Here is a 72089-nt window from a genome sequence, read left to right as displayed (position 1 = left end):
TTATGTCAGTCCAGGTAGCTGCAACGGGGCTAAGGGATAGCAGTAGGGAATCTCGCCCTGCACTACTCCCACTAGCTATCCCGGTCCCTGCCTCACGGGTGTGGGTCGGCTGTACTCAGGCTAAGCCTGACCCCGACAGCTCCTCTCTCACTGATACCGTAGGCCTAGAGGGACGTGGGAGAAGGAATGCCCTATAAGATCTCTAGGGACTGGAGAATAAAGGGGGTCACCCCTAATGAACAAGTGAAGCTGCTACTGACAGGGACTGACAAGGGTGTGCGCTGACTAACAACACAAGCAGCACACAGGAAAAATGTGGGAAAGGATTCCCCCAAACCAATATGGGAAGGAACCTTACACTAGGAAACAAACACAGGGAAACTGAGTAGAAATCAAAGGATAAGGCAATTCACTCACACAGTCAATTATACACAGAGGGAGGATTGGTGAACACAGAAGGGAAAACACACAAACCAACTCGTTCACCCAAACCTCCCAAAAACCAACCATGGAACTTCCTCTATCCCAGATAACCACCTACTCCTCCTGCTAAGGCCTAGCTCTGTAAAAGCAACACTCAGCACAGAACCATGGGAGGCATGGGTTTAAATACAGAGTAGAGACCACTCCTCCCAGGTGCAAATGGGAGGACAGACTAATCAACCAGGAGATAAAGCTGCCTACCAGCAGTGCGCACGTGCAAGTCAGAAGGTGTGCACCAATACTCACGACAGGACAACCCCGCAGCGCCAGGATGCCACCCCAGACACTGCGCAGCCAAAAACTCCCCAGGTAAGAAAAATAGAAAGTAAAGAACCTAAATACTCCTAACACTATTGACTTTCATGTCATCCCTCCAAACCTGTCCACTTTTTGTAAACTTGAGCCAACACTTCTTATGATGATATTGCAGTCGTGGCTTCTTCACCTTATTTTAGGCGTCTATTTCAGACTTGTGTAACACATGTTGCACGCTGCTTGCATAGACATCTGTGATCTCACTATTACAAAGAATACAAGGTACATCCATTGCCATGTTTGTTACTCCACTACTCCTAGACCTTGTGATGAGAACTTGTTGACTCCGATATTTTGCCTGGATGTCCATCTCTTGGCTTTTGAATGAATGGACGGCCTTCATTTCATATTTTTTCAACTGTCACGGCAATTACATGATGCAGTTTAGAAATTTTCTTGTCTGACACCGCTATTAAGGAGCTGGATGACGTTGTTTCTCTTTTCTTGGGAAATCTTCATGGCTGATCCTCAATTTGCTTGGGAAACAACCTAATAACACACTGAGCTATTACGGAATGTGAGAACAGGTTGTAATTTGTAGTATACAAAAAGAAAAAGATTTTTGCACCATCAGGAGCAAAACAGTAACAATACAGTTACATGACAAGTATCTAATCATATGCTAAATAGTTTGAAGTAAAATTTACATATGAGATAGCCAAGATGATTGTCTATATAATGATGGTAGTCTCACATTTGAAGCTGTAGTGAGATATGGAGGCTGAAAGTCACAAGTTTAAAACATTGATACCCTTTTGCTCCCCAGTGTACATTGATGACTGATGGTCTGACACCCGAAACCCCCGCAGATCACCTCTATTGAGACAGCATAGCTCTCTGTAATGATTACATATCATAAACTTCAATGGGACAGCGCTGCAGCACCTACACTAGAAACTGGATAACGTCTCTTATGTGGGAGTATCAGATGAGCACAAAAAAGTAAAGTTGCAATCAGTGTGAAGTGCCCTACAGTATCATGTGTATAACTGGGTTTAGTCACATATGGTGTACAAGCTATAGTGACGAGTATATGTACTACAACACTGTCTCATAGGTCATCAACACTAGAAACTGGATAACCCTTTAATGATAGCCCTTGGCTTACTGGCTATTTGATTTTCTATATTGAAAATTGTCCACTGGATCTTGCGGTTCAGTTCACCATAGTATGTGAGCGGATCCTAAATCGCTGGTGGTGAGCTGACTAGTTCCTTATTGTATAGTCCATAAAGATATGGTTGGGAGTTTTGTGTAAAGGAACTCTAAGGACCTGCACAGAGACCCAACCTACAACTCAACGAAAAGCTTTGGGACATATTAGGATACTGACTGCAAACCATGCCTGCTGAAAGAGACACTTCAAATCCACGCCAGAAGAGGGGCTGCTATTGCAGCCACTAAAGGAGACCCAACTCCCTCATAATAGCTAGGAATTTGGAATGGGATCTAGTAAAGTTGTGATGGCCAGGTATCCACAAACAGTTTTTTCTTTTTTTAATGTAGATTGTGAGCCCCATATAATGCATGTATGTACAACTAGGATAGGCCATCAATATTAGATCGACAGGCATCCGAGACATATTGAAATCTATGGGACAGTGCTGCAGGACCTACGCTCACTGCTACAGTTCGGCAAGCTACAATACCGCAAGCTATGTTGTCTCAGTACTGGTCCCAGATGTTGGACTTCACAGATTTTAATATAATCTAATAAGCCATCAGTGTTACATAGTAGATGAGGTTGGATAAAGACATTAGTCCATAAAGTCCAACCTATAACGCTACAATGCCTACAGTGTTGATCCAGGAGAAGGCAAAAAAAAAATCCATGAGGCTCATGCCAATTGCCCCATTTCAGGGGAAGAAAATTCCTTCCCGACTCCAAATCTTGCAGTCAGTATAAAAACCCTGGATCAACGTGTCCTTAAAATCTAGAGTCCATAACCTGTTATAGTTTTCTCTTCAAGAAAGGCATCCAGGCCCACTTTGAACTTGTATAATGAATCCGCCATCACCACTTCCTGGGGCAGAGAGTTCCAGAGCCTCGTTGTTCTTACTGTGAAGAATCCCCTTCTATGTTTCTGGTGAAACCTTCTCTCCTCCAGACGTAGAGGGTGTCCCCTTGTCACTGTCACTGGCCTAGGGGTAAAAAAAATATCCTTAGAAAGTTCTTTGTATTGTCCCTTCATGTATTTGTACATTGTTATTAGATCTCTCCGTAGACGTCTTTTCTCTAAACTGAATAACCCCAAGTTTGTTAATCTATCGTTGTACTCCAGTCCACCCATTCCCCTAATCATTTTGGTTGCCCGTCTTTGCACTTTTTCAAGTTCACTTATGTCTTTCTTGAATATCGGGGCACAAAATTGCACAAAATATTCTAAGTGTGGCCATACCAGTGATTTGTATAGAGGCATAACTATGTCCTGTCATGAGAATCTAGACCTCTTTTGATGCATCCCATAATTTTATTTGCCTTGGCAGCAGCTGCCTGGAACTGGTCATTAAAGGTAAGCTTGCTGTCCACCAAAATCCCTAAGTCTTTTTCATTGGCAGTCTTACCCAGTAATTTACTATTAAGTACATAGTCATACATTTTATTACGTCAACCAAAGTGCATTACCTTACATTTGTCAACATTAAACTTCATTTGCCAAGTCACCACCCATGCTTCCAGTTTCCTTAGATCCCCTTGTAATATTCTACTATCCTCCTCATTATTAATTACCCTACAAAGTTTATCATCATCTGCAAATATAGACACCCTGCTTTGTAAACCCTCTATCAGGTCATTAATAAAGATATTAAACAAGAGAGGACCTAATACTGACCCTTGTGGCACCCCACTGGTGACTCTGGCCCAGTCTGAATATCATTACTGAATCCTTAAAGGGGTTGGCCACTTTATAGCTAAAAGTCTGCAATGTGTAGCCTGAAGATAAATAATAAATGTACTCATAGACATTCATGTTCATTTTTGCTTCTGTCGCTTTATTTTTAAAGCCACGCCCCCCAGTAACATGGCTCTGCCGGCTCCCTGACATGCCTCCCTTGACCACCGTGCGCGTGACATGGAGGGACATGTGACATTGTCTGACCATGTCATGTGACTTTGTGCGCGCCTGCGCTGCTCTCCTGATTTGTGTTAACCCCTGAGATGCCGGCATCTCAGGGGTTAACACAAATCAGGAGAGCAGCGCAGGCGTGCACAAAGTAGTTTTCTTATACTCTGGGCTCTGGATCGGCACCCCCCGTGACGGTTTCGGGGGGTGCCGGTATTCCTAATAGGCAGCCCGGGGTCTAATCACTGACCCTGGGTCTGCCCCATCTCTTCCCCTCCACTTACCCGGTTGATCCTGCCAGGAATGGAGGCCTGCACGGGCTGACAGCCTCCTATACATTTGCAGGTGCCAGCCGTATGATAGACTGACACGGCTGACACTGTGCTCAACACCCGCAGTCGGAACTGCGTCCGATCGTGGGTGTTAACCCCTGAGATGCCAACGGTCAAACATGACCGTGGCATCTCAGGAAGTTTCTGGGGTCCCGATCGGCACCCCCCGCGACGGTTTCGGGGGGTGCCAGTGTCCCTAATGGACAGCCTGGGGTCTGTGCAGTGACCCCGGGTCTGCCCTCCATGTGCTCCCTGCCAGCAATGGAGGCTGCCAGCCCATGTGTCTGCACGGGCTGACAGCCTCCTATACACTGCAATACATGTGTATTGCAGCGTATATGTATTGAAGCAGTGATCAGAAGATTACTGGTTCAATCCCCCATGGGGACAGAAATAAATAAATAAAGCTCCAAAAATCCAATTTTCCCATATGAAAAATAAAGAATTTTTTTTTTAAAGGGATTCTACCACTAAACTAACATTTTTTCTAATTACCACGTCGGAATAGCCTTAAGAAAGGCTATTCGTCTCTTACCTTTAGACGTGGTCTCCGCCGCGCCGTTCCTCAGAAATACTGGTTTTAACCGGTATGCAAATGAGTTCTCCGCAGCAATGAGGGCGGGCCCCAGCGCTCAAACACCGATGAGCGCATCCCCATTGCTGCCTGAGAGCTCTTTCCAGTGCTGCCTCCATCTTCAGCAGCAACTCCGCCTCTTCTGTCTTCCGTCTCGGTCCAACTTCCGACGCCTGCGCAGTACGCTCCTGTATTGAACTACAAGAGCGGCCTCCCAAAAATGGCTGCCGGCCGATGGCCATTTTTGGGTGGCTGCTCTTGCTCTTGTAGTTCAATACAGGAGCGGCCGGTGGCCATTTTTGGTAGGCCGCTGTATGCTCCTATATTGAACTACAAGAGCAAGAGGTCTTGCAGTACAATACAGGAGCCTACTGCGCAGGCGTTGGTAGTTGAACCGCGTCGGAGACAGAAGAGGCGGAGTTGCTGCTGAAGATGGAGGCAGCGCTGGAAAGAGCTCTCAGACAGCAAATGGGGACGCGCTCATCGGCGTTTGAGCGCTGGGGCCCGCCCTCATTGTTGCGGAGAACTCATTTGCATACCGTTAAAACCGGTATTTCTATGGAACGGCGCGGCGGAGACGAGGTCAATAGAAAAGAATGTTAGTTTAGTGGTAGAATCCCTTTAAATACATATTTGGTTTCACCACGTCCGTAAAAACCCGAACAATAAAAATAAAACATTATTTAACCTGCACGCTAAACAACATAAACGTAGAGGGGCGCGGGTTGCGGAAGCGAACGCAAGGGGACTTAGTGGAGGGGGGGCGGGGAATGCCACACAGGGTGGATGGGGCGGTGGGCCCCCGGGGGGAAGAGGGGCTGGTGGGTGCCTTGAGAGGGGGGGGGCGGAAAGGGGGGGCCAGGGGCCCGCGGGAGCGGAGGTTGGGATGCGGGTAGGGGGGGGGCCGCAAGATTGAGGTGGGGAACCGCTGAGGAAAATGGCGCCTGTGAAGGGGGTGCCCCGGGATGAGAGGTTGGGGGCCAGAGGCACGCAACACAGAAGGGGGGTCAGGGGCGCCAACGGAAGCGGGGCCATAGGCGCAGGGATGGGAGGGGGAGGATGCGCGGGGGACGGGGGGGAAAGCAGGAGCAGGCGGTAGATAGAGAGGCCGCGAGGGCCAAGGGAGGTGAGGGCGCACAGCAGATTGTAACTAACATGACTTGGCTAAATAGAAGTGGCTCAGCGCCAACGCCAACCCGCAGACGGAGTCGCGAGCAGAGCAGATGCTAGTACAGCTATATATATATATATATATATATATATATATATATATATATATATATATATATATTATTATTCTGTATACATTACACAGTATATGTTTGAATGTATACATATAGCTTCAGATGGGTAATAAATAGAGATGAGCGAACGCCGTTCGATCGAATACATATTCGATCGAATATCAGGCCGTTCGAGGTGTTCGATTGGAATCGAACACCACAAGGCAAATGCAGTAAAATTTGTATCCCCTGGACAGGAACTACGACAACGGAGGCAGTTAAAAAAATTTTAAAAACCCATTGGCTGCCGAAATCAGGTGACCTCCAATTTAGACGAATGGTGGATTTACCATTCGCTTAATTTGGGACTGTGACTATGTGACTGTGAGACAGGGACAGATGTACAGGCAGGGTTAGCTAGGGATTACCTTTATTTAGGGGGGAATGTCACTCACCCAGCTCTTTGGGGCTCTATCTTGCCGGGATCCCTGTCAGCTTGCAATATGCGCTAGCTGACTTTTTCCCATAGAAATGCATTGACCAGCGTTGATTGGCCGAATGCCGTACAGTGGCCAATCAACGCTGGTCAATGCATTCCTATGGCGAGATATAGCAGAGCTTGCTGTGCGGTTATCTCGGCTACTCCTGAAAGAGCTCTGCTACACCCAACCATCCCTCCAGCTACTCCTCCTGTCACACACATCTCTGGTGTATCATAGCTCAGCATACACTCAGCTCTGCTACATCTCTACACTCTGTTTTAGAGATGTAGTAGAGCTGAGTGTGTGCTGAGCTCTGCTAGTGTGCTGAGCTCTGCTACACACGAGATGTGTGTGACAGGAGGAATAGATGGAGGGATGGTTGGGAGTAGTGCAGAGTTGCTACACCAGAGATGTACAGAGCTGGCCGATGTTAGCAGTCCTGCTCTCCTACATCCGGAATAGTTGAGCTGAGTGTGCAGTTCGGACACTACTAAGTGGGCGATGCTGGGATTTTAAAGACGATCCTATTCACTACACAACATGTAGTCCAAAAATTGTTGGACCCCACGCTGTGTAGTGATTAACCCCTCCCCCCCACCGGAGTCCACTTACCTGAAGCTCCCTGTTCTTCTTTGGTCCGGTTCGGTCCTCTGTCCAGTCTTCAGAGTGCCCGGCCCCCTCTCCCCCGACTAGTACTATAGAGAAGGCGGGGCTTAGGAGAGTGTGGGCAGGTACTGGGCAGGGAGATGTCTCCCCGCCCAGTGCCCGCCCACACTCTAAACCCCGTCTTCTCTATAATACTAGTCGGGGAGAGGGGCGGGGCTTAGGAGACCATAATGGAAACTGCTGTGGACCGATTTTAGACTCTGCCTCCTCAGGCAGAACCAGCGTTGATTGGCCGAATGCTGTACACTGGCCAATCAACGCTGGTCAATGCATTCCTATGGGAAAAGTCAGCTCCGGCATATCGCAAGCTGACAGGGGATCCCGACATAATAAAGGTACTTGATGCCCTCAGACATGCTTCCCCTGCTGTCCCAGTTACATTGCAGAGGTGTTGGCATCATTTCCTGGGGTGTCATAGTGGACTTGGTGACTCTCCTGAGTCAAATGGTAGGATCCCCTGTAGCGAAGCATTTTCTCCCATAGACTATAATGGGGTTCAATACTCGATCAAATAGTCAAATATTGAGCAGCTATTCGAAACGAATATTGAACATTTTACTGTTCGTTCATCTCTAATAATAAACATTATCTAGTGTTTATATTGGAGGAATCTCACCATTTTCAGTGTTTCTGCCACTGTGGAGGTGCTGAAGTCAATAAAGCTGTGTGATCACATCCTATGTGTGGAAAGATGCAGAGCTGTCATGTGACCTCAGCTCCACCAATGGAATGCAGGCAGGAGCTTTACTTTCAGTTTGTTAATTGTCCCGCCCACACAGGCCGGCTGAGCTTACACTGTAAAATCTCATTTTAATGAGGAACAGGTAAGATAAAAATCATTTTTATAGCACATTTGTCCTATAACCATCTTTCTGAGTTGTCTGGGGCACTTTGATTTTTTCAGCTTAAGGGTGGCCAACCCCTTTAAATATTAGATACAAGGGTCTATCGATGACCATGCTTTATTCCCTCAGAACTCGGGGGTGTATTCCATCTGGACCGGGCAATTTCTCTATTTTAGTGTTTTGCAGGCGGCGCCGCACTTCCTCCTGGGTTAAGCAGGTGACATTTAATTGAGAGTTAACATTACCCCTAATCCTGTTGCTGGCCAATGGATTTTCTTGTGTAAACACTGTAGAGAAGAAGGCATTTAATACTTGTGCTTTTTCCTCATCCTCCTCCACCATTACACCCAGATTATTTTTGAGAGTGCCCATATTGTCAGTTTTTATTCTCTTATTATTTATGTAATTGAAGAATAATTTTGGATTATTTTTACTTTCCTTAATTTTTCTCTCAGCCTCCATCTTCGCCTCCTTTATTTGTCTTTTGCACAATTTATTATTCTCCTTATAGTTTTTTTTTAATGCTGTGTCGCTACTCTCTTGTTTTAGTACTTTAAATGCTTCCTTTTTATCCCTCATTGCATTCTGTACCGTTTTAGTTAGCCATATTGGTTTTCTATGATTTCTGGCCCGTTTATTCCCGTAGGGTATGTGTTTTCTAGTGCTCTTATTTAGTATATTTTTGAAGATGTCCCATTTTGTTTGTGTTCCCGTCACGTTGAGGACATTGTCCCAGTTTATGCTGCTCAGCTCCTCTCTCAGCTGGTTAAAATTGGCCTTCCTGAAGTTTAGTGTTTTTGTACCCCCCTCTAATGAACATCTTCTTAATGTGTACAAGAAAACTTATTATGTTATGGTCACTATTACCCAGATGTCCCCCAACTTCCACTTTTGACAGTGTGTCAGGTTAATTTGTTAAAATTAGGTCTAGAAGTGCCTCGCCTCTTGTTGGGTCCTGCACTAGTTGCGATAGGTAATTGTCTTTTATTACTGACAAGAACCTGTTCCCTTTGTTGGATCTGCAGGTTTCTGCCTCCCAGTTGATATCTGGGTAGTTGAAATCCCCCATAATAATGACTTTATTCTGCTTTGCGGCCTCATCTATTTGTTTTATTAGTATATTTTCAGCTTCTTCCGTTATATTTGGAGATTTATAACAAACCCCTATCAGTATTTTATTATTTTTTGTTTCTCCCATAATTTCCACCCATAAGGACTCCACATATTTATTTTCCTCCCAGATGTCCTCACGCAGGACTGGCTTAAGGCAGGATTTTACGTATAAGCAAACCCCTCCCCCTTTCTTATTTGTATGCTACTTTCTAAACATACTGTACCCCGGTATATTTACAGCCCAGTCATAGCTAGAGTCCAGCCATGTCTCACTTACCCCCACCATGTCATAATTTTCTTCCAACATCATCACTTCTAGTTCCTCCATCTTGTTAGTAAGACTTCGGGCATTTGTATACATACATTTCATAGATTTATCTTCCCTACTCTTCCACTGCCTACTGACTGCTCTAACCCCACCCCCACTCCACCCCTAGTTACAGTATTTAGCCCTTTTTCCATTTTTACACTATCTTGCCCTTTACATCTGTTACCTTCCCCCCAGTACCTAGTTTAAACACTCCTCCAACCATCTAGCCATCTTCTCCCCCAGCACAGATGCACCCTCCCCATTGAGATGCAGCCCGTCCCTAGCATAGAACCTGTAGCCCACAGCAAAGTTGGTCCAGTTCTCCAGGAACCCAAACCCCTCCTTCCTACACCAACTCTTGAGCCACTTGTTTACCTCCCTAATCTCCCGCTGCCTTTCCTGTGTGGCTCGTGGAACAGGCAGTATTTCTGAGAAGGTCCTTGCCTTCAACTTGCTCCCTAAATCCCTGAAATCATTTTTAAGGACCTTCCACCTACCGCTAATTTTGTCATTTGTGCCAACGTGCACCATGACCGCTGGACCAAACCAGCCCCACCCAGTAATCTGTCAACCTGATCCGCGATGTGTCGAACTCGAGCGCCAGGAAGGCAACACACCGTACCACGATCCCGGTCTTTGTGATAGATTGTCCTATCTGTTCCCCTAATAATTGAGTCTCCCACTATCAGTACCTGTCTAGTCTTTTCTGCGCTCCTATCCCCCTTCTTACTGGAGCAGACATTCCCCTGGCTTTCAGAGAAAAAGTGTCATGCTGCAGCAGTGTTACCCCTGTACTAACATCCCCCTCATCTGCCAATTTAGCAAACTTGTTGGGGTGTGCCAGTTCAGGACTAACCTCCCTGGCACTCTTCCCTCTACCCCGCTGCTTTCTAACTGTCACCCAGCTAGCTGCCTCAAGTTCCTGCACCTCCATGCTACCATCCCCCTCTGCACTTGCCCCAACGAGTTGCTGCATCAGTATGTGCATCAGTCCATTTTAAAGTCTCAAACTGAATTCAAAGGGACGGATGGCATACTGATGTGTGAACCAAGCCTTAGAAACTGGATAATCCGTTCAATATTAAAGGGGTTGTTCAGGAACTGGACAAATCACAGAGGAGACCAGGGAAGGCAAAGATGAAAAAAAATAGTCACCTGTCCCTGGTGCTCCGATGTCTGCTAAAAAATTGTTCCAGTTGAACTTCCATACCTGCTTGAGTTACCTTAAATGGTCCACCAAACCTATTAGGGTAAGTTCACACAGAGTATTCGCCTCAAAATCCTGACCAAAAAGACGTCTCCCATTGAAATCAATGGGAACTGGTCAGGTGTTCTCTCCAGGAGCCGGCTTGTTCCAGCTCCCAGAAAAAAAGTGAGGTGCTCATTCTTCAGGCCGTTGAATGGGCCTAATCCGGAGTGGAGTGCGCGGCTGAATGCCGGTGCATTGCACCAGCATTCAGTTGCGGCTAAGTTTTTTGGAACGGAACCTCAGGCGGCTTCTGCTTCAGGTTCCAGTCCACAAAACCCGATGTGAACTTACCCTTACTCTTAGAGCCAACAATCCTTATAGAGATTGACTCTATAAAGTAGCTTTTAAACGCCTCAAACCCTGACCAAAAAGACGGCTCCCATTGAAATCAATGGGAGCCGCGCAGGAGCTTTTTCCGGGAGCCATTTCTTCCGGATTGCCTCATCTTCAGCCTGAAGACACATCCTCTTCCGGACTAGGCCCATTCATTGAGCCTGATCCGGAGGAGGGTGCGCGGCTGGAAGCCGGTGCTGTGCACCGCCTTTCAGTTCTGCAACACGTTTTATTGATTGGAACCTGAGGCAGCCTCCGCCTCAGGTTCCGATCCAAAAAAGTCCGTGTGCACTTAGCCTTAGGCTGAGTTCACACAGAGTTTTTTGGTCAGGAATCCGCCTCAAAATCAGCCTCCAAAAAAAGCGGATTCCTGACCAAAAAACTCTGTGTGAACTCAGCCTTTAGTGTATACAGTCAAGGCTATATTTTACATAATCATTGTTTATTTTGAAAATAAAAAACTGAACATTTTTGTTGGGGAATCAGCAATGGCTATCTATGGCATTCCTACTACATGCATTACATTGTTTTACATTCTCATGTTGATGTGACAGCTACAAGGCAGGATATTCTGGTCAAACATTAAACAAGGACTCATCTGGGGATGTGCAAGAAATTTATCAATATTTCAAGAAAGTGATGTAGAGTTCCTATGCCATGAGAACTGCACCTTAACTGGTCATACACATAACGTAAAAGGCTAACGTGGCTGATTTTGTCCATTTTGGTCAACGGTCATTTAAAAAATTACTGTGCACAACCATTTATAGGCCAAAATAAAGATCTTATTGGAAAATCTCTGCCATGTTTAGCCAAAAATACAATCTGGATTTGACCATTTTCCATTTTTTCTGCAAACTTATAGTTTAGTTTGATATGTTGATGGTGGGATTGTTCATACAATAAATCCCACTACTGATTGATAGGCAGACTCAAAACTTACTTTTAACTTGTGTATAGCAAGCTTTAGCTGCAGGCTATAAGATGTACAAGACTGGTTAGAATAGTTCCCTGGAGGTCCTTGAAGGATTCACTACATTCTAACCAGATCAGTGCATACGTCATTGTGTCATTTTTATACAGAACAAATTTCTAGGAATTAAAGGAAATGTGCCATTCCTCATTCTGCCTGGCTGTAAGACTGTAGCCAGGAATGCTTGGCTATCTTTGTTAGTGCCTTAGATTTTGGACCAAGTGGATCCCCCGAACGGAAAACTGAAGGCAGTGAACCTAGCGTCATTTGCTATTCATTTTTTTTTGTTACCAAGGAAGTCCATGTATAGATTCAGTCCATTCCAGCTATTTTAGTGAGTGTAGAAGTCAGTCCTTTTCACTCTCCACACAGTTAATGGAGGGGGAAGGGGCTGATTCTCTCCACAGCCAGCACAGACATGTCTGCAAACTGTTGCTGTGTGCAAAAGACTGAGGTTTCTGCAAATCTCACAGTTTGCAATATTACAGGGCATTCACACGGAGAAAAGTGGTGCTTATTCTGTCACGATAACTCGCAGCAGAATCAGCGCTGTTAAAGACTCCCATTGACTTCAATGGGTTCCGTTTTCCACACCTGCAGCTCCCTGAATCCTCCCAGTTGGGCGGATATTGAACTGTGGGGGCAGCTGTGGGGGGAGTTTATACTGGGGGGTGTAGCTGGAGGAGAACATTAAACTGTGGTGGCAGCTGGAGGAAGAGATTTTAAATTGTGGGCAAAGAGAGGGGGTCATTAAACTGTGGGGGCAATATACTGTGGGCGCACCAAGAGAGGTACTTTATACTGTGTGGGCAATTGGAGGGGGACATTATAACGTGAAGGCATATTATGTTAGGCTGACTGCAGGTGCGTTATATAGGGTGGGGGCACAAAGAGAAATGGATGGGAATGGTCGGAGTCAAAGTGCAAATGGTTTGGGCTAAATTCACAGCAGCGTTGGCAGATATACAGTATTACTATAGAAAAGAACATGAATCTCCCCTCTACCTCATAACAAGCAGCCAAATTTGCACCTAACCATTTCTCTACAACACCTTCCTCCACCTACTTCATTGTAACCCGTCTCCTGCCTCAGAGCCCAGCAGTTCACCCTTTAACAATCAGAATGCCTCATTTTAACCCCTTCTACACTAGAATGCTTCCTTATTGATAGCACATTAACCCCTCTTGCACTGTGCCTCCCCCATGTGCAGAACATACCCCTCCTGTAGACCCCATGTAGCCATAACCCTTGTCTGCCCCTTGGCACAGTGAAGCACCGGCAGAGCAGCATTATACTGCAGGCAGCAGAGCCTCACTGTACGTCAGCAGCCTGCCGGGGACACTTCAGTAATGCAGCAGGGGGTGTGCGGGTCCTGCCCTGGCTGGGCGGGGCCAGGCTGTCAGTGCTACACAGTGCTGTGGGGCCTCAGATAACAGCGGATCGTTGGCAGCGGTACACAGTGCACCCCAGCTGTTCTCAGGACTTGTTGCCATCCCTGCCAGCCTGGTCAGGGCACACCATGCACTTCAGTAAGATAACGGATTTCAGTGTGGAGCTCAGCCCCAGTGCTTACGGGGTGTACTCAGGCGGGGAGGTGCTGACGGGGCAAGTGGTGCTGGAGCTCTGTAAGCCCATGACTGTTTCCACTCTGGAAGTCTGTGCCAGGGGACTGGCCACCGTGCACTGGCTGGAGACCCGCAGCATTGGCATGAATACAGTCTACAGCGACTTCACTGCACATGAGACTTACTTAAGGAAAAGGCAGCACTTGATCAGAGGTAGGTGGGCAGGGTAATGGGTACTGTGCCCCTATAGAAGTCATAGCTACAGTGCCCACTTTGTGTGCTAGCAGGGAATGCCCCTCACACAACTCCATTCACCCACTGCCATTACTTCATGAATAGATTGCCAACTGTCTCAGTTTTCCAGTGGTTGTTCCAGCATTTACCTGTGGACTGCTGCCAAATGACTAGAGCTGTCACCATCATAGAAGTTAGGGGTGCCCCTAACAAACTGAATATCTGTCAGGTAACAGGGTACACCCCTAGATCTTCTCCAAGGATTAGGACCACCTCCTCGTGAAAAATCATTCAGATGGTGCACAAATGGTTCATTTTTACATTTCTCAGTCTTTTGTATTCGCCATTCACGACAGGTTTTGATTGAACATACTGATATGGACCACAATATACAAGTGTGAACGTGGTCTTAGGGTACAGTCAGATTTCTTTTTTTACAGCCAAAAAAGTAAACAGCAAACATACTTTTTTTTTTTTTTTTTTTTATACAGTGGAACCATATGGTAATGAATGTCACTGCACAGGATGTGCTTAATGTATTCATTATGCTGGTTTTGTGGGATCAAATCAAAATGTGAACACGGTCTTAAGGTCTGTTCACAGTAGACTACTCAGGACATATCTCGTAAAGGTTCATAGACTCGTTTTGTATAATTGAATGCCTTCTTTTACAGCATTTTATATATGATATTCTGTCAGTCTCCATAGGAAGCCTGTAAGGCTGGTCTTACACGACAATACTGAATGTACGGTCCGCAAGTTGCTGATCAGTAACACTAGTAGCTGATCGGCAACATAGACTCCGCAGATGTCCGTGTCCTGCCGCACTCGCCCATAGAGTTCTATGTGTGAGTCCGTGCAGTGCCGCAATTCACGGCCATTACAGACATGTCCTATAAATTGCGGACCACAGTTGCGGCCCGGCCACACCACGGATAAAATATCCGGTGGTGTAAGAGGCCACATTGAATATAATCTGTCCGCAATTGAAAACCCTCAATTGCGGACCATTTGCAGATTTACATTACGGCCGTGTAACACCAGTCTAAGGGGGCGTTCACACTACCATCTGTGTCCGACAGGTAGTGTCTGCTCCTAGTGTCCGCTCAAAATCTTGCACGGACATTAGGAGCGGACACTAGCTGTGTCCGTGACACCTGTCATTTATTTAAATGGCGATCGGGTGCGTTCTTTTGCACTCCGTGCCCTTCCTTCACTGTCCGCATGGAAAGATGTCCGACTTCTCAAGCGGACAGAAAAACCCGACATGTAGGTTTTTTCTGTCCGCTTGAAAAGTTGGACATCTTAACATGCGGACAGTGAAGGAAGGGCACGGAGTGCAAAAGAACGCACCCGATCGCCATTTAAATAAATGACAGGTGTCACGGACACAGCTAGTGTCCGCTCCTAACAGAATAGGACCTATTCAGTGCCAGATTTTGAGCGGACACTACCTGTCGGACAAAGACGGTAGTGTGAACGCTCCCTAAGATGTTCTGTTAGGACCCTCCATCATAGATTCTACCAGAAATCACAAACAAAAAAAGTTATACAGACACATTATCCCTACAGACTCTATTATAGTCAATGGGTTCTACCAGAATCCATCTGTGCCTGTTATATGGCATGGTCTCTGGAATATGGGATTTCAGCTACTCCACTCACTCCATGGCACTGCTGTTAGTGACTTAGGCTAGTTGCAGATGACTCTGAGTATTTTATGGTCAGCAAACTAGTCATTAGTCTTAACTTTTTGCGGAAAGAGTGTCTTCAGTGTGTGTTCAGTGTTTCTTCAGGATTAGTGAAGTAGGTCCATAAAAACGGACAGTGTGCTGTCAGTGTGTGATCCTAGTTTGTGGACCCACCATAAAAAAACAAACACAGGAGACATCTAATGATATCCCTAGCTTGTCCTCAAAAACGGATGGCACACCGATGACACACTGAGTACATCAGTGTGTTGGCCCAGGTTTTTAGTCTCCCATAGGCTTCTATGGGCGAGTCTGTTCTGCAAAAACTGAACAGAATAGGACCTATTCAGTCTCCAGGGGCTGTCATCATGACATGATGTGCAGCACACAGGGCCTATTGAAGGCTGAAAAAGAAAGAGTAGGCCACGAACAGGAAATGGGATTGGCTAGGTTTACATCTGCATCTGAGTCTTCATAGGAGACTCCGCTGATAACTGGTGCAGAGAAAAGTCCCACCTGATGCTGGGTTCACACCAGCGTTCGGTGTCTGTAGTCAGGTTTCCATCTTCTGCAGGCAGAAGACGGAAACCTGTCAGACCAGGTCCGGCCATGAGCGCCGGTGAGTGTTTTGAGCTCTTCGCGGCGAAACCATTTTTTTTAAACCTGACACAAAGTCCTGACATGTCCGACTTTGTGTCTGGTTAAAAAAAAATGGTTTCGCTGCGGAGAGCTCAAAACACTCATTGGCACTCACGGCCGTACAATTTTCAAACCCATTCAAATGAATGGGTTTGAAAAATGCCAGCAGGTTTCCGTCTCCTGCCCAGTTTCGGGCAGGAAACGGAAACCTGTATGAACGGAGACTGGGCACAGATGTGAACGAGCCCTGACTATGGGGTCCGTGGGTAACTACTGTTTTAGCGGATGGGCTCTCTGTCGTTCGGGCCCTCCAGCAGACCTGGACAACAGAGAACCCAGCGCAAGTGTGAACTTTATATCTGTCACAATATATATAATATAATAAGCCACAAGCCAAATGGAGCTTCAAGGTCCACCTCTGGTTGTCAATGAACTGACTGAACTCAGATTTAGGGGGTGTTCACACTTACTGCTGTCTGCCTGCCGTGATTCCACCTTAATTGCAGAAAAACAGCTTGGGCAAGTAGTCTCCAAGCTGTTTTTTGCTATTTCAGTGGAATCACGACGGGAGGAAAGCAGCGCAAGTGGGAATGCCCCCTTACTTCTTGAAATGTGATTGAAATAGAAGTACTAGAGATACAAAGTAACACACCCTGACAGGATTCTTATCATATTTTGTTACATTTCAACAAAACTAGTTTACAGAAATGAACCCAGTGACCCTCGTTGAGAAAATCAGCATAAGAGCCCTCTAGTGGTAATGTTGTGCAAGGCATCCGTCTATTCTTGGTGAAGTCAATACATTGCATCTATCTACACTAAAAGTGCTATGGCTGGCTGGCTGGCTCAATATGTTGATTATTTTAGAAGGATACATGTCAATCTTTTCTTTTACAAAAGCATTTTCTTTATTTTCAGTTGCTCATATAGTGCTGACGTATTCTGCAGCACTGTACAGAGATTGTATTATACACTCCACCACACACATATTAGCGACAGTTTTATAGAACGCCAGTTAACATATCAGCACTGCTTTCTTAGCTCTTTTTGTTGCTCTCTGTAACGTTGTTTCTTGCCAGTTTAAAGACTGACTACTCCCATTTTTTCAGAATAGAAGGAAGCAGAGGGAGCTTTCTTGGCAGCGCTTCTTTCAGAAGTGTTCCACAAGTTCCAGACAGCATTACCTGGCTGAACACTCTGGTGCTGTCTTATAACGTGAAGGTCTTTTTGCACCTGAAACAGCATTTGACTCTGGAACTTCTGCTATTCTTCTTAAAGTAGCTTTGCATGAGCTAAAACAGCATAAATACGACCCTAGATCTCAACAAAGAAGAGCTGGGTATTATTCAGAGCCCAAAAATGTATTGTGCCCAGAGCTCAACCCTTCAAGGTAAGCAGCCGCATTGAGCTCCCAATATATACTCATTACCCAGCTTTTTATTAAGGGAATTGTCCTGTAAAGCTCTGTCTCTTTTCTTTATTTGTATAATAATGCTTATTATTTGGCACTCGAGATATAATGTGGCTTTATGCAGCAGCTGAAGAGAGAAAACAGGTGGGAAAAAGACAGATTAGTAACGGCACAAAACGGAGGAACTTGGACACCATGTTAATCCATAGTGGCGTGGTCACAGACATCTGTTCTGTGACACAGAGCCCCTTCTACTAAGCAAGCTGTGTACAAGTTATGCTGCAGTGCATGTAGTTTCTTATCAGACATTGGCAGCAGCTGCCCTGGTTGGCTGGTGGTTCCCTGAATCTGAGTGATGTCACTCTAGAAGTCACACAAGAACACAGTGCATTGTTAAAGGGACATAACACCACCAAGACCATATCCTACAATACAGAACACATGTTTACAATAGAGAACTGTGGTGTGGTGTGTGCTATATAGCCACAAGTATTTTTAATGTCATGTGAGATACTGTACTATATGTTGGGACTTATACAAAGTGTCCCACATATAAGATCATATGCCTTTATTTATTTTATTCATTCATTCATTCATTCATTCATTCACTTATAAGACTTTTTCTATAAACCCTGAAACAGAGCCATGACATACACAGTGCAAATCTACATCTTTTCTTTAAAAATATCAGAAACTAAGAATACGCCAAATTTGGTTAATAAATACTTAATGCCCAATGCCACCTAGATACCAGAACTTTTTTCCAGCAGTATAAAATACCTAGTCCTGTGCCATGTGTCACCACAGCATAGGTCATAACTGGGCACCAAAATGCCACATCCTGTCCTGTAGTATACACTGTTCAGTAGATGATAACACGTAATGGACCTTAAGCAGGTAACTAATAACATGAGTCAGTGTTTTCTATGGCAATCATACAGATCACTGTTCTCAATTTTAAAGAGGACCTTTCACTGATTTGGGCACAGGCAGTTCTATATACTGCTGGAAAGCTGACAGTGCGCTGAATTCAGCGCACTGTCAGCTTTCCCTATCTGTGCCTGGGTAAAGCGCTATCGGTCCCGATACAGTAGCGCTTTACAGTCAGAAGGGCGTTTCTGACAGTCAGTCAGGTACATCCTTCTCCACAGGAGCGCCTATAGCGCTGTACAGTGTGAGTGGGGAGGAATGCTTCCTCCCTCTTCTCACAGTGCTCGTCCATAGACGAGTATTATCAGGAGGGGAGGGGGGCGTTCCTCCCCGCTCAGACAGTACAGCAATAGGCGCTGCTGTGAAGAAGGATGTACCTGACTGACTGTCAGGAACGCCCTTCTGACTGTAAAGCACTACAGTACCGGGACCGATAGCTCTTTACCCAGGGCACAGATTGGGAAAGCCGACAGTGCACTGAACTCAGCGCACTGTCAGCTTTCCAGCAGTATATAAAACTGCCTGTGCCCAAATCCGTGAAAGGTCCTCTTTTAAACCCAGTCAGTGAAAAGCTGGAATCTGGTTGTAAAGGACTTCAATGACATTTTCTACATAGCTGCTAACTTTCTAGAAAGGGTACACAGGACACTTGTCATGTTAGCACAATCTATAGACCTGGCCTATAGACATCCTGTGTTTACACTATTGACACAAAGGTGCAGCCCTGAAGCTAGATAAGGATTCATTAGCATTCCATTTCCTGGTAGCCCATAGCATCTCCATGTTAATTAGTCTAACCAATTCCTTTTTGAGACAAACCACTTATCTTTGATAGAGAAAGATGGATGACAAATACAAGATGGAGGATGTGATTCTAACAACAGTCTAAAGCTGTGCCAGATTATTCATCCAGCATGAGCCACTGTGATAAAACTGGCACATTTTAAATCTGATTTGCATTGTGTAAGGCTTAGTTCACATCTGTGCCAGAGTCTACGGTTCCATTGCAATCTCTACCTGAAATCAGCAGAGGAAAAAGTCCTCTATGGTATCAGCTTTTACCTCTGTCCTATCTTTGTCTGTTTTCACAGATCCATCCATACACCCAAATGTTATAGGAGACTCGTGAAAACTTGTGCCCTTCAGATGCAAGACGATGAAAAAAAATTTATGTTTTTCACAGCCATTTTGCACCTTGGTCATTTCAATGTAGCCTTAAAGGGATCCTATCATTCACACACTATTTTTTCTAGGTACCACGTCAGCATAGCCTTAAGAAAGGCTATTTGTCTCCTACCTTTTGTTGTCTTCTCCATGCCGCCGTTCGCCTACAATCCCCGTTCTTGTTGGTATGCAAATTAGCTCTCTTTCAGCACTGGGGGCAGAACTCTCTCCAGCGCTGCCTCCATCTTCGTCAGGAGCGTCCTCTTCAGCCTCTTCTTCCGGCGGTGGCTTGTAACTTCTAGGCCTCGGGCCTTGGGCAGAATAGACTGCACATGCCCACAGGCCACGAGAAAATGGCTGATTACAATACTGTGCAAGCAGTCATTTTCTCATGGCCTGTGGGTATGCGCAGTCTGCTCTGCCTGAGGCCTAGAAGTTACAAGCCACCGCTTGAAGAAGAGGCTGAAGAGGACGCTCATGGTGAGAAGATGGAGTTGGCGCTGGAGAGAGTTTTCTCGTAGCATTGGGGACGCCCCCACTACTGTCTGAATGCTGGGGCCCGCCCCCAGTGCTGCGAGAGAGTTAATTTGAATACCGACAAGAACTGGGACTGTAGGCAAATGGCGGAACGGAGAAGACAACAAAAGGTAGAAGACTAATAGCCTTTCTTAAGGCTATTCCGACGTGGTACCTAGAAAAAATAGTGTGTGAATGATAGGATCCCTTTAAAAGCTGTTTATGAGAGGAAGGTAATACCCCTCCTCCCCAAACATTACTGCTAGATAGAAAACAGCTCTATGCATATTGCACCCCAACATAGCACTGCCAAGATCTTGTAGAAGGCTGTTTGCTAAGAAACATTGTTCGCTGGAAGAGTATACTACAACTTTACTGCCCTAAGCACACACTTAGAAAACCAAAATACACTTTCTAAATACTTATCCTTTTTAACAGTTTGTTTTTGTTCTACTCATGCCAAGAGTTTTGTAACACATCCAGCCATGCATTGGAATCAACAGATGTATCCTCATTCAGTTGGGAATTTTAGTTTGAAGAGTGGAATGCAGCGCCACGTGAGAACTGAGAGTGCAACGAGTTCAGTTAAAAAAAAAAAAGTAGACAAGATGTGATTCTTTATGCTCACAAACTTATGTAGGAAGGTTTAAGAAAAATTCTAAACAACTGCTTAATAGAGGAGCAGAGGATGGGGCACTAGATGTAGTGGGAGTCGTTTGTTTGCAGTGGAATGATATCACAGGAATGTGCTCTAAACTTGCCAAATCTTCCTCTATATTGGTCTCCTGGGAGGCTTTGAAGAAGAAAAAAACTGCTAGAAGGTCAGCAAAACATGTTTACTATGTGGGGCCTCTGTGCTTGAAGCCATAACATGAACTTTTATGATATGCATAGCCTCATCTACAGTCACGAAACCATTCTAAACCTCCTACTGAAGGTTTGTGGGAAGTTTGTGAAATATTACTAGTTGAACACGGTTCCTCAGAGTATCATAAGTAGACAGAGGTACAGCTAAAGGCTCATGGTCCCTTGTTCACAGACCTCCGTCTCCTGTCTCCCTGACCTACAACAAAACCAAAATATAATCCTGTGTTCATTTGTATTTACATTATGTGATAACCAGCGCCGCACCACCCATGAGGCGACCTGAAGCGACCGCTTCAGGCGGCGCTATGCCAGGGCCACGGGGAGGGCGGCCTGGACTGGCTTAGGCTCACCGTCACTGAGCGGTGGATTGGGGAGGCCGCTGTAGCAGTGCTGCTCCAGCAGCCACCCCTCATGCTCAGGCAGAGAGCAGGTCCTCTCCCTGTCTGCTCTCTGCCTGCTAAAGACGCTCGCTCCGCCCGGCCCCGCCCCCTCCGCTCACCACCGCCCCCCTCCACTCCACCCCCTCCTCCGGGGGAGGGGCTTTCTGACGTCCGCCTCAGGCAGCAGAAGGCCATGGTTCACCCCTGGTGATAACAACTCACATAGAGAGCTGCTGTTCTGTTGGTACATGTCCAGGGTGGTGCTTCCTGTTGGCTCCCACGTCATACAATACCGTTATATAGTGCACAAATTCAAAATTGGCTGACTCAGAAGATCCGTTCTGGTATTCAGAGATCCTCTTATATGCAGAGCTTTTAAATCCAGTACGGCAGATTCTGTCAGTTGAAAGTTCTTTCTGCTCTCTTCCATCAACATGCTGCTTCTTGTTCCTCTGTGCTTGTTTAAATAATAAGAGAGGGACAAGTTGCCTAATGGTCTGAAATGCAGGAGAGCCATCCCGACTGCTTTCATCTCTCTAAAATTTGAGGACCAAAGCCTGTGCTTTTTGCACCATACTCCTTGACCCCATGAGGTCAGTTGATGAGTACCCCAACCTCTTAGACTGGCATCTGTGGTTAAAACTATGGATTCTATGAACCAAAAACTTTTTCCCTTTCTCCAAATTTTGTGGATTGAGCCACCAATTTAGGTCTGTTATTTGCTTTATTGATGTTTCTCATTTGCTGACCTTTAAATAAACAGTTTAAAAAAAACAAAACATCACCGTTGTGAAGGTATTTTATACATGTTTTAACAAAGACTAAAAGTTTCTTCTTATGGATGCTGGAAGTTATATTATCATCTTTTGGCAAAAAAAAAAAAAATTGTCATGCGTGAATTCACCCTGCTTGTAAGGAACTGGAGAATGTACCATGCCAGGAGATACCCTTCACGGCAAGTCCCAGGAGCCTGAAGTCTTCTCAAATGAATATTCACAAAAGGAGTTCTGCTATTTCTGATTTCCTTTCAGTTCTGTTCTTACACACTCCTAAGGCGTTAGGGTAGTTAGGTTATCATTAATGTATAACTGAATGAACAAGATTCTTATATTTTAGAAGTAAATCTATTCTACATTTGTGAAAAGGTCAGTTCAGGAGAGCTATGTGACTTGGAACATATGACCTTGTTTAATCTCTTCATTGTACTACTGCAGTCTTCCACTAGATGGCAGGATTCTCCCATCTTTACTGTGTAATGTGCAGACAATGGTTCCTTGACATCTTTACAGAAAGTACCCCATTGTTTAGCCTATAATGAAATCTGCATGTCTGTTTGGTGATACTCACTGGCTATATACAAAAGTTAGCTGAAATGGCCGACTGTGGTGATTTCAGCAGATGGTTGTTTAAAAAATTACCTTGAAAGATTGTGTTGGTCGATGGCTTACTTATGTCTCCTAAAATGTGTTTTGTGTGTAATTTGAAAACTACACAAAGACATTTAGAGAAATGGATGTTTCATGCAATGGATGTTGTGTGTGTGCCTCCTTGACTAGTCAAAATGGCTACTGTCTCTGCAGTGTAGAGGGAGCTGTATTATAGTATGTAAACACTACTGGTATCACAGTTTATTTCTATTATCTGTCTTAGGGAGCCTACACACGGAGTTTACGCTCCGCTCATTCAGACATGTAAACACGTGTCAAAGTGACAGCTGTGAAACACAATCCCATAGACTTCAATGGGTGCCAGTCTTACGCACGCTACACATAGAAATCAATGGGTTTAAAAGCCTCCCAATGATTTCAATGTGTAGCAGGCGTAAGACCGGCACACATTGAAGTCTATGGGATTGTGTTTCACAGCAGTCATTTGACACGTGTTTTACGCGTCTGAATAAGCGGAGCGTAAACTCTGTGTGAAGGCTCCCATAGGATGACAGCAACGGACTTCATCTGTAGTAGAATAATGGATAAGCACGGATAAGTGGGGATGGGCTTTAAATTAGGGTCCATTCACATGGAGGAAAATGGTGAAGAATTTGGTGTGAAATTTCAGCACTGGAAAAAAGGCCTCCCATTGACTTCACTGGGTTCCTTTTTCTGCTGGCAGAGTGGTATGAACCCATCTTAATACCACATCTGGTGCAGTATGTACAATTTTTGATCTCTTGGATTGCAGTTATGAGAAGGCACACAGATAAGTGTGTAACTTGAGGGTGTGCAGTCGCAACCGGGCCCTAGAGTCTAAGGTAGCCCATAAAGCATAACTATAGGGGTCGCAGTGATCGCCACTGTTACTGTGCCCATAACCAGGGGCAACCAACAGGATACCCTTACCACACTAAGGCAGAGTATACTTCTTCAGGTTGGGCATAGTCATTGTATTACCCCTGCCCTCTGGTACAATTGATTGAGACTGGGGAAGAAGATTTATGAGAAACGGCCACCCAGTGTTACTGTGAATACTGTGAATGTCAATGGAACCTTTAGTTAGCCTATCGTAAAAGCAGTGGCATAACTAGAAATGGCGGGGCCCTGTGGCGAACTTTTGACATGGGGCCCCCCGCGACTGACACCGACGCAGAAGACCTCGACCGACCCCCCCCCCCCCACACACACACACGCATTTCTGCGCGTTCTATTATGCCCCATAGTGGCCCCTTAACACAGTATTATCCCCCATAGTGGCCCCTGCACACAGTATTATCCCCCATAGTGGCCCCTGCACACAGTATTATCCCCCATAGTGGCCCCTGCACACAGTATTATCCCCTATAGTGGCCCCTGCACACAGTATTATGTCTCTTAGTGACCCCTGCACACAGTATTATCCCCCATAGTGGCCCCTGCACACAGTATTATGTCCCTTAGTGGCCCCTGCAAACAGTGTTATACCCCATAGTGGCCCCTGCACACAGTATTATCCCCAATAGTGGCCCCTGCACACAGCATTATCCCCCATAGTGGTCCCTGCACACAGTATTATGTCCCTTAGTTGCCCCTGCACACAGTATTATCCCCCATAGTGGCCCCTGCACACAGTATTATCCCCCATAGTTGCCCCTGCACACAGTATTATGTCCCACTGTGGACACCCATAAAAAATTATTATACTCTGGGGTCTTTTCAGACCCCAGAGTATAATAATCGGAGACCCAGGGGAATAAAAACATAAAAAACTACTGTTACTTACCTGTCCCCCGGCTTCTCCGCTGCCTTCTCCGCTGCTGTCCTTGTTCAATGACGTCGGACGTCACATGACCCGGGACGCAGGCCAGGTTCATGTGACGTCAAAGACGTCAGGAAGGATGTCAGGAAGGAGGCCTGGCAAGATCGTGGACAGGTAAGTAACATGTTTTTTATGTTTCTTACCTCTCCCGGTCCGCCAATCATTATCCTCGGGGGTTCGAAAAGACCCCCGAGGATAATGATAGCAGCGGTAGCAGCTGTCACCGGGCCCCTAATGTCCCGGGCCTTGTGGCAGCTGCCTCCGCTGCTATGGCGGTAGTTACGCCACTACGTAAAAGAATTTCTATGAGGGAGGCTGTAGTGAAAAAAAATTACATGAGTACTAAGTAGGGGACAGTAAAATGTGCTGGGATTGATGGGAAGCTTGTTTGCATAGTCATGTTATGAACAAGTGTTCATTATGTCTTGGCCAACATAGAGAAGAAAAGGAAAAGGTAAATGCTGCTAAATTGTACAGATGGAAGCGGATGATGGATTTGAGGAGAAGATGCACGAAGGGACGTAAACACAGCTTTAACACTAGGGCACGTGAGCCTTTAGTTACAACCCTGCCCACAGCCATAGGAGGGTTGAACTGAGCTGAAATGTGTACATCCCAAGGGCCATATATGAAAAAAAATAAATAAAAAAAACAGCCTGGCAATAAATGAGTTAAAGGTGAGCCGTTCATCAGTCCTGAGCACAGCACTGTTTGCCAAGTTTACTGATCTTGACCATTTCACTGTAAAAATAAACTCCTGTCCTTATTGGTAAGTGTCAGCCTGAGAGTTGTTTAGGAATTAAAAGAGAATAAAATAACTCTGAACAGGAAAATGAAAATGTTTTGCTTGAAAGTTGCTGTGTGAATAAAAAAGCAAAAGGATGTGACTGGAGTTTCCAGGCAGCAGGCTACATGTGCCAATACAAACTTCAAAGAGCTCATGTTTTCATCATAAAAGGAAGTCCCTCGGCATCCTTTACCAGGGCACTAGGGGGTGTGTTTGCTTTTGGGATTGGGAGGTATTAGCGCAATCCCTTGGCAGTGATACTTTGCATTGTCTCTGCAGTGTTAAGTCATTTTTGGAACATATGGCATACATGTCCAAATCTCTTGTCAATGCTCACTTGAAGCTTGGCCTATAATCACATGCACACTGTTGATATGTTCTTTAGTATTATATGATCTTTGGGAGATTACAGTTTTTGTTCCGCTTTTTGTTGTTTTTTTTTTAAGCCAAAACCAGGAGAGAGAATTATACAGTCAAGGCCAAAAATGTTAGCGCCCCTGAAATTTTTCCAGAAAATGAAGTATTTCTCCTAGAAAATTATTGCAATTGCGCAAGGTTTGGTTTACACATGTTTATTTCCTTTGTGTGTATTGGAACAACACAAAAAAAAATGATAAAAAATGCAAATCAGACATAATTACACACAAAAATGGGCCGGACAGAATTGTTGGCACTTCGATTACTCCTGAAACCAGATAAAAAGGAGAGACGTTGACTCTTTGCATTGTGTGTTGTTCCACAAAGGAAATAAACATGTCAATAACAAAAGATGTGTAATTGCAATCATTTTCTGGGAGAAATAGTCTGAAAAATTTCAGGGGTGCCAACACTTATGGTCATGACTGTAAGTGCTTCATTTATAGGGATCCTATCATTGGATACCCTTTTTTTTTCTGACTAACACATAGGAATAGGCTTAAGAAGGGCTATTCTTCTCCTACCTTTAGATGTATTCTTCACGCCGCCGTTTGGTAGAAATCCCAGTTTTCTTCGGTATGCAAGTGAGTTCTCTCACAGCACTGGTGGCATCGCCAATGCTGCGAGAGAACTCTCCAGTGATGCTTCTCTCTTCTTCTAGAACACACTCTGTGTCTTCTTCCGCCCTGGGTATCAATCTTCTAGGTCTCAGGCAGAGCCGACTGCGCATGCCCGGGCCACAAGAAAATGGCCGCTTACACCATTTTCTTGTGGCCGCTTACACAGTAAGCTGGTGTAAGCGGCCATTTTCTTGTGGCCAGGGCATATGCAGTCGGCTCTGCCCGAGGCCTATAAGATTGAAACCCAATCTTGGTTCCGGACCAAAAACGGGTAGCCGCGACTGAATGTTGGTGCACTACACCAGCATCCAGTCACACACTCTGCTCCGGATTAGGCCCAATGAATGGGCCTAGTCAGGAGGAGGGAGTGTCATCAGGCCGAATCGCGAAGCAAATCGGCCTGAAGAATGAGCATCTCGCTTCTTTTTCTGGGAGCTGGAACAAACGGCTCCCGGAAAAAAGACCTGACCGGCATTGATTTCAATGGGAGCCATCTTTTTGGTCAGGATTTTGAGGCGGATACGGCCTCAAAATCCTGACCAAAAATCCCCGGGTGAACTTACCCTTATTATGGGGGCTAGCAATTATAATAATCAACCAAAGGGTCACAAATCCAACTTGGAACTTCAGAGCAGAATCAGGAGACAAAAAAGGAATCCAAGAAGCAAGCCAGAGGTCAGTAAGCAAACAGGTATTCTATCATGAGCTGGGGATCACTGGCCAGAAAACTGGTGTCTGACTGATAAATTCTCACTCAAATAAGCAGAATCCCACACATAAGAACTGAGAAAAACAAAAAGTAACAAATCACTTACAGTATCGTGAGCAGTTTAGAGTAACTCATATGTGATAGTCTTAGTGCCTTGCATACTAGAAATAGCTGTGGGCCCGGCTAACTATCCTGAGAGGGCGCAAACACAGCCAGAGAAATAACTCGATTATTAGAGAAACAGAAAACCTGAATTGTTTCACATTTGAATGGAGATGTTAGATATAGAAAAATCCCCTCACAGGTGTCCGATTGGACTGACAGTGAATATGAGGATACACAAATTATAGAGTAGAGAATAAATGCGAAACATAACAAAACTGACCTTTTGCAAAGGATAGAATAAACAGAACTTAGCATTACGCAATAGCCCTACTTCAAATCCAAACTCCCAAGCAGTAAAAGACTAGGGCTCACTACAGCCGGATCCACCATTACAACATAACATTGTGTAATCTATTCTAAGATCTATGGCAGCTCCTAGGTGAGATAAATTTGAGATTCTGGTGTATGCAGGGTAGGAGATGCAGCTAATTTAGACCTGGCGCCCATCTGGTGGAAATAATGGTGGAAAAGTCATGTGACTTCTTATGATCATTACCACCGTTCTGTCTATTAATTTATCTATGTATGCATGTATTTATTTATCGGTACGTTTTATCATGTTTTGATTATTGATTGTAATTTTAGTATTTGTCTGTTACTGTATATATTAGTGGCCTGAAGAAGACACCCACCTGGTGTCAAAACACATAGCCGTTTTATGCCGTTGTTCATGTCCTTGAAGCAATAAACAGAACCAATTTATCTTAAGCATCTACACCATTTATTTTTTTATTTCATTTTTACATTTATTGCAGATCTTGCTACCATTAGTGCTCTATCATTTCTATCATTAAGACTGACGTAGGAAATGCTAGCATTGATAAATCTTTCCCACTGTGTTTTCTACAGATACTGAGACTTGGTTTCAATTGGCAAGATGCCATCTAAGTGCTTTACAATATATCTTATTTATGAATCTAGTTTGTTGGTGCTGCAATATCACTATAGTCCTTGGCAGGAGACCACTGCATTTTGTAGGATGAGATAATAGAACCCACAGCGATCAGACACTTGTGATTGTTAGGATACCCTTTCATCCACTTACATGGTTTATACATTTTTAGCTATAACAAAGGCACGGCCATTTCACCACTTCCGAAACCAGAATAGTGTCTGTTATTTAAATTTGTCATGAACCCATGTGACATAAATGACTCCAGGTTGTTGGCAGTATTTCCTTGAAATGCTATATATAATCATACAGTGACAACTATGTTACGTTAATATTGACAGTGTGCCAAATAAGTGATTCATATTACAGGTAATTGTTGAGTTATTGCGCTAGCCTTTTGATGTGGAAACGGTTAGCCTCAATTGTTCTTTAGTGCATTCCATAGCACGCACATCAGTTCCAGCAGACCAATATATTCTGTAAAACTACGCATACTTAGCCACGCACTGTCCTTTGGTTATCTTCATCAGTCTAATACAGTAGACTTTGAATGGAGCAGCAGTGGACATGCTTGACCGCTGCACTGTTCAATTTGAGGACAAGGACCCCAATTCTTTTGATTTATGGGGATCCCAAATCCGGGATCAAACATTTGGTTAGGTAATAAGTTATACTTGTGGGAAAACCTTTAAATACTTAGTGACATACTATAGTATTAGTGTTTCTGAAGTAGTGATAAAGTGAGTAAAGAATATCATCTTTGTTACCTACATTTCCGACTGTAGAAAAATCTTACTTCAGTTCATGTAAAAGGATCTGTGGGGATTCCGACAGGGAGATAGGCGGAGGATGCAGCACTGCTCCTATTCGGCACAGATGATCTATGCAGGTCTGGGTGTTGAATTAACATTCATGGAAAAAAAATGTGAAAAACCAATAATTTAAGAAACACTTAACTTTTAATAAATAAACCATTAAAATACATTTCACTCCAAATGAACACAGTCAGGGTATACAATAGTGTTCATAGAATAACAGACAAACCCTCAAACTACCAAAGAGTCAGAAAACATAAACCCTGCAAAGAATCCAAACCCAGGACATATAATTCCAAAACTGGGGCAATAACCTCCCTGAACATAAACATAGGGGCTGTGTCACTGAAAAGCGTATAAACAAGGTGCCGTGTCAATGGATATAAACTGTTGAGGAATCCACCTTAAGGTTGTTGGCCTAATGCCACACTAACAGAGTCAGACCTTCAAAAATTCTCTGAAACCCATGCTAAGAACAACACAATACACCTGCTTATTAATCACAAGATCCTACGTGTTTCATTAATGATAATTAAATCATCAGGGGTCGGTAAATGAAAGCAGTGAAAACTGGTATTAGTAATAGTGATTCATGCCGATAATTAGACCAGACCCTGCCCACAAATGATACCAGTGGAGCAGAGGCAATGATTCAGAGCCGGCTTCTTATACTTACCAGCCCAGGGGCGGCTCCAATCGGAAAAAAAGACACGTCATTTCCAAGAACATCACTATCATATGCTGTCACCTGATCTCTGCGACCAATAAATAATAAGTTGTCATATGAACGGAAAAGCGTCCTCCGTGACTGGATACACCAGGCACCAAAAATACCACAGGTTATCCCAATAAGCCTTTTGGGGGGCCAACTCGCCCCACAGCTTGAAACTGAAGCCCCATCCCATCAGCCTGATGACTCTGAACATAATGACATGCCATCGGGGTATCACAATGATTCTGGCTATCACAAACATGTTCTCTTAAGGGTCTTCAGAACTGTCTCCTGGTTTACCCTACATAATTCAATGGACAGGAACAAGTGATCCTATAAAAGAAAGACTCCTGCAAGTAGTGCAGTTTACAAAGTCCTTGTAATGGAACCTCAGCCCTGTAGTGACAATCCTAAAATCTTTAGTGGAATTGATGATATCATAAGCACCACATCTGCCACATCTAAATGATCCCACCGGTTGCCTGTCTATCCATATCCATTTAGTAGGTATAGGTTCGAGATAACTATGGGTATACCTATCCTGGATGTTTTTTCCCACATCAGTAAGTAATCTGGTGGACGCTTTGGTAGCTGTCCAACAATATCAGGGTCTTCCATTTAAATCTGCTAGTGACATCTCAAAATGTTTCTCACTTCTATTTTCCTGGAATCAAAGAGGGAGGAATGCGGGGTGGATATTGCTCTGCGATAGGTTCTTTTGACCATTACTGCCTGGAATCCCCTTTACCCAACCTCCTAGACAAATCTCCTACTTGTTGGTCAAATCAACCTTTGCAGAGTAATTTCTACATACAGTAGGAATAGCTCACTTTAAAGGGAGTCTATCATTGGCTATTGTGATTTTTCACTAAGCATATATTTGCATAGCCTTTAGAAAGGCTATTCCACACATTCCTTTTATTCATTAATCCTCCCAGCCATTGTGTATTAGCTCGCTTTTATTGATATGCTAATTGTCAACCATGGTCTAATCCAGAAGTGTTTGTGATGTTCCCTGAGCACAGTTTGTGTGCTATGTGTAAAGATGGGGGAGGTGAGAGCCAGGGAAGGCTGAGGAGTCCATTTATCTATTTAGTCAATTTGAAGTCTAAGAATGGTAATGTTGATGTGCTAACCTGAGACGTAATGTAAAGTCACAAGCTTGATATTGAGGGCCTTCACAAAATCTCTAAAGTCCTCTTTGATCCCAAGCCAGAAGATCCGCATATCCTCAATGTAGCAAATCCAGAGATCCACCATTGTTGCCCAGTGCACATATTGTTTTGAGAAAACAACAATTTCCTCCCACCAGCCAGGGTATTGGTTAGCATAAGTTGGGGCCACAGAGCTCCACATGGCTGTACCCCTCCCTGGTGGAGGGTACAGTTCTCAAAGATTAAACAGTTTTGTTCCACAACAAATCAAGCAATTTCAACACAATGAAATAATGTGATCATAAGTGTGTACACCTTGTACTCAGGAAATCATTTACTGTCATACAACCCTATTCATATCAGGGATGGAAGAGTATAAAGCCTTGACATTCAGGCTTGCATCAACACTCCCTCATCTAGGGTCACACCCTGAGTTTTAGTGAGGACATCAGTAGTATCCGTAGATCTAGGAGGACAACCCTAAAACAATTGGTTACCGACAACATTCGGTTGCGGATTTCTGCTGCTCATTAGGTCCAAATGAAAGGGCTTAGACCTAGTTCACATCTGCGTTTGGTATTCCATTTGGAGAGCTTGGGGACCCCCCCGAATGGAATACCGAACAAATTAAAAAGCGGTGAACAATGAAAGCACACGGACCCCATAGACTGTAATGGGGTCTGTATGTTTTCTGCGCGGTGAATCATACTGAGAGAAAAGTGCTGCTTACAGTACTTATCTCTCCGCATGGTTCGTGCGGAAAACACACGGACCCCATTATAGTCTATGGGGTCCGTGTGGTTTCTTTGCTTCTTAATGCTTTCATTCAGGAGGTCCCCAAGATCTCCGAATGGAATACCAAATGCAGATGTGAAACAGACCTTAGGGATGAGTAGGCCTGGGGAGTGTGTGTGTATACATTTAATGTGGAGGAATCTATCACTAGTACACACAATAATGAACCAACAACAAAGCTAGATAAAAACCTTAGAAAAACCTTTAATCGTAGGCCCTTAGAGTAAAACATAGAAGAAACAACTTGGCATATACACAGGGTACTACCCATGACTGCTCACAATGAGTTCAACCTGTTTTTATTAGCTCATAGATGCTTATCATTTATATGTACAAAGAGCAGTATGTGCTAGTTAGACAGTGTTGGGCCTGTCCTTGGCTCTTACATTAACATCCATGGTATGAGCAGCACCTGGATCACGCAAAGTTCTGCACTTAATAACCCTATGAAGATCATTGGAGAGATCTACAAGCTGCTTATACTGCCTGCTACCTTGTTGTGATCTGAGTAACTATGTGTAGAGGCATGCTAAGAGAGTCTGTCAGCAATAAATTGGTTATAAACCTAATGTAAGAGCCTTGTGGAGGTGATTCTACAGTTTACCAATATGAAGCCCACTTACATGTAAATAGTTTATTAAAAAAATTAGGGAAAGTGGTTTGCCTGAGAATCTACAGCTAAAACCAAAGTTCAGGCAAGCTAAGACACCCCCAAACGTGCTCCTCATTTACATAAGAATAAACAATTATTTACATGGGGTTCCAATGCTGAATAACAGAGACTTAATTGGAAACTAAACAAGTTTCATAAGGTACTGTGATTAGCTTTATTACCAATTTACTGCTGACAGAGCCCCCTTTAAAGGGATTGTTCATTGTGACAACTTTTCTTCTCAAGCAGGTTGACAGTAGGCCTATTTTAGGTGCTGGGGCAGCCGCTGTCCTGTAGTTCTAATTATATGGGGAGACAACTCCTGACACAGTGGCAGCGCTTTCGGTTTGTGTGTGATCCACTGGGACCACAGCACAAGACTCCAGGTGAAATCATTGGCAATTTCATGCTTTCTCAGAAGCTTTTTATTCTGTTTATTGGCATCAAGAAAATGGCTGGCTAGAGCTTGCTGCATCGGCTCCCCACCCTGGCGTTGCACTGTATGCACAGCCAGGTAGAAGATACGTGGCAAGTTCTATAAATTTATTTGAAGGGGGTTTACAGAATCCATAGGCTTGCCACCAAAACAATAGAATTTACATTAATGGGATATTACTAGAATTCCTATAATGATTGGTCGGGGTCCATTGCTAGAACCCCCACTGGTCATAAAAACCAGGGTTCCTAAATCCTCTGCGTAGATGAAAAAGGGGTTGGACACGGGTGAACCTGGGCTTTCTGCCGCCTGAAGCAGGGTCGAGCGGAAAGGGGGCGTGGCCGAGCGGCGTGAGCAGGCAGGGAGAGGACCTGCTCTCTGCCTGAGTGTGAGGGGCGGCCGCTGGAGCAGCGCTGCATCCAGCAGGGCCGCCCCAATACACCGCTCGCTTCCCGTGTCGGGCTGCAGACACGGTGACGCTAAGCCAGTCCAGGACAGCTTGTCCTGGACTGGCTTAGGTCAGCTAAAATGCCGCCCTCCCGAGGCCCTGGCATAGCGCCGCCTGAAGTGGTCGCTTCAGGTTGCCTCATGGGAGGTGCGGCGCTGGTTGGACATAAGGCTAGGGCTACTTTGGCTGCAACTCCTATTGCGTGACCTCAAATTGCTTTGTTGCCCTGCACCAGCGTAAGTGATTAGAACCACATTACGACTGTGTGATTTCTCGTTGCAAAAAACTCCAGCAATGCTCAATCTTTTTGCGACAAGTTGTAGTCGCAGTGCCCCCATGATTGCAAAAATACTCTGTATAATGAAGTCACAGGGCAACGTGGCAAACTCTGGTTAACTATCGAAGTTCAGGTAAAGTCCTAGCCTAAATGCTGCTGCTCCATATAAAGGGCTGTCCTTAGAATACGTTTTAAATACCCGATCAACTATACAGAGTTACTTCTGGCGCCTGTCCTATACTCAGTACATGGTCAGAAGCAGAAAGATCTGTCCCCCCCCATATAGTGTCTGGACACCACCACTGAAGCTCACCTCTACTGACCTCGATTGGACAATCCCTTTAACTCTGTGGAACTGCCAAAGAGAAGCAGCATTATCAATGGAAGCTCCCCGGAATTGTATAGGGTTTGCATGTATGCTCAGACTCTATAGCATTCATATAGGGTGTGGGGCTGTCTTTCTGAGAATACTCCTTCAATAGAACTGACTTTAGTCGCAGAAATGTGAATATGCCCGAACAGTTACAGGCCATTGCACGCACATGTGGGTGTGTGCTGCTCAGACTGTTTACTCTCTCAGTTCTTGGAAAACCATCTGGCGGGAATTGCAGGATTCTGTTTCCATGAACATGTAAGGAGATATTGGGTTAACCCTTCACTGTTCAGGTTTCCTATGAAAAAGCCTGCCCCATATGTGGTGAATATATCAGAGGGCAATGTGTTGTATACTGTACACCTGAGAGTATATACGCTATATACTTGTGGAGAGCTTTCTCCTCACACAGCAGGTCGGGTGTGTACTCTACTTGTTTTTCACAAAACTTTGAGCTCCTCCTCAAATCGGAGTTCACCGCGTAGCCACGCCCAGTCTGCGTGTGAACCACGCCCTTAGTGAGTTATCATTGGTCGGAATAGTGTTGTTGCTCTCCTGCAGACACACCCCCTCCGCGTTCTGTATAAAGGTGCAGTTCGTGGGGCTGTGCGGTAGAATTATGTAGACAGGGGTGTAGGTTATCCGAAAAGATGATCTTTGACAAAGTGAAGAAGTTTCTCGTAGTCCTGGACTGTTCCGAAGAAGACGGTCCTCCGGTGTTCAGCAGCGGGGACACGGTGTCCGGGAAGGTGCTCTTGGAGCTTGTGAGTGACGCCAAGGTGGAGTCGGTAAAGCTGCACGCGGAGGGCTATGCTAAGGTGCACTGGACCGAGTCCCGCAGCGCCGGCTCCAGCACGGCTTACACCCAGAACTACAGCGACGAGGTGGAGTACCTGAACCTGAGGGAGACCTTACTGCAGACAGGTGAGGGAGCTGCTGCCCATCCTGTGACCTCCACAGCCCCTGCTGCTTTGTACTGTTTATTAGTGGTGACCTGTAAATAGAGCACCGTGTGACTGCTGAACTGCTGCGACTTGTGGAAAAGTCTTGGCTACTGTCCCTGCTGACTCCGTGCCATTGGCAGCTGTGTCCTAGGATGCTCCCGGCCGCAGCCCTTTCCACAGCAGCCTACACCTGGGGTACCTGACCTCTGCTGTGGACATCTCATGGCGCTACCACCTGGGTGCATGACCTCTGCTGTGGACATCTCATGGCGCTTCCACCTGGGTGCATGACCTCTGCTGTGGACATCTCATGGGGCTTCCACCTGGGGTACCTGACCTCTGCTGTGGACATCTCATGGGGCTTCCACCTGGGGTACCTGACCTCTGCTGTGGACATCTCATGGCGCTTCCACCTGGGTGCATGACCTCTGCTGTGGACATCTCATGGGGCTTCTACCCGGGGTGCCTGACCTCTGCTGTGGACATCTCACAGGGCTTCCATCTGGGTACATGATCTTTGCTGTGGACATCTCACGGGGCTTCCACCTGGGTACATGACCTCTGCTGTGGACATCTCACGGGGCTTCCACCTGGGTACATGACCTCTGCTGTGGACATCTCATGGCGCTTCCACCTGGGTACATGACCTCTGCTGTGGACATCTCAGGGGGCTTCCACCTGGGGTACCTGACCTCTGCTGTGGACATCTCCTGGGGCTCCTCACTTCAGTGTAGTAGATGGTGGTCTGTTGTGGTGATGGTTATGAAGTCTTGCCCCTAAGATCAGTACTCTCTAGTGGTTGTGGGAACCCCCAGAAGAGTTTATCATATTTGGCCATAAAAGATCTGAAGAGCTGCTATATGCCATAGGTGTAGTTCATACCAGTTGAACTGTAATGTTGTCTTTACTACCACTTCTATGAGAGCTCTGAAGACAGATGTATATTCCTTTTTATATATTGTGGTTTCCTGTCACTTAACATACTGAACTATTTAAAACTCAACATGTGACTAACCACAGATTTAAAGGTACCTTCTACTGTCCCTTTAAACAGGAAGTGAACTGCATCTCTGATCATATGCCTGTGGGAGGAAATGCTGCAAGAGCCTGTTCATATGTGTTTGTTTTTCCCCTTGCAGACAACGGCACACTGAACGTTCTACCAGCAGGAAGACACGAGTTTCCCTTCACGTTTCAGCTGCCTGAGTGAGTATAGATTTACAGTCTACAAACCCTAAACCTTCATATTGACCAGCTGTAGTGTCATCTTGGCACTTTTTACATGCAACTTGCACTAGATGAGTGAAAAGGCATTAGTGCTATAAATTCTGACCTGGTGGTTAATAAGTGATGGCAAGTTTGTATGAAATAAACCAGATGACAGAATTTTCATTATATGGTACCACACTAGACTGAAGATGTGTTAGCACAACATCTTACCACTGCTTCTTATTTCTCTTTTAAAGCTTATGATTGTGTTTAGTTAGTATGTGTCTAAGAAGTCTTATGCTTGGAACTCCTGCTGTAGTATTATTGGTGCCAGTCTTTACTAGCAGAAGAGCATGCCAATTTAGCATACTACATAGATAATTGAGTTCTTGTATTGTTGGCACATCTTAACTTCACTCTTCTTATGTTAATATCATATTTTGGCCATGTCTTGCAGGAACTTGGTGACCTCCTTTGAAGGTAAACATGGATGTGTTCGTTACTGGGTGAAGGCAAAACTGCACCGTCCATGGTCAACAGTCAAGAAAACAAAGCAAGAATTTACTGTTATTGAACCTATTGATATCAACACCCCAGACCTGCTGGTAAGCTAAAAGGTTTTGTTATCATTAGGCTTTCATGATTGTCTTGTGACATATATAGAAGTGTGTCTACTTTATCAGACCAGCAGTCGCATGGGTCCTGGCCCAATGTCATGTGTATTGTGTGTTGTAAGTGTGAAGGCTAAACTTGTCTAAACATTTTACTTCAGGCTCCTCAGGCTGGTACTAAGGAGAAGATTGCCCATGCCTGGTACTGCAACCTGGGACAAGTTTCAGTCACTGCCAAGATTGACCGAAAGGGATATACTCCAGGTACTTGTTTTGTATTGTATTATATTTTGTCTTGTATCTGCTTTCTCTGCCTTCAGATCATAATTGGATAGTTATATCTGCCATACATCTTGTGTGTGTGTGTGTGTGTGTGGAGATATATATTTTTTTGTTTTTTGGTCAAAGCAGTGGATGACATTGGGAATTTAACACTTTCCCTTAACTGGTATTTCATACGTACTACAGCTGAAACTTTTTTTTTTATTTTTTTTTTTTATAATTTTTCCTTTGTTCCGGGGTTATTTTGATGCTGGTTCATGCTGGATCCTTCTTTCTCTCCCATTTTCTCAGGTTGCTACTTGTGCTGTTGGGATTGGCAAACTATAATAATGTTAGCCCCAATAGGACAGCTAACTATCTCTGAAATCTGGAGAGGGTGCTAGTTCTGACTAGTAACATTGGTCAGAACCAGCCTGCAACCCCCTTCCCCCAGGTCAGCATCAGTAAAATACAGTTTTTCCTTTTTGTTTTGTTTTTTTTCTTTATTTAAAAAAAAAAAAAAGTGAAAATCAAGAGTGGATCATTGAAACCTACTCCATAACTTTCATTTTAGGCAGTCTTCTAGTGGTTTTTCCATTAAGGAATGTCATCCATTGCCTGGTTCCATTAAACATGTATGGCCACTTTATGTCAGGTGACTGTAATGTCACAGCTATACAACCAACAGTGTGTTTAAATCTAATGTGTGTGGCCAACTTCATAAAAGATTAACTTTTCTTTTTTTTTCTTTCAGGTGAGGTAATCCCAATTTTTGCAGAGATCGATAATTGTACCAGTCGAACAGTTATGCCTAAAGCAGCCATAATTCAGTCTCAAACTTTTATTGCACGTGGTACACTAAAACAAAAAAAATCTGTAGTAGCTACCTTGGCTGGGGATGCTGTACCTGCTGGAAAGCGAGAGACTTGGCACGGGCGAGCTCTAAAAATCCCTCCACTTGGACCATCAATTATACAGTGCAGAATTATTAGAGTGGAATATGCCTTGAAGGTAAATATTTTTGATTATTTATATATAATGATTTTATTTTTTTTGGCCACATTAAGTAGTGTTTGAGGTTTGTTACATGAACTTTTATTGAGATCTAACTCTTCTTTTTAGGTGTGTGTAGAAATCCCTGGTTCCTCCAAATTACTCATGGAACTGCCATTAGTGATTGGCACTATTCCACTCCATCCTTTTGGAAGCAGAACTTCCAGCGTTGGTAGTCAGTACAGTGTTAATCTGGACTGGCGATACATGACTGTTCCAGAGCAACCAGAGCGTAAGTGTCTAAGCAATCATTTGACATTCTTGTGGGGTCTTTGCTCCAATAAGCAATTTCCGAAACTGTGGTTTGTTTTTTTTTTTTTTAATACTTTTCTTTTATCATAGCTCCTCCTGAATACTCGTCCATTGTCTCAGAAGAAGAGGTTCAAAACCGCCTAGCTCCTCCACGTCATGCTAGTATGGGCTGTATTCTAGAAGGGCCATTTTATGCTTATATTCAGGAGTTCCGAAACAGACCTCCTCCTCTTTACTCAGAGGTAAGCATTGATACTGTATGGTTCTGTTTTATCATTTACAAAAAAAAAAATTCACAATTCCCGGTGCGGTACCAAAACTATTGCTGAAGCTTTAAACAGCTGATCGGCCAGACGCTTGAGTGACAGACCCCTGTTGACTTTTAATTGATCAGTTATGTAGCTTGGAAAATCCTTTAAGTGCTTTTATGGGACTGACAAAGGTTACAAGGCTGAGGGTGCTATCACTATATTCACACATACGCACCGGGGCAAATTTATGAAGACTGGTGTCTTTAATGCTGGTCTTTATAGCCCCTGGGATAGCAGATGGTACACCTCTTTTGTTACAAGGCACATGTTAAGCCAGGATATTCACGACAATTCATAACTGGTGTGGTTTTCTGGTGTAAATGTTAAATTCATAATCTTTTTTTTAACTTTGTGAAAAAAAACAACAAAACAAGGCATTATAAATCTGTCCCATTTTGTTCTCCTGATGAACTGGGTCCTCTAGATTGCACCAAAAGCAGACCCACACCTATCGCTGCTCCTTTATGCTTCTTTGTATCTTGAAAATCTAACTCCTTTCCACCTCCCATTTAGTTTTCAATCCTGACCTATGATGTCACTTGATGGCATGGCTAAACTTAAATCAGAATATATGTTAAAGCAATGAATATAAAGTTTCACACACTTAAAGTAGAACATAAATAACTTTTTTTTTTTTAAATTTTCTCCACCCCCTCCCTTGCAGGTTGATCCTAATCCACCCACTCCAGATATACGTCCTCGTTGCATGACATGTTGAAGGATGCTGATCAATAAGCAGCGTGTATCTACGTTTCATTGAAAGCAGACGATTCTTGCAGAGACTGAATATGCCTTCTATCCTCTGACCGTAAGAGATGGTTGTTGCATCCCTTTATTGGGACTGAATGCCGATTCAGGAAAGGGCAGGTCTTTTCGCAGCTGGGAACTTCATACAGCTGAAGATGACGTATAACTGAGTTTACAACCCAGTCAGTATGTGAAGAGACTCCTTGAGGTGAATAATATCCAAAGGCTAAAGTTGAAGATGAATGATCCAATAACCACTAGTAATTCTCTGGTTGCTGAAGGCCAGGAAGTGGCTGAAAATGGTATTTCTCGTAGTTGCCTTATTTTTGAGGGTTGAAAACCTTCGTATAACCAGACTAGCAATGTTAAGATGTCTTCTCTTGTCTGGTAAAATTACATATTGTAATACAGGACTTTCTTCCATAGAGGATCTGATTTAAACCAAAATCTTTCACATGTTGCTGTATACCAATAGTAATATGACCCCAGTTGACTATTTATTGCTGTCCTGGAATTGTTTACTGTATTATTGAAGCACATGGTGAAGAGGTCTTTTATCTGAAGTGACATTTTAAAGCAAAAAAAATCATAAATATTGCGCTCTGTAAAAGCCATAAACTCAGAGATGCCTTTACAATCTTATTCACTAAGACCTCATGCACAAACAAATGTGTGCAGGCTGCAGCTTTTCTAATGGAGGGGATCAGATGATGATAGAGCAAGTCCACCACCCCATTGAAGTCAAAGGGGGAAGGAAAGCACATGGATTAAACTCTGTCATATAAGTGCATTTCACTATAAAATTGCCTCCCCTTGGCCTGCACACTTGGCCATGTGCATGAGGTTTAAGAAAGTGTCTTTGTTAAACCTCTTCTAAGCTCTTAATGTGAATGAGGTTAATAGAATTTGCTTTAAAACTGTTTTGTTTTTTTCCCCCCTCACTTGTGAAGCACAAATGTACTTTATTGAATATGACAATTTTGCAGTATTATTGGATGGTAACATGGTCACAAAATTTTGTTTGTGGTGCTAAAGTTCCTTATACTTTATAAGATGACTATATTTCTATGATAATTTTTTTTCCCTAATGTATAATTTTTTTTTTTTTTTTTTTTTTTTGTTATATAGCCGGTGGTTAATAACCCACTATTACATTGCCTTATTGTATAAAATGTCCTCACTGTCTATGCAGTGGATCATTATTTAGCATGGGTCCATAGTTCAAATAAGCAAATCATTCCTCAATATCTTAAGGCTCTGGTTACACCTGCATCCTGCCTTGTCATAAATGCACAGATGCAGATGCGACTAGAGTTGGTGTGAAATATCAGTTTATTAGATTAATGCAGAAACTTACTATGGCATTATTATTGCACTTGTTATGTTACTGTTTTCAAGTAAAATTGATGTGCATTTTGTGTTCCATCAATTCACTGTTCTCTTTGAGCCATATTTTTTTTTATTTATTTGTATTGACAAACATCTTTTCTAAAATAAAAAAAAATTATAAATTGGTTCTGCTTTTTAGTGTAATCACTTTGATTTGTATAGAAACACACAAACCTTATTGATGGTTCTGTTAAATTCTGAGATCTGCTTTCATAGAACTACTACTTACCTCAATTCTTCAAACCTGCTGCTCTCAGGGCCCCCTTTCCAATCTTTCCTCTTAGGGTAAGTTCAAACGGAGTATTGTGGTCAGGATTTTGAGGCTGAATCTGCCTCAAAATCCTGAACAAAAAGACGGCTCCCATTGAAATCAATGGGAGCCGGTCAGTGCTTTCTTTTTCGGGAGCCGTTTGTTCCGGCTCCCGGAAAAAAAGAAGCGACCTGTTCATGCTTTCTGGCGGATTTGCCTCGTGGCATTGCCTGAAGACACTCCCTTCTCCCAACTAGGCCCATGTATTTGGGCCTTATCCGGAGTGGAGTGCGCGACTGGATGCCGCTGCAGTGCACCAGCATCCAGTCACAGCTACCCGTGTTTTGGTCCGGGACCTGAGGCGGCCTCTGCCTCAGGTTCTGGACCAAAAAAAACCTCATGTGAACTTACCCTTAGATCCTTGGGTTATGACTTTCTTGCTGATACTCTCCTAAGACTGACAGTGCCTTGTAGGCCAGTCTCTACATGTTTCATATGTCTTTTGTATTCTGAATTGCATCTACATTTTAATGAAATTGTCATTTTATTCCTATGCTACATAGTTGAAAATGGCTTTAGGGTGTGTTTCTTTTGCCAGGGCTTTGCTACTTCGTCTATATAACCACCCCTAACTGAGACAAAGTGAAAGATGTCACTCCCCATTATTGAGGCTGGGTGATCCTCTAAGGCACAGAGTTAATGCCCCTAAAGCCCTTTTCAATTATTTTGCATAAGAATATTAAAAAAATATATAATGTCCTATTAATATTATAAATGTGAAAGTTTGTGAGTTTGGATGTTTGTGGGTTTGTGTGTTCGGATGTTTGTTAGTCAATCACGCAAAACCCGCTCGACCGATTTGGCTGAAATTTTCCACAAACATAGTTAATACACCCGATTGCGCAATAGGCTACTTTTCGTCACAATAGCGCACATACGTTTTTCCCAGGACACCCACAAACCCCAAACTCGCACCACCATCTCTGCAATCTCACACACTTTGGACCATAGCAAGCCACAAAATTCATATTGCCCTCTACAGCCTCGCCCCTAACCCCACACAATCTCATATACATATACTTTACCACTTTGCCCCTCACCTTAACGATACTCCAGGAGGCTCTCTTTAACGCTCCGGAGCAGCCATGTTTGCCAACCCCCACCGCTCTGACAATCCGCGACACCGCCCACCCATGTCAATACCCCTAGGCGGTCTAATAAATGCAAAAAAAAAAAAAAAGTTTAAAACAAGTAAAAAAATATTAAAAACAAAAAAAAAAAGGATTAAAAATTCAAATCACCCCCCTTTCCCTAGAACACATATAAAAGTAGTTACAAACTGTGAAACACATACATGTTAGGTATCCCCCGCGTCCGAAATCGCCCGCTCTACAAAGCTATACAAATATTTTTCCTGTTCGGTAAACGCCGTAGCGGGAAAAATGGTCAAAAGTGCCAAACCGCCGTTTTTTCACTGTTTTGATTCTGATAAAAATTTGAATAAAGTGATCAAAGCAATAACATTTCCCGAAAATGGTAGAACTACAAAGTACACCCAGTCCCGCAAAAAAAGACTCCATATACATTCCCGTACATGCACGTATAAAAAAAAGTTACGGCTGTCGGAATATGGCGACTTTTCAAAAGAATTTTTTTAAACAGTTTTGGATTTGTTTTTAAGGGGTGAAAATGTAACTAAAACCATATAAATTTGGTATCCCCGGAATCGTAATGAAACACAGAATACAGGGGACATGTCATTTTGGTTGCACAGTGAACGCCGTAAAACCAAAGCCTGTAAGAAAGTCGCAGAAATGCATTTTTTTCTTGAAATCCACCCCATTTTGAATTTTTTCCCTGCTTCCCAGTACATTACCGTATTTTTAGGACTATAAGACGCACTTTTTTTCCCCAAAATTTTGGGGGAAAAGAAGGGTGCGTCTTATAGTCTGAAGGTGGCGCCTGGCACCCGCTGTAATAGAGAGGCGGAAGCCGGCAAGTGATAGACGCCATTACAGGTGCCGGGGCCTGAGACATCGCTACGATCCTCTGCCCTGCATGAAGCCAGCGGCGGCAGGGGCTCCTCCGTGCCCCCACCGCTGGCTTCATCCAGGGCAGAGGATCGTAGCGATGTCTCAGGCCCCGGCGTCTATCCCTCCCCGGCATCCGCCTCTCTAGTACAGCGGATGCCGGGTCAGTATCCGTGGCCCCTTCTCCCCCGGGGCCGGTCCCCACCGGCCCCGTACCTGTGACGTTGCAGGCCGGCTCCTGTGCGGCGATATCGCAGGAGCCGACCTGTTCGGGTGACAGCCGGGAGCCTAATGAGGCTCCCCGGTCTGTCACGGCTATATTAGTATTGCGGCTGGTCTCTATGACCAGCCGTAATACTAATAGACAGAATGTCCCATAGACGGCAATACAGTTGTATTGCCGTCTATGGGACTTGCGATCAAGTGACCGCAGGTTCAAGCCCCTGGGGGGGAATAAAATAGTAAAAAAAAAAAAAAAAAAAAAAAAAAGCTTTAAAAATATGAAATAAAAGTTCTAAATCACCTCCTGTTTTTTTTTTTTTTCAATACAAGGTGATCTAAGCAATAGATATCCCCCAAAATGGTATAACTAAAAATTACAGCTGGCCCCGCAAAAAAAACGCTCTATGCATCCCCGTACAGCTGCAGGGTCACCTGTCAATGTGGCCTTGCAGCTGTTGCAAAACTACAACTCCCATATATTAAATATTTTACCAGTTTTTGCTTCAAAATTTTTTTTCCCTATTTTCCTCCTCTAAAACCTAGGTGCGTCTTATAGTCCGAAAAATAAAAAAATATATAGAATAATTAATGGTGGCATCATGAAGAAAAATTTGTCCCGCAAAAATTAAGACCTCATATGGCTCTGGGAGCGGAGAAATAAAAAAGTTATGGGGTTTAGAAGGAGGGGAGTCAAAAACGAAAATCAAAAAATGCCATTGGCGGGAAAGGGTTAACTTCAAATACCTCTGTCCCAAAGTCACTATGTAAAGTTTCTCAGAACACCGTATATATAGCAGCTCAAATACAAAGTAACTTCAACACAAAAGTCTCACGTATTCTCTGAATTACAGCAAAACAAGATACAAAGTTACATTTCATATCCCATACCTTATAGACACTACGAAAATCTTCCCCACGCCTGTATATACCCACTTCTACAATCACTGCAGACGAAGTCGCAGGTACCAGCTAGTATATATATATTTATTACTTTTTCTTTTCATGAAAATGGAGCTGTAATGCAGAATAAGAGACCTATTTGGAAAGTGTAGACGCAGCCCTACAAGGTACTGTCAGTAGTCTAATGCCAAAAGGTTACAAGTGGTTTTGGCGCAAAAATGAGTCTTGATGTGGTAGGCAAAGGTCATCTTGGTGCAGCATTTTTTTATTTACTTAGAAAATGGGCTTGATCTTGCATCCTAATTTAAAGGGTAGCTGTATACAGTATTCTATACAGAACAAAGCTGTTGGGTCTGGCTGTAACACATTTAAGTCAGTTAACTTGAAATAAACAGTAGGAAATGAATACAATGGGTGAGTATAACTATTGAATGTCACCAATTTTTTTTTTTTTTTTTTAAGTAAATTTATTTCTAAAGGTGCTATCGACATGAAATTTCTCACCAGATGTCTATAATAACCCATCAGGCAAATAAATCAGTCCATAGATGTCTAGAACGTATGTGTAATAATGACACGAGGATTACTGAATGAGAGTAATAAGAGTATTACTGAAATTTCTTTAATACTTTGTACAAAAGCCTTTTTTGGTGATGACCTCTTCAAGATGCCTCCTGTATGGAGAAACTAGTTGCATGCATTGTTGTGATTTTTGGCCCATTCTTCTACACAAGTGCTCTTCAAATCCTGAAGGTTCAGTGGGCTTCTTCTATGAACTCTGAGCTTTAATTCCTTCCATAGATATTTTTTTTTTTTATCAGTGTCTCAGTACATATGTTCATTCATCCTTTCTTAAATTACGGCTTATAACCATGATGTTCCCACCTCCAAACTTCACTGTTGGAATGGTGTTTTGGGGGTAATACAGTGCATTTTGGCCTCCAAACATGGTGTATATTATGACATCCAAGGGTTTCAATCTTGGGCTCATCTGGACCATACCATATTGCCCAGTATTTCACGGGTTTTTCTAAATGTTGTTGAGAAAACTTTAAGTATGCTTTTTGTTCTGCATTGGAGTCTTGCGTGATGAGCGTGCATACAAGTCACGGAGGATGTGTATTACTTATGTAGCTCACAACAGAACAACTCTTGTGATAATTCTTTTCATTCGTATGTTTGAAATCTTGGAGTACCTGGCTCCAACACTTCTCACTGTAACTGTCTGTAGTTCAGGAATTCTTCTGTAATCAATACCATCAGTATGTTTTACAATATGGTTGCAAAGGCCTATACAAGCACCTTAGTGCTTTTCATAGACCATCAGTTGAATCAGCAGGGTTGTTTCCTAATTACTGATAGATTTTAGCCGGTGTCAGGACTCTCAATAGCTCATGTGTTCAATACTTTTTCCTTGTCATTACACAACTTTAATTTATCTATTGTTTGATTTCTTTGCCTGTGTATTGGATTAGTTGTTACAAAATTGAGACTTGTATATGTTAATGGCTCCTTTACAAATGTATTTACTTGGAAAATTGGTGACGGTAGGGTTTCTGACTAGCAGCATGCGACACACAAGTATATTATTGCCCCTTTGCCTGGGAATAAAAAGGTAACATGTTGAGCAGAATATAGGCATCCCTACACAGACCTATTCTTTCCAAAGAAACTTTGAGTGTAACTATCGTATATATTATGCTTGAGAGCAACAATGTGTGGTCTGAGTGAATCAATCACCACTAAAATCCTCAGTGTAGCAACATTTACACAAGGTGTTGCATTGATGCAGTTGTTCACCCAATACTTATCCAGTTTTTCAAACAACCAATGAACTCTCTTTTCTCCATGTTGAGTTTGAGAAAGTGGGAGAAGAGAAAGGAGGCTACAGCTGCTAAACACTCTGCAACTCTGGTCAACAGAGAGTTAATGTCTGGTTCAGAGAGATGTATATATATTTGAGCATCATCAGCATAGCAATGGTATTGAAATTCTAGGAGTTGACCCAGGCAGAGTATAATTGGTGAAGGCCCATGGGAAATTAGACATTTAGAAGAAGAAAAAAAGTTACCTCTCCATCTTGGTTTTGGTGCAGGTCTTTGTCCACTTCCAGGCTCCTGAATGGTGTCCGGGGACGCTGAGGCCTTCGAACAAGACTGCCTGGTGAATTTCACAAGGTTTGCTCAACACATACATTTAAAGGGATCTATCATTGGCTCTGCTGATTTTTAACTCTAAGTATATATTTGCATGGCCTTTAGAAAGGCTATTCCAGACATACCTTTTGTTTAGTAATCCTCTCAGCTGTTTTTGAATTAGCACACTTTTATTGATATGCTAATTATCCTCCACGGAGCACTGGATGTTTACTGAGCACTGTGTGATGTATGTAAACAGGGGAAAATGAGAGCAGGGAAGGCTGATTCATCAGCAGCAGCCTCCCTTCTCTTACCTCCCCCTGTTTACACACAGTGCTCAGTGAAAGGGGTTGTCCCATCTGAAGGATTCTATCTATACTGGTAGCTTATGTAAATTGAAGCCTTTTTCTAAATATATTGCTTTAGAAATTCTACTTTGTTTGCCTGCTATGTGAATTTATTCCTCCCATTATTTACACTGCGTTGCTATAACCAAGGACCTGGGACAAGTGACATCACTTACTTAGTGCAAAGTAGTCCATTCAGAGAATTGCACTTTGCTGATAAAGCCTAGTCTGTTATCTCTCTAAGTAAACACACAGATAACACTTTGTTCTGTACAAGAATCCGCAGATCATTTGAACTGCAGAAGTGTTCTGTGTCCTATGAGGCAGGAGGAGGGAGAGAAATAAAGGAAGTAAGAAGCAGACACTGCACACAGCCTGGCTGAAAGGCTGACATGGGAGAACCCTTTGAACTTCCAGTGCTCATTGCTGGATAATTAGCATATCAATAAAAGCTGGCTAATTCAATAATGGCTGAGAGGATTAATAAAGAAAAGGTATGTGTGGAATAGCCTTTCCAAAGGCTATGCAAATATGTGCTTAGTTAAAAATCACTATAACCATTGATAGACTCCCTTTAAAAAGGGTGTGGCTTAAAGAATCACTACTATTTGTAAATAAGATAAACCTCGATGCCATATGCCAGATTAAAAAAAAATTGTTTCAACTGCAGAGAATGCAGTATGCTACAGTTTTTCTAAACCACAGCAGATACTATTTCAAGATTAACCACTGAAATCCACGACTCCGTTACTTTACTTTGATGCGGAGTGAGACAATTTACAGTTGGTTTTCATATTTTGGAGACTGACTGGATTAACAGTAAAAATATCTTTGTATCGTGTTAGCTAGTGGATATGAAATAAAAAATTTTTGAGAAGTCTTCAGTAGTTGATACCTTTATACCTTCACCTGCAGCACACCTAATGTGGTGTATTTAATAATGTGTACCAAGTGAGCCGGATGATGCGGTTTATTTTATTTTGGGGAAGATTTTTTCGACCACCAGGAGTAAAACAGTAACAATGCAGTTACATGACAAGAATCTGCATAACTAATCATATGCTAAATAGTTGCAAGTCAAATTTATATATGAGACGGCCAAAGATGATTGTCTATAAAATGATGGAAGTCTCATATTAAAAGCTGTAGAAGATGGTGAGATATGGAGCCTGAAAGTCAAAAGTTCAAAATATTGATACCCTTTGTGCTCGTCCATGTACATACTGTATATTGGGACAGCTTCACGAAACCAAAACTTGATTACAGAATTATCTGTAAATATATCCACAGAAGTGTTAAATACCCATATGCACCCTTAGGCCAGGTTCACATCTGTGTTTGGTATTCTGTTCAGAGGGGTCCCCAAGTGGACTCACAGAATTGAATACCAAACGCATTAAAAAGCGGTTAGCTAAGAAACCACATGCATCCTTTAGACCAGTGTTTTCCAAATTTTTTTAGTCGAGGGGCACTATTCAGGGCAGAAATTCTGTAGGGAGCACTTAACATATTTTACCTAAAACCTACATAGGTACCAAAGATCACGAACGGTATTAACAATGGGGATGGGGGGATTTCTAATGAATTGATATTAGATATTACATTTTCTATTAACTGTATTCAAAATTTTTACTTTTTCAGCCACAGTTTAAAAAATAAGGAACTTAACTACATGTAACGAAAAACTAAAATCCTGAAAACACAGAAACTATTTCTTAGATAATAAAAAACTTAATGTCTTCATGTAAATTTGAAAAATGAGGCTGCTTTGATTTGCACAATTTGAACACTTCTGGTGCAGACCGTATTGCCACGCCGGTAGAATATTAGGAGTACATGTGAACCAGTATTTTAATTTTGAAACCCTTCACATTTATCTATCTTTTTTATTGTTAACTTTTTATTATCGCGGAGCACCTGTAGATGGTTTGCGGAGCACTTGGTGCTCCACGGAGCACAGTTTGGGAAACGCTGCCTTAGACTATAATGGCGTCCATGTGCTTTCTACATGTCTCTGCACGAATCATGCGTTGAGAAAAGTGCTGCTTTTAGTTCTTTGCTCTCCACATGATTTGTGCGGAAAACACACGGACCCCATTATAGTCTATGGGGTCCGTGTGGTTTCTTTATTAACTGCTTTTTAATGCGTTCGGTATTCCTCTCACCCTCTGTGTTCCCCTCCCTTCTCTACTCCCCCTGCAATGAAATCACAGGTAATAAATCACTTCCACAGCTGAGTTCACAAGCTCCTGTGACATTTCGTTTGCTGGTTGCAAATCGTTCGTGCGGGCAGTGCGCGGCAAGCACACGGACCCAATTATAGTCTATGGGGCCCGTGCGCTTGAGCTGCACAGCGCTTGCAGTTGCGCTTGTGTTCTCTCTGTAGGGGTCCTCATGCGGACCCTTAAGGACGGAACACATCAGTATATAGGGAGAGGTAATGAGCTCGTAAATGAAGCATTACAGCTAAAGATCAATTATCTGAAAATCAGATAAGCTTTGCTGAATTTAAATAGGATATACCCTGTTTCTCCAAAAATTAGCCCTAGCTTCATTTTTGCAGGGTTTTTGGAGTATACTTGAAATATAAGCCCTCCTCCAAAAATAAGCCCTAGTTACAGTTAGCGCCTCCAGCAATAGGTTACGCGCGTATCACATTGAAAGCAATAGGGAAAAAAGCCTCCCATTGATTTCAATGGGTAGCACTCGTATGCCGGCACCCATTCAAGTCAATGGAAGCTGGTTTTTACGTGCTCATTCTGAACGTGTTTTACATTCAGAATGAGCGGAGTGTATACTCTGTGTGAAGGCTCCCTTAGTGTAAAGGAGAGGAGTTAGAGAAGGTACAGTGCTACAACCACACACACAGTGTTGAGTGAGTGAGTGTGTGAAAGTGGCAGTAAGTTTAAGACCCACTGACCCTGCACCATCAATTGTGAATGTAAGTTAGGGTTATTCTTAACTCTGACCCTAACCATTTTACAAAATTTGTCTGGAGTGAATCAGAAAAGCTTCTAATTTCCTCCGGTGCCTGAAAAATAAGACCTACCCCGATAATAAGCATTAGCCCTTTTTTCGGAGAAAAAAAAAAAATACTATACTAAAAATACTATAAGACCCTGTCTTTTTTTTTTTTTTTTTTTTTAGGAGAAACACGCCAAGGACCCACAAGAGTGCTTCAGCTATAGACCCATCATATAGACCCTACATTGTTTGAATCCTATGATCCCCTCGGTCTGTTGGAGATGTAACTGCTGTGGGCACTCTCTTTCATATATTTTAGGACCGTCCATTAATATTAGGTTTCTGGAAGGGGGTCAAAGACATCACTAATAATTATAGATGAGCGAACACTGTTCGGATCAGCCGTTCCGAACAGCACGCTCCCATAGAAATGAATGGAAGCACCTGGCACGTACACTTTGCCGGCGGCTGGTCGCCGTGCCAGGTGCTTCCATTCCTTTCTATGGGAGCGTGCTGTTCGGAACGGCTGATCCGAACAGTGTTCGCTCATCTCTACTAATAATCTCTTGCTACAGGAAGTTCCCCTTTCTTATTCACTTTAAGTTCCTTTTTCTTTACCTCTGTACACCAACCTCATAGCTCTTCAGTTGGAAATCTACAAATCCCTCCTCCAGTACAGCTCTCCTTGCTCATGTCAAAGATGTCTGTAACTTAGAATTTAACAGCTAGTCTGAAAAATATATTTGCAGCCTCCAATTTGATTTGGTCTCCATGGGATACCTACTGTACCCAGCAGGGTCTCTGATCGCCCCTGCCTCCCCCACCTCGTTTTTCTTTGTGCATCTCGCTTTGTTCTCATGTAACATTTATTATGCACTCTTTTTACATGTCGTTCAAATGCATTGTTATATACCATCCATGTTTGGTACCGCTGTTTTGTTATACTTAAAAATTCAATGAAACTACAGGGAAAAAAAAGGGGAAAAAAACAGAGCTATCACTAATGAAATACACAGCCAGGAGTTTGAGCTTTATATGTAGTAGTTCATGTTGCATAGAAAATTCACATACCTGACTGTGTATTTAAAGGGATTCTATCATTAGAATTTCCTTTTTTAACGAAATACATGAGTTTTCAGACAGCACTGGGGGCGTCCGCTGTACTGTCTGAAAATTATCTAGCAACGCCTCCATCTTCTTCTCCAGACCGCCTCTTCTCCCACGTCACCGTCGAGGTTTCATCCAAAAGCGCCAACTGCACATGTCCGTTGGCCTTTTTCCTGTGGCCTCTCCTGTTCGGCCACAGGAAAATGGGCGATGGACATGCGCAGTCGGCGCTTTTGGATGAAGATGCTACCGTGACGCTGTAAAATGGAGGCGTCGCTGGAAAGTTTTCAAGCAGCACAGGGGACACCCCCATTGCTATTTGAGAGCAGAGGACGCCACCAGTGCTGCGAGAAAATTCATTTACATGAGGAAGAAAGAAGACATTCCTCAGGAACGGCGGCACGGCACGGATCAGAACAATAAAGGTAAGAGAAGAATAGCCTATCTTAAGGCCATTGCTATGCTTACTTAGGGTCAGTTCACACGTGAACTGCCCGCGCGGGTTTTGACACCGAGAGAGACGTGGTGAGCCGCGTCTCTCTCTTGTCAAAACCCACCTGCCACGACCATCACGGTCGCGGCTTAACCCTCCGCTGTCGGCTCAAATGAATGAGCCGACATAGGAGGGAGCTGCCGGGGGCGGAAGCCGCGCGGGCTTCCGCCTGAAGAAAGGGCATGTCCTTTCTTTTCTCCGCTAGCGGCAGCCCGCCGCTGGCGGAAAAAAAAGCCCGGTGGTCTACATAGACCACCATTGTAAAGGGGCGGATTTTGAAGCGAAATCTGCTGTCAAAATCCGCCCCTTTGCCTACGTGTGAACTAGCCCTTAGGGAATTATAATGATAGAATCCCTTTAACTAATGATATCTGTGCATTGCCTGAAAACAAACCTCATAGAAGTAACAAGAGTTTGTAACAAGTACCACAGAAAAGTGCACTACTGTATGCCGAGGCAATAAGCAACATGAGTAAAGCTATGTGAGGTGATAAATATTAGATCACAGCCTAAACTGATAAAGAACACCAAATATCACACAAATACCCTGTGCTAAGTAAACAACAGAACATGACTTGTATATACAGAGACAATAACTATTTCATGCCTCTACCAGCAAGTGTCACTAATATAGAAAGCAAAATAGAACCATAGCCTCAAAATGAACGCCCAAATAAGAGAAGGTTAAATACCCGTGGCCGTGAAGAAAACTATACTGGAGCTCCAAATACAGAAAAGCATGCACTCCTATGCTTCCTCAGTAGGTGATGGACTGTATTTCACTGGTATGCTTTAATAGCGGCACTCGAAGTAAAGATTACTTAATGGGTGCTCCAATAGGGTCCCAACCATAGTATATGGAAATGAGGAATTGAAGCACTCCTTTGCACTCATTTTCCTATATTACCCCACTTCAAACTGCCCACACAGCAGTCACCCTTGTTTCCAGTGTTAATTCGCACTAAAGTACCATTATTGTCCTCTACAACTGCCTACATAGCAGCCATAGTAACCTAATGTGCATGGCTGTCTGGCTAGGAGTGCAGGACCTGCACTTCCGCCCCTTCCCCTGCTTCTGGCGGAAATGATGTAGCAAAAGAGGAGGTACATACACTCCCAATGTGCTATTTCAGGAACAATTGGCGCTCATTTTGAGATGCTAACAGTGGGGAACATCGTGGATTACAAATATATACTGGATGCAGAAGCGGCGGACACTGCTTATGCGGTGTTCACACGTGTGCCTTGACCTGTCCGCCGTGATTCCGCCTAAATCCCCGGAAAAACTGCTTGGAGATGGCTTGCTGACAGTTAGTTTAAAAACCCATTCATTTCATTCATTGTCCATATGCAGCCTTTCCGTTTGTTTGGTTTTTTTTGCATGGGCACTTACAAGCACTTCTCTTGGTAATCATGCATTTGGTAAAAACTTCCCTTTTTTGTGCTCAGAATATCACAATATATGATCACCTTATCACCTGTGGGGAATAGTTCATTATTGTCTCAGCATGGATTCTATGGTCACTGGATTCATCCAGGATAATTAGCATTTCCTTTTTTTGCCTTTTTAATTATACAATAGTGGCTACCTGCAAATATGGAAGGGCATACAAAACATACACACTCATCTGTGACTTTTTACTGACTTACCAGATAAGGTCATTATTAGAGATGAGCGAACAGTGTTCTATCGAACTCATGTTCGATCGGATATTAGGCTGTTCGGCATGTTCGAATCGAATCGAACACCGCGTGGTAAAGTGCGCCATTACTCGATTCCCCTCCCACCTTCCCTGGCGCCTTTTTTGCTCCAATAACAGCGCAGGGTAGGTGGGACAGGAACTACGACATCGGTGACGTTGAGAAAAGTAGGCAAAACCCATTGGCTGCCGAAAACATGTGACCTCTAATTTAAAAGAACAGCGCCGCCCAGGTTCGCGTCATTCTGAGCTTGCAATTCACCGAGGACGGAGGTTTCCGTCCAGCTAGCTAGGGCTTAGATTCTGGGTAGGCAGGGACAGGCTAGGATAGGAAGGAGAAGACAACCACAACAGCTCTTGTAAGAGCTAAATTCCAGGGAGAAGCTTGTCAGTGTAACGTGGCACTGACGGGCTCAATCGCCGCAACCCAGCTTTCCCAGGATCCTGAATGGAATACACTTTCAGTGTATTCCCGTATACCCGATATATACCCCCGATACCCGTTCCAACGGTGTGCCCCCCCCACCTTCACCCCAGAAATACCCTGCAAGTCCCCTAGCAATAGAATTGGGGCTATATACACCCACTATTTTTGCTACTGCCATATAGTGCCATTGTCTGACTGGGAATTCAAAGAAAATATTGGGGTTACGTGCACCCACAATTTTTACTACTGGTATACAGTGCCAGTTTCTGACTGGGAATTCAAAGAATATATTGGGGTTATAAATACCCTCATTTCTTGCTACTGCCATATAGTGCCAGTTTCTGACTGGTAATTCAAAGAATATATTGGGGTTATAAATACCCTCATTTCTTGCTACTGGTATATAGTGCCATTGTCTGACTGGGAATTCAAAGAATATATTGGGGTTACGTGCACCCACAATTTTTACTACTGGTATACAGTGCCAGTTTCTGACTGGGAATTCAAAGAATATATTGGGGTTACAAATACCCTCATTTCTTGCTACTGCCATATAGTGCCAGTTTCTGACTGGTAATTCAAAGAATATATTGGGGTTACGTGCACCCACAATTTTTACTACTGGTATACAGTGCCATTGTCTGACTGGGAATTCAAAGAATATATTGGGGTTATAAATACCCTCATTTCTTGCTACTGCCATATAGTGCCAGTTTCTGACTGGGAATTCAAAGAATATATTGGGGTTACGTGCACCCACAATTTTTACTACTGGTATACAGTGCCATTGTCTGACTGGGAATTCAAAGAATATATTGGGGTTATAAATACCCTCATTTCTTGCTACTGGTATATAGTGCCATTGTCTGACTGGGAATTCAAAGAATATATTGGGGTTACGTGCACCCACAATTTTTACTACTGGTATACAGTGCCAGTTTCTGACTGGGAATTCAAAGAATATATTGGGGTTACAAATACCCTCATTTCTTGCTACTGCCATATAGTGCCAGTTTCTGACTGGGAATTCAAAGAATATATTGGGGTTACGTGCACCCACAATTTTTACTACTGGTATACAGTGCCATTGTCTGACTGGGAATTCAAAGAATATATTGGGGTTATAAATACCCTCATTTCTTGCTACTGCCATATAGTGCCAGTTTCTGACTGGGAATTCAAAGAATATATTGGGGTTACGTGCACCCACAATTTTTACTACTGGTATACAGTGCCATTGTCTGACTGGGAATTCAAAGAATATATTGGGGTTATAAATACCCTAATTTCTTGCTACTGGTATATAGTGCCATTGTCTGACTGGGAATTCAAAGAATATATTGGGGTTACGTGCACCCACAATTTTTACTACTGGTATACAGTGCCAGTTTCTGACTGGGAATTCAAAGAATATATTGGGGTTACAAATACCCTCATTTCTTGCTACTGCCATATAGTGCCAGTTTCTGACTGGTAATTCAAAGAATATATTGGGGTTACGTGCACCCACAATTTTTACTACTGGTATACAGTGCCATTGTCTGACTGGGAATTCAAAGAATATATTGGGGTTATAAATACCCTCATTTCTTGCTACTGCCATATAGTGCCAGTTTCTGACTGGGAATTCAAAGAATATATTGGGGTTACGTGCACCCACAATTTTTACTACTGGTATACAGTGCCATTGTCTGACTGGGAATTCAAAGAATATATTGGGGTTATAAATACCCTCATTTCTTGCTACTGGTATATAGTGCCATTGTCTGACTGGGAATTCAAAGAATATATTGGGGTTACGTGCACCCACAATTTTTACTACTGGTATACAGTGCCAGTTTCTGACTGGGAATTCAAAGAATATATTGGGGTTACAAATACCCTCATTTCTTGCTACTGCCATATAGTGCCAGTTTCTGACTGGGAATTCAAAGAATATATTGGGGTTACGTGCACCCACAATTTTTACTACTGGTATACAGTGCCATTGTCTGACTGGGAATTCAAAGAATATATTGGGGTTATAAATACCCTCATTTCTTGCTACTGCCATATAGTGCCAGTTTCTGACTGGGAATTCAAAGAATATATTGGGGTTACGTGCACCCACAATTTTTACTACTGGTATACAGTGCCATTGTCTGACTGGGAATTCAAAGAATATATTGGGGTTATAAATACCCTCATTTCTTGCTACTGGTATATAGTGCCATTGTCTGACTGGGAATTCAAAGAATATATTGGGGTTACGTGCACCCACAATTTTTACTACTGGTATACAGTGCCAGTTTCTGACTGGGAATTCAAAGAATATATTGGGGTTACAAATACCCTCATTTCTTGCTACTGCCATATAGTGCCAGTTTCTGACTGGTAATTCAAAGAATATATTGGGGTTACGTGCACCCACAATTTTTACTACTGGTATACAGTGCCAGTTTCTGACTGGGAATTCAAAGAATATATTGGGGTTACAAATACCCTCATTTCTTGCTACTGCCATATAGTGCCAGTTTCTGACTGGTAATTCAAAGAATATATTGGGGTTATAAATACCCTCATTTCTTGCTACTGGTATATAGTGCCATTGTCTGACTGGGAATTCAAAGAATATATTGGGGTTACGTGCACCCACAATTTTTACTACTGGTATACAGTGCCAGTTTCTGACTGGGAATTCAAAGAATATATTGGGGTTACAAATACCCTCATTTCTTGCTACTGCCATATAGTGCCAGTTTCTGACTGGTAATTCAAAGAATATATTGGGGTTACGTGCACCCACAATTTTTACTACTGGTATACAGTGCCAGTTTCTGACTGGGAATTCAAAGAATATATTGGGGTTACAAATACCCTCATTTCTTGCTACTGCCATATAGTGCCAGTTTCTGACTGGTAATTCAAAGAATATATTGGGGTTATAAATACCCTCATTTCTTGCTACTGGTATATAGTGCCATTGTCTGACTGGGAATTCAAAGAATATATTGGGGTTACATGCACCCACAATTTTTACTACTGGTATACAGTGCCAGTTTCTGACTGGGAATTCAAAGAATATATTGGGGTTACAAATACCCTCATTTCTTGCTACTGCCATATAGTGCCAGTTTCTGACTGGTAATTCAAAGAATATATTGGGGTTACGTGCACCCACAATTTTTACTACTGGTATACAGTGCCATTGTCTGACTGGGAATTCAAAGAATATATTGGGGTTATAAATACCCTCATTTCTTGCTACTGCCATATAGTGCCAGTTTCTGACTGGGAATTCAAAGAATATATTGGGGTTATAAATACCCTCATTTCTTGCTACTGGTATATAGTGCCATTGTCTGACTGGGAATTCAAAGAATATATTGGGGTTACGTGCACCCACAATTTTTACTACTGGTATACAGTGCCAGTTTCTGACTGGGAATTCAAAGAATATATTGGGGTTACAAATACCCTCATTTCTTGCTACTGCCATATAGTGCCAGTTTCTGACTGGTAATTCAAAGAATATATTGGGGTTACGTGCACCCACAATTTTTACTACTGGTATACAGTGCCATTGTCTGACTGGGAATTCAAAGAATATATTGGGGTTATAAATACCCTCATTTCTTGCTACTGCCATATAGTGCCAGTTTCTGACTGGGAATTCAAAGAATATATTGGGGTTATAAATACCCTCATTTCTTGCTACTGGTATATAGTGCCATTGTCTGACTGGGAATTCAAAGAATATATTGGGGTTACGTGCACCCACAATTTTTACTACTGGTATACAGTGCCAGTTTCTGACTGGGAATTCAAAGAATATATTGGGGTTACAAATACCCTCATTTCTTGCTACTGCCATATAGTGCCAGTTTCTGACTGGTAATTCAAAGAATATATTGGGGTTATAAATACCCTCATTTCTTGCTACTGGTATATAGTGCCATTGTCTGACTGGGAATTCAAAGAATATATTGGGGTTACGTGCACCCACAATTTTTACTACTGGTATACAGTGCCAGTTTCTGACTGGGAATTCAAAGAATATATTGGGGTTACAAATACCCTCATTTCTTGCTACTGCCATATAGTGCCAGTTTCTGACTGGTAATTCAAAGAATATATTGGGGTTACGTGCACCCACAATTTTTACTACTGGTATACAGTGCCAGTTTCTGACTGGGAATTCAAAGAATATATTGGGGTTACAAATACCCTCATTTCTTGCTACTGCCATATAGTGCCAGTTTCTGACTGGTAATTCAAAGAATATATTGGGGTTATAAATACCCTCATTTCTTGCTACTGGTATATAGTGCCATTGTCTGACTGGGAATTCAAAGAATATATTGGGGTTACGTGCACCCACAATTTTTACTACTGGTATACAGTGCCAGTTTCTGACTGGGAATTCAAAGAATATATTGGGGTTACAAATACCCTCATTTCTTGCTACTGCCATATAGTGCCAGTTTCTGACTGGTAATTCAAAGAATATATTGGGGTTACGTGCACCCACAATTTTTACTACTGGTATACAGTGCCATTGTCTGACTGGGAATTCAAAGAATATATTGGGGTTATAAATACCCTCATTTCTTGCTACTGCCATATAGTGCCAGTTTCTGACTGGGAATTCAAAGAATATATTGGGGTTATAAATACCCTCATTTCTTGCTACTGGTATATAGTGCCATTGTCTGACTGGGAATTCAAAGAATATATTGGGGTTACGTGCACCCACAATTTTTACTACTGGTATACAGTGCCAGTTTCTGACTGGGAATTCAAAGAATATATTGGGGTTACAAATACCCTCATTTCTTGCTACTGCCATATAGTGCCAGTTTCTGACTGGTAATTCAAAGAATATATTGGGGTTACGTGCACCCACAATTTTTACTACTGGTATACAGTGCCATTGTCTGACTGGGAATTCAAAGAATATATTGGGGTTATAAATACCCTCATTTCTTGCTACTGCCATATAGTGCCAGTTTCTGACTGGGAATTCAAAGAATATATTGGGGTTACGTGCACCCACAATTTTTACTACTGGTATACAGTGCCATTGTCTGACTGGGAATTCAAAGAATATATTGGGGTTATAAATACCCTAATTTCTTGCTACTGGTATATAGTGCCATTGTCTGACTGGGAATTCAAAGAATATATTGGGGTTACGTGCACCCACAATTTTTACTACTGGTATACAGTGCCAGTTTCTGACTGGGAATTCAAAGAATATATTGGGGTTACAAATACCCTCATTTCTTGCTACTGCCATATAGTGCCAGTTTCTGACTGGTAATTCAAAGAATATATTGGGGTTACGTGCACCCACAATTTTTACTACTGGTATACAGTGCCATTGTCTGACTGGGAATTCAAAGAATATATTGGGGTTATAAATACCCTCATTTCTTGCTACTGCCATATAGTGCCAGTTTCTGACTGGGAATTCAAAGAATATATTGGGGTTACGTGCACCCACAATTTTTACTACTGGTATACAGTGCCATTGTCTGACTGGGAATTCAAAGAATATATTGGGGTTATAAATACCCTCATTTCTTGCTACTGGTATATAGTGCCATTGTCTGACTGGGAATTCAAAGAATATATTGGGGTTACGTGCACCCACAATTTTTACTACTGGTATACAGTGCCAGTTTCTGACTGGGAATTCAAAGAATATATTGGGGTTACAAATACCCTCATTTCTTGCTACTGCCATATAGTGCCAGTTTCTGACTGGGAATTCAAAGAATATATTGGGGTTACGTGCACCCACAATTTTTACTACTGGTATACAGTGCCATTGTCTGACTGGGAATTCAAAGAATATATTGGGGTTATAAATACCCTCATTTCTTGCTACTGCCATATAGTGCCAGTTTCTGACTGGGAATTCAAAGAATATATTGGGGTTACGTGCACCCACAATTTTTACTACTGGTATACAGTGCCATTGTCTGACTGGGAATTCAAAGAATATATTGGGGTTATAAATACCCTCATTTCTTGCTACTGGTATATAGTGCCATTGTCTGACTGGGAATTCAAAGAATATATTGGGGTTACGTGCACCCACAATTTTTACTACTGGTATACAGTGCCAGTTTCTGACTGGGAATTCAAAGAATATATTGGGGTTACAAATACCCTCATTTCTTGCTACTGCCATATAGTGCCAGTTTCTGACTGGTAATTCAAAGAATATATTGGGGTTATAAATACCCTCATTTCTTGCTACTGGTATATAGTGCCATTGTCTGACTGGGAATTCAAAGAATATATTGGGGTTACGTGCACCCACAATTTTTACTACTGGTATACAGTGCCAGTTTCTGACTGGGAATTCAAAGAATATATTGGGGTTACAAATACCCTCATTTCTTGCTACTGCCATATAGTGCCAGTTTCTGACTGGTAATTCAAAGAATATATTGGGGTTACGTGCACCCACAATTTTTACTACTGGTATACAGTGCCAGTTTCTGACTGGGAATTCAAAGAATATATTGGGGTTACAAATACCCTCATTTCTTGCTACTGCCATATAGTGCCAGTTTCTGACTGGTAATTCAAAGAATATATTGGGGTTATAAATACCCTCATTTCTTGCTACTGGTATATAGTGCCATTGTCTGACTGGGAATTCAAAGAATATATTGGGGTTACATGCACCCACAATTTTTACTACTGGTATACAGTGCCAGTTTCTGACTGGGAATTCAAAGAATATATTGGGGTTACAAATACCCTCATTTCTTGCTACTGCCATATAGTGCCAGTTTCTGACTGGTAATTCAAAGAATATATTGGGGTTACGTGCACCCACAATTTTTACTACTGGTATACAGTGCCATTGTCTGACTGGGAATTCAAAGAATATATTGGGGTTATAAATACCCTCATTTCTTGCTACTGCCATATAGTGCCAGTTTCTGACTGGGAATTCAAAGAATATATTGGGGTTATAAATACCCTCATTTCTTGCTACTGGTATATAGTGCCATTGTCTGACTGGGAATTCAAAGAATATATTGGGGTTACGTGCACCCACAATTTTTACTACTGGTATACAGTGCCAGTTTCTGACTGGGAATTCAAAGAATATATTGGGGTTACAAATACCCTCATTTCTTGCTACTGCCATATAGTGCCAGTTTCTGACTGGTAATTCAAAGAATATATTGGGGTTACGTGCACCCACAATTTTTACTACTGGTATACAGTGCCATTGTCTGACTGGGAATTCAAAGAATATATTGGGGTTATAAATACCCTCATTTCTTGCTACTGCCATATAGTGCCAGTTTCTGACTGGGAATTCAAAGAATATATTGGGGTTATAAATACCCTCATTTCTTGCTACTGGTATATAGTGCCATTGTCTGACTGGGAATTCAAAGAATATATTGGGGTTACGTGCACCCACAATTTTTACTACTGGTATACAGTGCCAGTTTCTGACTGGGAATTCAAAGAATATATTGGGGTTACAAATACCCTCATTTCTTGCTACTGCCATATAGTGCCAGTTTCTGACTGGTAATTCAAAGAATATATTGGGGTTATAAATACCCTCATTTCTTGCTACTGGTATATAGTGCCATTGTCTGACTGGGAATTCAAAGAATATATTGGGGTTACGTGCACCCACAATTTTTACTACTGGTATACAGTGCCAGTTTCTGACTGGGAATTCAAAGAATATATTGGGGTTACAAATACCCTCATTTCTTGCTACTGCCATATAGTGCCAGTTTCTGACTGGTAATTCAAAGAATATATTGGGGTTACGTGCACCCACAATTTTTACTACTGGTATACAGTGCCAGTTTCTGACTGGGAATTCAAAGAATATATTGGGGTTACAAATACCCTCATTTCTTGCTACTGCCATATAGTGCCAGTTTCTGACTGGTAATTCAAAGAATATATTGGGGTTATAAATACCCTCATTTCTTGCTACTGGTATATAGTGCCATTGTCTGACTGGGAATTCAAAGAATATATTGGGGTTACGTGCACCCACAATTTTTACTACTGGTATACAGTGCCAGTTTCTGACTGGGAATTCAAAGAATATATTGGGGTTACAAATACCCTCATTTCTTGCTACTGCCATATAGTGCCAGTTTCTGACTGGTAATTCAAAGAATATATTGGGGTTACGTGCACCCACAATTTTTACTACTGGTATACAGTGCCATTGTCTGACTGGGAATTCAAAGAATATATTGGGGTTATAAATACCCTCATTTCTTGCTACTGCCATATAGTGCCAGTTTCTGACTGGGAATTCAAAGAATATATTGGGGTTATAAATACCCTCATTTCTTGCTACTGGTATATAGTGCCATTGTCTGACTGGGAATTCAAAGAATATATTGGGGTTACGTGCACCCACAATTTTTACTACTGGTATACAGTGCCAGTTTCTGACTGGGAATTCAAAGAATATATTGGGGTTACAAATACCCTCATTTCTTGCTACTGCCATATAGTGCCAGTTTCTGACTGGTAATTCAAAGAATATATTGGGGTTACGTGCACCCACAATTTTTACTACTGGTATACAGTGCCATTGTCTGACTGGGAATTCAAAGAATATATTGGGGTTATAAATACCCTCATTTCTTGCTACTGCCATATAGTGCCAGTTTCTGACTGGGAATTCAAAGAATATATTGGGGTTACGTGCACCCACAATTTTTACTACTGGTATACAGTGCCATTGTCTGACTGGGAATTCAAAGAATATATTGGGGTTATAAATACCCTCATTTCTTGCTACTGGTATAGAGTGCCATTGTCTGACTGGGAATTCAAAGAATATATTGGGGTTACGTGCACCCACAATTTTTACTACTGGTATACAGTGCCAGTTTCTGACTGGGAATTCAAAGAATATATTGGGGTTACAAATACCCTCATTTCTTGCTACTGCCATATAGTGCCAGTTTCTGACTGGTAATTCAAAGAATATATTGGGGTTACGTGCACCCACAATTTTTACTACTGGTATACAGTGCCAGTTTCTGACTGGGAATTCAAAGAATATATTGGGGTTACAAATACCCTCATTTCTTGCTACTGCCATATAGTGCCAGTTTCTGACTGGGAATTCAAAGAATATATTGGGGTTACGTGCACCCACAATTTTTACTACTGGTATACAGTGCCAGTTTCTGACTGGGAATTCAAAGAATATATTGGGGTTACAAATACCCTCATTTCTTGCTACTGCCATATAGTGCCAGTTTCTGACTGGTAATTCAAAGAATATATTGGGGTTACGTGCACCCACAATTTTTACTACTGGTATACAGTGCCAGTTTCTGACTGGGAATTCAAAGAATATATTGGGGTTACAAATACCCTCATTTCTTGCTACTGCCATATAGTGCCAGTTTCTGACTGGTAATTCAAAGAATATATTGGGGTTATAAATACCCTCATTTCTTGCTACTGGTATATAGTGCCATTGTCTGACTGGGAATTCAAAGAATATATTGGGGTTACGTGCACCCACAAGTTTTACTACTGGTATACAGTGCCAGTTTCTGACTGGGAATTCAAAGAATATATTGGGGTTACAAATACCCTCATTTCTTGCTACTGCCATATAGTGCCAGTTTCTGACTGGTAATTCAAAGAATATATTGGGGTTACGTGCACCCACAATTTTTACTACTGGTATACAGTGCCATTGTCTGACTGGGAATTCAAAGAATATATTGGGGTTATAAATACCCTCATTTCTTGCTACTGCCATATAGTGCCAGTTTCTGACTGGTAATTCAAAGAATATATTGGGGTTATAAATACCCTCATTTCTTGCTACTGGTATATAGTGCCATTGTCTGACTGGGAATTCAAAGAATATATTGGGGTTACGTGCACCCACAATTTTTGCTACTGGTATATAGTGCCAATTTCTAACTGGGAATTCAAAATGCGCAAGGCTCCCGGAAAGGGACGTGGACGAGGCCGTGGGCGAGGTCAGGGGAATGGTTCTGGGGAGCAAGGTAGCAGTGAAGCCACAGGGCGTCCCGTGCCTACTCCTGTGGGGCAGCAAGCATTGCGCCACTCCACAGTGCCAGGGTTGCTTGCCACATTAACTAAACTGCAGGGTACAAACCTTAGTAGGCCCGAGAACCAGGAACAGGTCTTGCAATGGCTGTCAGAGAACGCTTACAGCACATTGTCCAGCAGCCAGTCAGACTCTGCCTCCTCTCCTCCTATTACCCAACAGTCTTGTCCTCCTTCCTCCCAAAATTCCCAAGCTTCACAGAACAATAACCCCAACTGTCCCTGCTCCCCAGAGCTGTTCTCCGCTCCTTTCATTGTCCCTCAACCTGCCTCTCCACGTCACGATTCCACGAACCTAACAGAGGAGCATCTGTGTCCAGATGCTCAAACACTAGAGTCTCCTCCATCTCCGTTCGATTTGGTGGTGGATGACCAGCAACCCACCCTCATCGACGATGATGTGACGCAGTTGCCGTCAGGGCATCCAGTTGACCGGCGCATTGTGCGGGAGGAGGAGATGAGACAGGAGTTGGAAGAGGAAGTGGTGGATGATGAGGACACTGACCCGACCTGGACAGGGGGGATGTCAAGCGGGGAAAGTAGTGTGGATGTTGAGGCAAGTGCAGCACCAAAAAGGGTAGCTAGAGGCAGAGGCAGAGGTCAGCAGCTTAGGCAAAGCCAGGCCACACCCGGAATCTCCCAAGATGTTCCAGTTCGTACCCAGCCCCGAAAAACTCCCACCTCGAGGGCACGTTTCTCGAAGGTGTGGAGTTTTTTCAAGGAATGCGCCGAGGACAGATATAGTGTTGTCTGCACAATTTGCCTCTCGAAATTGATTAGGGGCTCTGAGAAGAGCAACCTGTCCACCACTTCAATGCGCCGTCATTTGGAATCCAAGCACTGGAATCAGTGGCAGGCAGCAACGGCAGGACAAAGGCCGCCTGCCGTTCACGCCACTGCCACTGCCTCTGCCACTGCCTCTGCCTCTGCCACTGCCACTGCTGACTGTGCTGGCGATGCACTCCAGAGGACGAGCCAGGACACCACTTCATCTGCCTCCGCCACTTTGTTGACTTCTCCCTCATCCTCCCCTGTTCATGTCTTATCTCCTTCTCCTGCACCATCAAAGGCACCATCAGGCGCTTCTTTACAACAACCCACCATCTCTCAGACATTGGAGCGGCGGCAGAAATACACTGCTAACCACCCACACGCGCAAGCCTTGAACGCCAACATCGCTAAACTGCTGGCCCAGGAGATGTTGGCGTTCCGGCTTGTTGAAACTCCCGCCTTCCTGGACCTGATGGCAACTGCGGCACCTCGCTATGCCGTCCCTAGCCGTCACTACTTCTCCCAGTGTGCCGTCCCCGCCTTGCACCAGCACGTGTCACTCAACATCAGGCGGGCCCTTAGTTCCGCGCTTTGCACAAAGGTCCACTTGACCACCGACGCGTGGACAAGTGCATGCGGACAGGGACGCTACATTTCACTGACGGCACACTGGGTGAATGTAGTTGAGGCTGGGACTGCTTCCCAAACTGGCCCGGTGTACCTCGTCTCCCCGCCTAACATTCCTGGCAGGGACACGAGAAGAACACCCCCCTCCTCCTCCTCCTCTACCGCCTCCTCCTCCGCCACCGCCTCCTCCTCCGCCACCGCCTCCTCCTCCGCTGTTAGATTGACCCCAGCTACGAGTTGGAAACGTTGCAGCACTGGCGTTGGTAGACGTCAGCAGGCTGTGCTGAAGCTGATCAGCTTGGGGGACAGACAGCACACTGCCTCCGAGGTGAGGGATGCCCTCCTCGATGAGACGGCAATATGGTTTGAGCCGCTGCACCTGGGCCCAGGCATGGTCGTTTGTGATAACGGCCGGAACCTGGTAGCAGCTCTGGAGCTTGCCGGACTCCAACATGTTCCATGCCTGGCCCACGTCTTCAACCTAGTGGTGCAACGTTTCCTAAAGAGCTACCCCAATGTTCCAGAGCTACTGGTGAAAGTGCGGCGCATGTGCGCCCACTTTCGCAAGTCGACAGTAGCCGCTGCTAGCTTAAAATCTCTCCAGCAACGCCTGCATGTGCCACAACACCGGCTTTTGTGCGACGTCCCCACACGCTGGAACTCAACGTTTCAGATGTTGAATAGAGTGGTTGAGCAGCAGAGACCTTTGATGGAATACCAGCTACAAAACCCTAGGGTGCCACAAAGTCAGCTGCCTCAGTTTCTCATCCATGAGTGGCCATGGATGAGAGACCTTTGTGACATCCTACGGGTGTTTGAGGAGTCCACAATGAGGGTGAGCTCTGAGGATGCGATGGTGAGCCTTACAATCCCGCTCTTGTGTGTTCTGAGAGAATCCCTGATTGACATCAGGGATAACTCAGATCACACAGAGGAGTCAGGGATAGCATCCGATCCATCACAGCTGGAGAGTAGGTCCACACATCTGTCCGCTTCATCGCGTTTAATGGAGGAGGAGGAGGAGGAGGAAGAAGAGTTATCCGATGATGTGATGGTGATACAGGAGGCTTCCGGGCAACTTCGAATCGTCCCATTGTTGCAGCGCGGATGGGTAGACATGGAGGATGAGGAGGAAATGGAGATTGAACTTTCCGGTGGGGCCAGAGGAGTCATGCCAACTAACACTGTGGCAGACATGGCTGAGTTCATGTTGGGGTGCTTTACAACCGACAAGCGTATTGTCAAAATCATGGAGGACAACCAGTACTGGATCTTTGCTATCCTTGACCCCCGGTATAAAAACAACATCTCGTCTTTTATTCCGGTAGAGGAGAGGGCCAATCGCATCAATGCTTGCCACAGGCAATTGGTGCAGAATATGATGGAGATGTTTCCAGCATGTGACGTTGGCGGCAGGGAGGACAGTTCCTCCAGTAGGCGACCAAGTTCTCACCGGTCCACACAAACGAGGGGCACACTGTCTAAGGTCTGGGACACCTTGATGGCACCCCCTCGCCAAAGTGCCGCCACAGAGGGTCCTAGTGTCACCAGGCGTGAGAAGTATAGGCGCATGTTGCGGGAATACCTTTCCGACCACAGCCCTGTCCTCTCCGACCCCTCTGCGCCCTACACGTATTGGGTGTCGAAGTTGGACCTGTGGCTTGAACTTGCCCTATATGCCTTGGAGGTGCTGTCCTGTCCTGCCGCCAGCGTCCTATCTGAGAGGGTGTTCAGTGCAGCCGGTGGCATCATCACTGACAAGCGCACCCGTCTGTCAGCTGAGAGTGCCGACCGGCTCACTTTGATAAAAATGAACCACCACTGGATAGAGCCTTCATTTTTGTGCCCACCTGTGTAAAGCACCCCAACATGAAACTCCATGTCTGTACTCAACCTCTCCAATTCCTCCACATCCTCATACTCATCCACCATAAGCGTTGCACAATTCTGCTAATACTAGGCTCCCTCCAACATGATTTCCCCCAACTCTGCTGGTTAGAGGCTCCCTCCACCCTGATTTCCACCAACTCTGCTGGTTAGAGGCTCCCTCCACCCTGCTTTCCCACAACTCTGCTGGTTAGAGGCTCCCTCCACCATGAATTTGCCCAAACTGGGCTGGTTAGAGGCTCCCTCCACCATGAATTGGTCCAAACTGGGGTTTTTAGAGGCTCCCTCCACCATGAATTTGCCAAAACTGGGCTGTTTAGAGGCTCCCTCCACCATGAATTGGTCCAAATTGGGGTTTTTAGAGGCTCCCTCCACCATGAATTTGCCCAAACTGGGCTGGTTAGAGGCTCCCTCCACCATGAATTGGTCCAAACTGGGCTGGTTAGAGGCTCCCTCCACCATGAATTGGTCCAAATTGGGGTTTTTAGAGGCTCCCTCCACCATGAATTGGTCCAAACTGGGCTGTTTAGAGGCTCCCTCCACCATGAATTGGTCCAAACTGGGGTTTTTAGAGGCTCCCTCCACCATGAATTGGTCCAAACTGGGCTGGTTAGAGGCTCCCTCCACCATGAATTGGTCCAAACTGGGTTTTTTAGAGGCTCCCTCCACCATGAATTGGTCCAAACTGGGGTTTTTAGAGGCTCCCTCCACCATGAATTGGTCCAAACTGGGTTTTTTAGAGGCTCCCTCCACCATGAATTGGTCCAAACTGGGGTTTTTAGAGGCTCCCTCCACCATGAATTGGTCCAAACTGGGGTTTTTAGAGGCTCCCTCCACCATGAATTTGCCCAAACTGGGCTGTTTAGACGCTCCCTCCAACATGAATTGGTCCAAATTGGGGTTTTTCGAGGCTCCCTCCACCATGAATTGGTCCAAACTGGGGTTTTTAGAGGCTCCCTCCACCATGAATTTGCCCAAACTGGGCTGTTTAGAGGCTCCCTCCAGCATGAATTGGTCCAAACTGGGGTTTTTAGAGGCTCCCTCCAACATGAATTGGTCCAAACTGGGGTTTTTAGAGGCTCCCTCCACCATGAATTGGTCCAAACTGGGGTTTTTAGAGGCTCCCTCCACCATGAATTGGTCCAAACTGGGCTGGTTAGAGGCTCCCTCCACCATGAATTTGCCCAAACTGGGCTGTTTAGAGGCTCCCTCCACCATGAATTGGTCCAAACTGGGCTGGTTAGAGGCTCCCTCCACCATGAATTGGTCCAAACTGGGTTTTTTAGAGGCTCCCTCCACCATGAATTGGTCCAAACTGGGGTTTTTAGAGGCTCCCTCCACCATGAATTGGTCCAAACTGGGGTTTTTAGAGGCTCCCTCCACCATGAATTGGTCCAAACTGGGGTTTTTAGAGGCTCCCTCCACCATGAATTTGCCCAAACTGGGCTGTTTAGAGGCTCCCTCCACCATGAATTGGTCCAAACTGGGTTTTTTAGAGGCTCCCTCCACCATGAATTGGTCCAAACTGGGGTTTTTAGAGGCTCCCTCCACCATGAATTGGTCCAAACTGGGGTTTTTAGAGGCTCCCTCCACCATGAATTTGCCCAAACTGGGCTGTTTAGAGGCTCCCTCCACCATGAATTGGTCCAAATTGGGGTTTTTAGAGGCTCCCTCCACCATGAATTTGCCCAAACTGGGCTGGTTAGAGGCTCCCTCCACCATGAATTGGTCCAAACTGGGCTGGTTAGAGGCTCCCTCCACCATGAATTGGTCCAAATTGGGGTTTTTAGAGGCTCCCTCCACCATGAATTGGTCCAAACTGGGGTTTTTAGAGGCTCCCTCCACCATGAATTGGTCCAAACTGGGCTGGTTAGAGGCTCCCTCCACCATGAATTGGTCCAAACTGGGTTTTTTAGAGGCTCCCTCCACCATGAATTGGTCCAAACTGGGGTTTTTAGAGGCTCCCTCCACCATGAATTTGCCCAAACTGGGCTGTTTAGAGGCTCCCTCCACCATGAATTGGTCCAAATTGGGGTTTTTAGAGGCTCCCTCCACCATGAATTTGCCCAAACTGGGCTGGTTAGAGGCTCCCTCCACCATGAATTGGTCCAAACTGGGCTGGTTAGAGGCTCCCTCCACCATGAATTGGTCCAAATTGGGGTTTTTAGAGGCTCCCTCCACCATGAATTGGTCCAAACTGGGCTGTTTAGAGGCTCCCTCCACCATGAATTGGTCCAAACTGGGGTTTTTAGAGGCTCCCTCCACCATGAATTGGTCCAAACTGGGCTGGTTAGAGGCTCCCTCCACCATGAATTGGTCCAAACTGGGTTTTTTAGAGGCTCCCTCCACCATGAATTGGTCCAAACTGGGGTTTTTAGAGGCTCCCTCCACCATGAATTGGTCCAAACTGGGGTTTTTAGAGGCTCCCTCCACCATGAATTGGTCCAAACTGGGGTTTTTAGAGGCTCCCTCCACCATGAATTTGCCCAAACTGGGCTGTTTAGAGGCTCCCTCCACCATGAATTGGTCCAAACTGGGTTTTTTAGAGGCTCCCTCCACCATGAATTGGTCCAAACTGGGGTTTTTAGAGGCTCCCTCCACCATGAATTGGTCCAAACTGGGGTTTTTAGAGGCTCCCTCCACCATGAATTTGCCCAAACTGGGCTGTTTAGAGGCTCCCTCCACCATGAATTGGTCCAAATTGGGGTTTTTAGAGGCTCCCTCCACCATGAATTGGTCCAAACTGGGGTTTTTAGAGGCTCCCTCCACCATGAATTTGCCCAAACTGGGCTGTTTAGAGGCTCCCTCCAGCATGAATTGGTCCAAACTGGGGTTTTTAGAGGCTCCCTCCACCATGAATTGCTCCAAACTGGGGTTTTTAGAGGCTCCCTCCACCATGAATTGCTCCAAACTGGGCTGGTTAGAGGCTCCCTCCACCATGAATTTGCCCAAACTGGGCTGTTTAGAGGCTCCCTCCACCATGAATTGGTCCAAACGGGGGTTTTTAGAGGCTCCCTCCACCATGAATTTGCCCAAACTGGGCTGTTTAGAGGCTCCCTCCACCATGAATTGGTCCAAACTGGGCTGTTTAGAGGCTCCCTCCACCATGAATTGGTCCAAACTGGGTTTTTTAGAGGCTCCCTCCACCATGAATTGGTCCAAACTGGGGTTTTTAGAGGCTCCCTCCACCATGAATTGGTCCAAACTGGGGTTTTTAGAGGCTCCCTCCACCATGAATTTGCCCAAACTCTGCTGGTTAGAGGCTCAATCCACCCTGATTTTCAAAACAAATGTTGGTGCCAACCTCAACTTACTACAAGGGCCAAATTCACTGCTGGTGACAAGCTCTCCTCACTGCAAGTGCCAAATACACATGTTTCAAGGTGTTTTCCTACTGTCAGAGAGGTGGTATTGAGTGTGTAAAGTGTGTAGTTGTTAGGCTGTGATGTTGGGGTAATAGAGGGTCTTTGGTGTGTTAGATGCCCCCAGACATGCTTCCCCTGCTTTCCCAGTGTCATTCCAGAGGTGTTGGCATCATTTCCTGTGGTGTCATAGTGGACTTGGTGACCCTCCAGACACGGATTTGGGTTTCCCCCTTAACGAGTATATGTTCCCCATAGACTATAATGGGGTTCGAAACCCGTTCGAACACACGAACAGTGAGCGGCTGTTCGATTCGAATTTCGAACCTCGAACATTTTAGTGTTCGCTCATCTCTAGTCATTATGAATACACAAATTTTCCAGCAATACCCGGTTTATTATTTAAAAAAAAACAAAAAAAACAACCTAAAATAAGTACAAAGTATCAAACAGATATACACACAAATACATTAATAAATATTATCTACCATATCTCTGCTTTACATTGGCATCATCTTTTGATTGTATTTTTATTTATTTTGGATTTATTTTGGATGTTAGAAGGCTTTGAAGTGTAACAGTGATTTTCCAGATTTACAAGAAAATTTCCCAAACTAATTTTCTAGGGACCACTTCAGTTCTGAAGGGGATTATAAAGGCCTATATAATAGAAACCCCCATAAATCACCCCATTTTCAAAACTGTACCCCTCAAATAATTCAAAACAGCATTTGGGAAGTTTGTTAACCCTTTAAGTATTTCACAGAAATTAAAACAATATGGAGGTGAAATTTAGACATTTCATTTTTTTTTTTTATAATACATTCATTAAGCCCTAAAATTATCACATTCACAAAGGGTTAAAGGAAAAAATGCATCTCACATTTTTTTATGCATTTTCTCTGGAGCACAGAAATACCCCACATGTGGGTATAAGCTGATTTTTGGACACACGGCAGCGCATGGAAGGGAAGGAGCGACACTGGACATTTGAAAAGCAGATTTTGTTGGAATAGTTTTCAGGCACCATATCTCATTTGCAGAGCCCCTAGAGCAGGGGTGCCCACACTTGTACAGGGTTTGAGCTACTTATAAATTGACCAAGTCAAAATGATCTACTGTGTGGGCAGGGCCTGGGTCTACTGTGTGGGCGGTGTCCACGAGTCTAACAAGACTGGGCGGGGCTTAACAAGTCTAAGGGGCAGAGCCTGCTCCAATGCAGTTCTGATTGGCTCAGAGCTCACATGGTACTGCCCGGGAACCCAGCACAGAGCCGACACTACTGCCAGTAATGCCGGTGACCGCAGCACAGACCCCCAGCCTACGGTCGCCTGGAGACTGGAGAGCGGGGAGCGCGTCATCCCCCGGAGCTGCTGCTGATTCCCTCCGCTCCACCGCAAAGACACACAGGACAGAAGCAGCAGCAGCTCCGGGGCATGACGTGCTCCCTGCTCTCCAGTCTCACACAGAAACTAGGCAGGGCTGCGGCCCAGACCCCACCAACACAGCAGACCGCACCTGCAATGAATGCTTCTGGCTATGTCACGAGATTGACCCATACTTCCTTTGCGATCGACCGGTAGATCGCGATCGATGTATTGGGCACCCCTGCCCTAGAGTATCAATACAAAGGAAACCCCCCAAATAGGACCCCATTTTGGAAACTACACCCCTCATAGAATTCATTAAGGGGTATAGTGAGCATTTAGATCCCACAGCCTTTTCACAGATTTTCTTAACATTGGGATGTGTAAATGAAAAATTACTAAAACGTAACTTTATCTCCAAAGTCTTCATTTTCACAAGGGGTTAAAAGAGAAAAAGACCCCCACAGATTGTTTCACAATTTCTCCTGAACACGGCAATACCCCATATGTGGTCGGAATCTGCTGTATGGGAACATGGAGGGGCTTGGAATGGAAAGAGCGCTATTTGGTTTTTGTAGAGCAAATTTTGCTGGAATAGTTTACAGGTGCCATGTCACATTTGCAGGGCCCCTAGCATACCAAAACACTGCAAACACCCAAAAGTTACCCCATTTTGTAAACTGCACCCGTCAAAAAATTTATCAGAGGTCTAATGAGCATTAGTATCCCAGACATGACTGCACAGCGGATGGTGGAGCATGAATATATAAGCTGTGCAGAG

General features: G+C 43.8%; 1 protein-coding gene across 2 annotated transcripts; it reads left to right on the top strand.

Moving 5' to 3' along the window:
* Positions 1–13421: 13421 nt before the first annotated feature.
* On the top strand, positions 13422–40707 carry ARRDC2 (arrestin domain containing 2). Of its 2 annotated transcripts, none has more exons than XM_075281950.1 (8): positions 13422–13742; positions 35928–35994; positions 36455–36602; positions 36770–36872; positions 37624–37880; positions 37992–38154; positions 38265–38416; positions 39150–40707. In XM_075281950.1, exons 1-8 carry the CDS (start codon positions 13484–13486, stop codon positions 39201–39203), a joined length of 1203 nt encoding a protein of 400 aa, XP_075138051.1. In that variant the 5' UTR covers positions 13422–13483; the 3' UTR covers positions 39204–40707. The 2 variants fall into 2 exon arrangements, with proteins under 2 accessions (XP_075138051.1, XP_075138043.1); XM_075281942.1 differs by lacking the exon at positions 13422–13742 and adding an exon at positions 34474–34768.
* The last annotated feature ends 31382 nt before the right edge of the window (positions 40708–72089 follow it).

This window comes from Leptodactylus fuscus, chromosome 1, assembly GCF_031893055.1.
Source record: "Leptodactylus fuscus isolate aLepFus1 chromosome 1, aLepFus1.hap2, whole genome shotgun sequence".
In the NCBI taxonomy this organism is placed as follows: Eukaryota; Metazoa; Chordata; class Amphibia; order Anura; family Leptodactylidae; genus Leptodactylus; species Leptodactylus fuscus.
This window is presented reverse-complemented; position numbering and strand designations above follow the sequence as displayed.

Coding starts and splice junctions, on each gene's coding strand:
- ARRDC2 (XM_075281942.1), top strand. CDS start 34,495: ATGATCTTTGACAAAGTGAAGAAGTTTCTCGTAGTCCTGGACTGTTCC. Junction 35,995..36,454: donor TTCACGTTTCAGCTGCCTGA/GTGAGTATAGAT, acceptor CATGTCTTGCAG/GAACTTGGTGACCTCCTTTG. Junction 38,417..39,149: donor CTCCTCCTCTTTACTCAGAG/GTAAGCATTGAT, acceptor CCTCCCTTGCAG/GTTGATCCTAATCCACCCAC.